Genomic DNA, 66,545 nt, shown 5'->3' with positions numbered 1-66,545 from the left:
GAGTCTGAGATTCCCCAAATCTTCAGAGCCACTGATTCATGCTCTGCCAGACTTTCCCATTCATTGTTGTCTTCTGGCATCCCCCAACGCTTCCAGAATAGGAAAAGAGACATAATTTCATAATATTAATTAACAAAATATTAATGACACCCCTTCCCCATCCCTGTTGAGTTAATCAAGGTAAGTAACAAGAACCATTCGCCAAAGCAGATCCCAGGAGCTGGAAAGCTGCAGCCATCTTTAGACCTGTGTTCAGTGTCTAGACTTCTGGGTGAAGTTCTGAGGGTCTGTGGCATCTGGTTGAAGTCCTTGCTTTTCAAGAAGCCTGACATCCTGGCTCATGTGTGGAAAGGGGCGTCTGGAGCCCCCTGGGCCCTGCGAAGACCCATGGGTTCCTGGGTGGGCGCCAAGAGAGCAGGGTGGTTCAACCTGACCTGGGCCTTGGCTGGCCGCAGCCGCCCCCCACCCCCGACATGGATGTTGACAGTGGTGGCATAGCTGAGCCTCCTGGCTGGGGGCGGTGGGGGTTGGGCTTGGGGTGGCGGTGAAGGTGCCCGTGATGTGGGGGCAGAGGAGGACCAGGGGCCCCGGGAGGCTAGGGGGGCATCTCCCCCAGGCCCTTGGCGCCGAGCCAGGCTCTGGCTGATGTATGAGGCTGCCAGGTACCTTGAGAGGGCAGCTGCGTTGGGGCCCAGGAGCTGACGGGTTGCAGGTAGGGGACTATGGGGTGGGGTCAAGTCTGAAGATTCTGAACTGGTGACAGGAGAGACCGAGTAGCCTCCTGGTTTGGACAAAACCATGGTGGTCTGAACTGGGGTGGGTAACAGGCCCTGAACGTCCCCAGAGCCTCCCAGCTCAGGCAAAGGTGTGGCAGCTGGAACATGGACGGTAGTGACACGCTTCTGCTCCAACACAGGTGTGCGCTTTTGGACCTGGGGATCTGAAAGGCTTTGCTCCTGAAGTGAAGGTGCAGCAGCTGGACCCTGGGTGTCAGGGAGGCCTCCCTGCTTGGGTAAGGATGGGAGGGCTCGGATCCGGGTGCCTGCGAGGCCTTGTGGCTGGGGCAAAAGCGTGGCAGCTGGAACCTGAAGGTCTGAGGGGTCCTGGGGCGAAGATGATGGAGCGTTGGCTGGCATCTGATGGTCTAGGCGGCCTCCATGTGCAGGCAAAGGTGGGGTTCCTGGAACCTGAACGTCTGGGGGATCCTGGGGCAAAGACGATGGAGCGTTGGCTGGGATCTGACAGTCCAGGTGGCCTCCATGTGCAGGCAAAGGTGGGGTACCCGGAACCTGAACGTCTGGGGGGTCATGCTGCAAGGGCACTGGGGTCTTGGCTGGGATCTGATGGTCAAGGCTGCTTTTGTGCACAAGCAAAGGGCTGACAGCTTGGCCGCAGACAGCGGCCGGGAACTGAGCATTGCTAGAAGATCCCTGCTTAGTTACTGGGGGGCTGGGTGGGCTCTGGCTGTCTAGGAGGACTTCTCGCTTGGGCATAGGAGTGGTAGCTGAAACCGTGACATGAGAACAACTTCCCTGCTCGGGCAAAGCTGGGGCGGTTGGAACTTCTATGTCCACGTGGTGTCCTTGCTCAGGAAAGGAGGCGGTAGATGGAACCTGTATATCCACAGGGCCTCTCTGCTCAGGCAAAGGAGTGGTCCCTGGAACCGGGATTTCCGGGTGGCCTTCTTGATCAGACAAAGTTGTAACAGCTGGAATCTGGACGGTCAAGGGGCCAAAGTCCTGCCTGGGCAAAGGTGTGGTGGCTGGACTCTGGATGTTCCAGAGGCCTCCTTGCTCAGGCAAAGGGGTGGCAGCTGGAAGCTGGGTGCCTAGACGGTCTTGCTCAGGCACATTTGAAACATTTAGACTCTGGCCATCTGGGCAGTCTCGCTGCTTAGACAAAGGTGTGGCAGCTTGAACCCGGGCAGCGGGGCCCAGGGGGACAGACTCCTGGGCACAGGTCAGCGGGAGGGCCAGCTCACATACCAGCATGTGTCCAAAGGCAAGCAGGGGCCCTGTATGCAGAGAAAGGAGGAGCGAGTCAGGACTGATGCCACAGGGCGGGCCCCTCTGCCGACCACACACCCGGACCTCACCTGGCTCGGCCTGCTCATGGGGCAGGCAGGGGGCCAGCTGGGGTTGGGCCAGAGCCCGGGGTCGGCGGCGGGGGGCATTGGTTGAGGCGCGGGTCTCAGCCCGCTGCATCTGCTGGATCCGCTCGCTGTAGAGCCGGGCCAGCTCTCGCACCCGGGATGCCGCCCTCTCCGCACTCGGGGCTGCTGCCTTGCCACTCCTGCTGCCTCCACCCAGATCCGAATCTTCCAGGATCAGCAGTGGCTCCGGGAAACCTGGCCGAGCCAGCTGCCGCTGCTCAAGTGCCTGCCAGGCGCTCCGGATTTCTGAGCAAGAGCGAAATGGCAGCTCATCCTGGAACCCCTGATCTCGGGGGATGTCCTGGGGCTGGAAATCTGGGAATGCTACCCCTTCCTCCTCCTCTTGCTCTGCCCTGCCTCCTGAGGAGGGCTCCCCCAGTTTTCCAGAAGTGCTGCCAGGGAACAGTTCTCTCCTGGCGGCTAGAGCCTTCTCCGGCTCCTGCAGAGGTCCCTGGAGCCAAGAGTCAGCGGGAAGGGCGGGAGCGTTGCAAAGATTTGGAATGTCAGGGACACTGGGTATGGCTGGAAGGCAGGGCATTTCAAAAACAGTGGAAATGTCCGAAAGACTGGGAAGGCGGGGAATGCTGGGAATTTCAGAAAGGCCGGGAATTTCAGGGAGGTTGGGCCCGTCAGGGTTTTTGCTAAGGCAGGGAGCGTCAGCGATCTCAGCACTGGAGCTTTCAAGCCCCTCTAGCACGTGCAGTGGGGAGGGCCCCCGTTCATCCATGTCCAGCTCTTCCTCCTCCTCCTCCTCCTCTTCTGACGAATCCCGGCTGGGCAGGGCTTGGAATGTGAGGGTTTCGCTGTCGCCTGGCACCTGGGAGTCTCCGGGGAACTCGGGAATGTCATGAGGCGATGGCTGCAGCAAACACCAGGAAAGAGGCCAGAGGTATTAGGGTGGGTTGGTCCCCCTACCCCCCGTCTGTGCCCACCCAAGCTGAGAGCCCCAAGGACACGGTGATGGGACACCCGGCTCACCCCCGGGTCCCGGAGGCCTCTTTGGTTCAGCAGTTCCAGGATTTCCTCAGTGATGGAAGTCCCAGAAGGGTCCAGTGTGGGGGGTCCAGTGTCCTCCAGGTCCTCAGGGGGTCCAGAAGCTGGAACTGGTGGCTGAGGCTCTAAGGGCGGGTAGAGCTCCCCCTCACTGCCAGCATGCTGTGCGGAAGGAAAGGATGGAGGGCGAGAGCCGAGGGCCCCCAGCCCCCTCCTCCCTCAGAGGGGAGTCCAGTCCCCAGCCCCCTTCTCATTCAGACCCACGATGTGGGAACTCAAGCTTCCTCCTCCATCAGCCCCAGAAGCCCAGGTCCCCAGACCCAGTCCCAGGATATTTCTTACCTTGAGCCTAGGCTTAGCTGGGGATGGAGAGACGAGGAAGAGAAAAGAGTGAGATGCAGGAACAAGTGTTACTCCTTCTAAATGATGGGCCACCCCATGACCCCTCCCTGATGAACACTGGGCATCCCATGGGGAGAGACAGACAGATAGACAGGGATGGGCCAGGCTGGGCTGGGGCAGTCACTTACCATTCTGTTGAAACACGACATAAGGGTCCTTCACTGGCTCTGGGGGGAGGACACGGGGATGTCAGGTGCCCAGCCCCCACCCCAATCCCTGGTTCCCTTGTTGGTAGTGGGTACTCACCAGACTGCCTGCGGCCACGGCGGGTAGCAGAGGGTCCTGGGGACGGAGCTATGGGAGAGGCAGATCAGACACCATTATGAGCCCGGCTCCAGGCTCCTGGGGGAGCAGGGGGCTGGGGGTGCGAGTCCTGAGTCCTGGGGGAGCAGGAGGCTGGGGGCACAAGTCCTGAGTCCTGGGGGAGAAGGTGGCGGGGGGGGCTCAGGGTTCCATCTCCGTTACCTGTGTTCCTTCGTCCAGGAGTGAAATTTCTAGCATCACGAGGTCGGGGAGATCCAAGTGGGGGCGTCAAGGGCTCTGGGACAGGCTTACTTTTAGGAGCACCTGCGGGGAGAGATTTAGGGGCTAATAATCTGCTTTTTCTTAAAATAATTCCTCTTACTTCCGCATGCTCCCAACCCAAGGCCCTAACTCACAGTGCAGGCTGTTTTCAAGGAGAACTTGTTTTGCCTGAAAGAGACAAGGAGGAGGGTTGAGGGGGCTGGTCTCCGGGCACCCCAGTCAGAGCCCCACTAACGGGCGCTGCTACGTGTCAGGCACGTCACATGACTGGGGACGATTAATCCTCACACCCACCCTGTGAGGTCGGTCCTATGAGTCCTCCAGGTGAGGAAACTGAGGCCAGAGAGGCTCAGTTACTTGCCCAAAATCACAAAGCAGGGACCTGGTGGAAATGGGATTCAAACCCAGGCAGCCTAACTGTGCCATTTAACTAGCACGTTTTCAGAGAGCCCCCTGCCCTCAGGGTCTCAGCACTAGGGGAGTGTCTCCCGCACTCCGAGGGCCCCAGCTCTACCTTGGCAGGGATGGAGGCAGGGTGGTTCTCAAAGAAGAGGCGCTGGAGACAGTGGATCCACAACCGCTTCTCTTCTTGGTTCTTGGCCTGGGGGTGGGTGGGGGTGAAGTTGGGGGCCAGGTGTGCGGTCCAGGGGCTGGGGGCCCTGCCCACCCAGCCCCACCCCATGCTCACCTGGAGCAGGTGTCTGTGCTTGGGAATGGTCAGATCGGACACCTTGAACCCAAGGGGGTCCCGAGGACTCTCGCTCACGCTCAGGTTGCAGCACTGGGTGAGGGGTCAGAGCGGGCGGCAAGCTCAGAGCCCTGGCTCAGTCATGTGCCCCTTGAGTGCATCCGGGTCCCCACCCCCCACAAAGCTGGCCCTCTAAGGCTGTATGGTGGGTCCCCTTTCCCTCCGTTGAGTCTCCCCAGCAGGCTGGGCTCTGCTGTCTCTCACCAGCCCCTCTTCACCCTCATCTGGATCAAGATGTGCTCCCCCCATGAGGATACTTCTCCTCCAGACCCTCACCTCTGCATCCTGCTGGCCTCACCCCTCCTTATTAAACCTTGCTCCCATCCTCGGACTCAAGAAAACACGGCCCTTTTAAGCTGGGCTGTCCCTCCTTGCAGACCCTGCCCCCACCCCCTCTGGGTGTACAGGTCCAGGCATATAGAATACACCTCACGGGTGACACTCTGGCCACACCCCCATCCCTGCACTCACGAAGATGTGGCCCTTGTAGGTGTATTCCGGTCCCCGGCGCTTGGCCACGAGCAGCATCCGCGAGAATAGAAAGAGCAGCCGCTCACCCCCTCGGAGTCGGGGGCCGCCTCCTCCGCCACCTCGGAAGGCCCCCTCCAGCACCAGTTCCCCGAAAGCGCTGAGCTCCGGGCCGGTCCAGCCACCCAGCCGCCGCTGCACTTCCTGTGGGGCCCCAGCCACGCCAGGACGGGGGCTTAGCCGCCGTCCACGCTGTCCGAGCCCACCCTCCCAGGCTGCCTCTGAAGCACTGACCACCGGCCATGGAGAACCCACATGCCCACGCCTCGCAGCCAGCCCCGCCCAGCCTGGGCCCACCTGGAGGCGCGCGGCGTGCTCCTGCTTGCGCTTCATGTCGTTGATGTACCAGGCGACCGCTGTCATGGACACGATGGCCTCCTCCACCATCTCTCGGCCCCCGGCGCCCGGCCCCTCCGCCCAGTGCTTGCCTAGCTCCTGCCCGCACCGCCGGGCACCCAGGAGGGGAAGAAAAACAGAAGGAGAAGGAACGGAGATGAGAAGAGGCAGAGAGAAACAGAACGGGAGGGGCAGAAATGGAGACCCAAAAGCAGAGGCGACAGGCAGAGACAGAAAGGGGAACAGTGGGTGCCTGTCCCCACTGCCAGCAAGCCCCTCCCCCTAGAGCTGGCTCAGTTTCTAGGCCCAGCTCATCCCGGGTCCACCCTCCAGGGGTGATCAGCGGACAGGCCCGCGCCCTCCCCAAGCAGCCCCCAGGGCCCCCGCTGACCTGCAGCAACAGATGGTACTTGAGGATGCGCTGAACAGGCTTCAGCAGGAAGCTCTGCAGGGGCAGCGAGTGGCGGAGCTGGGCCTGGCGCTGCTGCAGCCACAAGGCTGCTGGCGGAGACAGCGACAGCTCCCGGAGCAGGGCCAGGGAGCTGGGGGCACAGCACAGGTCAGGGGGGCCGGCAGCTCCGGCAGGCAGGGCTGGGAGGGGCCGGGGCTTAGAAACGGGGGCTGGCAGGGGTCGGGGCGGGTTGGGGAGAGGTCGGTTACTGTCACGGTCTGGCGGGGGTTGGAGCTGGACGGGTGGGGAGGAGGGAGGTTGGCTGGCACATCAGTTGGTGGGCACGGCCTGGGGCCCGGCAGGGGCTGCTCGCCCCTCACCTCGGATAGTTCATGCAGTACAACGTGTAGATGTCAAAATCCTCGCTCTGCGGGTGACACGGGAGTCAGGGAGACCTCTACTCCTGACTCGCCAAGACCCCCCTCCAGCCTAGCCCAGGCCTGCTCCCCTCTGACCCAGACCCCATCCCCGAGAAAGAGAGCACCTGCCCGCCACTCACCCTCTGCACGAAGCACTCGGCAATGCCCCCCGCGCTGCCGCTGCCCTCCAGGTCCTCCAGGAGCTCGCTGTGGGGAGAGGGGAAGCGTGAGGGCTGTCCTGCCCCACGGCCCCCGCCCAGGGGAAGACACCAGGAGGCTGGGGGCTTGGCCGCCAGGACCTCTCAAGGGGACGTCACATCCAGAGGAAGGGTCCTCTGATTGCTGCATGGGCGATCGCAACCTGATCACTTTGCCCTTGGACAGTGTCCCATTCCTCAGCCTGAAATCTCGGCACAGCCAGCCTGAGCCTGAGGGTCTCATGTCACGACCCATGGAGAGGGGTGTCATGACCCTCAGAGCTGGGACCCCAAGATCCTGTTGTGACGCTCAGGCCTCCTGCAATCATCTTAAAATCTCAAGACACTCAGAGGTGTCATGATCCGTGGACCCCAGCATCCTCTTCACCGGGGGGCCAAGCATCCTGGTTTGTCTGGGTCTGAGGGGTTTCCCAGGACGAGCTGGTCATACAAACGCTCATGCTGTCATGATCTTCAGGCCCCATAGGAGTCTTGGATGCATCGTGACGCCAGACCCATCACAGCACTGAGACCCGTCCTGATATCTGGACCTCATCCGAGTCCTCAGGCTCCTGTCCACCCCACTCCTCCACCACTCTGGGTCCTCAATCACCATCATGATCCCTGCCCAATGTCATGAGACGCCAGGGACCAGCCTGGACAGGGCACTATAGGGCTCCAAGGTTGGGTTAGGACATTACCCACCCTCCCCCACCCCCCGCCCAGCCAGCACCCCAGCCTGTCCCACCAGCCCCAGACCTGCTGAATTCGTAGATGTCCTCGATGTTGGCAAACAGTGTGCCCACCTGCTCCGTGCTCAGCCCCAGGACCCCGCCGTCCAGCAGAGGGCCCAGGTAGTCCTGTGGGGACGACTGGGGTTATGGGGCGGAGGGCCTGGCCTGGGTCCCTACCGTGCCTGGGTGCCCGCCTGCCTCACCTCGACGATGCTGCGGAGGTCCCGGACATAGGCCCGCTCTGTCTCCACGATCTCACGGGCCACACGCTCCAGCCTCGAGGGTTTTGCTGAACTGGGGGTCCCCATGGGCGACAGATGCAGACTGATGGGGGGCCCTGGAAGGGGCTCCGGCTTGGAGGTTGAGCAGGTTGGGGTGGGCCCCGGAGCCGGGTCCCCCTCAGAGCCCACCGTGCTCAGGGATGTGGAGCTCCCAGACCCTCGGGGGGAGGCCATGGCAGGGTTTGCAGGAGCTGCTGGGGGTGTGGTACAGGAGGTCAGGGCGTCTCCCCAGCTGAGAGCTCTCAGCCCCCACACTCCCCCCCTCACCTGGTCAACATCTTTCCCATGGGCTCCTTTCTCCTCTCCCTGCACTGGTCCAGTCCCGTTCTCTCCAGGCTTCTGGACTCTACTCCCCTAATCCACCTCCCTGTGTCAGCCTGGGAGATCTTTATTAACTTCCTTTTCTGACCCTGTCACTCCCACAAGTATAACGTCTTCATGTCCTCAAGATAAAGTCCAAACTCAGATCCACAGTGTGGATAGCAAGGTGGCCATTAGAGAGCTTTCCTGTCTGCTCTCCTCCCATAGCTACAAGACTTCTCAATGCTCCACACTCCAGTCACACTCATCTTCTTTCAGTTACTTAAATAGGCAGCCTCCTCTGACCTCTGGGCCTTTGCACATACTGTTCTCTCTGTGTGGAATACTCCTCCTTGCCTTTCCCAACTCATGCTTCCTAATCTTCCAATTCTCAATTCAGATGTCCCCCTCCTCCAGGAGGCCTCCCCTGACCTCCCAGACTGCACTCCCACAGCCCCCTGCGCTTTCCCCAGCCCAGCCCTGACCACTCTGCCCTGGGCTTCCTCTTCTGGACTGTCACCGTTTGTGGATGGGTCCGTCTCCCCCTCCAGACTTGGAGCTCTTGTGGGCAGGGCTGGGGCTGTCTTGGTCACCCCGTGTGGCCCGCAGTGCCTGGCACTGGGCCAGCCACAGAGGGCTGCACAACGTCTTGAATGAAAGACTGGCCCCCCCGCGGGCCCCGCCCCTCCCTTGCACACTCACCTGTGCGAGTCTCACACACAGCTGCACAGTCACCCACTTCACCTGTGTGGCCACGGCCAAGGCTAGGGCTGTGTTTGGACAGGCTCAGTCCACGGGCTCCCTCGGGCATGGCTGAGCGGCTCAGCGGCTTCTGCAGAGAGACCCCCCTTCTTGGGTATCAGGACTCCACAGGCCTCACCGCGGCCGCACTCACAGATCGGGCGCTGAGAATCAGGAGTGTGGTCTAAACCCGGGGAGGGGCCCCGGGGAGGAACAGATGAGGGAGACAGAGGCAAAGCGACAGAAAGAGGGGGACAAAGAGAGAGAACATACAGCAAAAGATGGAAAGGTCGAGACAAAGAAGAGGGAAGAGAGCAAGAGTCGCCGAAGCTGAGTCTGGTCTTTCTGGGGCCGGAGGCTCTGGGATCCTGGGAACGTTTGCGCTCTGGCTGGAGCCGAAGGCGAGGGGCAGGGCTGGGAAAAGCCGTGGGCGGGAGGCCGCGGGGTCCCAGGGGAGGGCGGAGGAGGCTGGGGGACCGGATGCCAGGGTCCTGCAGACGGCTCCCTCCCCCGCCGAGGGCTGCGACTTGGGGCACTGGCCCTGAGCCCTCGACTCGCCTCCGGCCGGTCCCTCCTCGATCCGTTCGCTGCCCCCCAACCCCCAGCAGCCTGGGTCCCCAGCGCCTTCCCACACCCCGCCAGCCCCCAACTCCCGCCGGCGCCTCCGCTCGCCCCCCGCCGGCACGCCCCCTCATTGTTCAGCGGCGGCGGCGCCGCCCCCTCCCCCAGCCCGTCGGGGCCCCTAGCTCCCCCCTCACCTCCCGAGGAGTCTCCAGCTCCGAACCGAGGCACCCGGTTCCTCCTCGGCCCCCGGCACGGTCTCCGGGGAGGCGCAGAGCCCGGACTCCTGGGTCTCTCCAAGTCGGGGGCGTCAACTTCGGGCTCTCCGGCTCCGGGAACCAGAATCCGGGGCCTCTTAGAGGATGGGGTGCAGCGGTCCGAATTTCTCGGTCCTCTAAATGGGGGATGCTGGGAGCCTCGACTCCTGAGTCTCAGATGGGGGTGCTGGGGACCCAAATTCCTGAGTCGTCTAGATCGGGCCGTGGGGGGCCCGGATTCCTGAGTTCCCCTAACTCTGGGAGCAGGAGTTAAACCACTTCCAGGCGGGAGCGCCGGGGAGTCCCAAATTCCTGGGTCCCCTTGAAGCAGTGGGCGCTTCAGCCCAAAATAGACTGGTTGGGGCGCGGGGAGTCCGTATCCCAAGTTCCTCCAGCCCCCGGGAGTCTTGGATTTCTGGGAAGCCCAGGAGGGGATGTCCGGTCTGGGATCCTAAGTTCTTCAAACTGGGGTGCAGGAAGCCCGGCCTCCAGGGTCGCGCAGGGCTGATGTCCTGGACTCCGGCTCCTCCAGGAGGGGGCGCTGGGCATCTGGATATCTGGGGTCCTCTAGCCAGATGTGGGGGCCTGGGCTTCAGGGTGTCTCAGGATGCGGTGCAGAGATTCGGGGCGCCAGAGTCCGCTACTCTGGACCCCTGAGGCTCCGGGATGGGTGGGACTGGGCTCCGGCGGCGGCGACGGCGCCACATCAGTGGCGGGAGAGTCTGGTCCCAGCTGTGGGGCGGGGGGCGGTCGCCTGGGGCTTCCCCTCCCCCCAGCCGCCCGGCCTCATATCCTGTTCCCGCCCGCGGGGGGAGGGGCCGCCTTCCGGCCGGCCCGGCAACGAAGGGTTAAGACCCCGTCCTTCCCGACTTATGAATATTCATAAGAAGGCGGGTCCCAGACAGGCTACACCCCCACATTCCAGACGCCTGGCCGACTTTTCCCTTTTACAGCAAGGGCTTTGGAGGCGTGAGAATCCGGAACCGGCAACGCTCTTTCTCCTATTGGCCAACTCAACGATTCCTATTTGCATATGCAATACCAGGCAGGGCTGTCCGACGAAGTCACGTGGCCAAGAACAACTGAAGGATCCCGCGGCGAAGGGGTGCGGCCGGAGCTCCAGTGGCGCAATCGGTTAGCGCGCGGTACTTATATGACAGTGCGAGCGGAGCAATGCCGAGGTTGTGAGTTCGATCCTCACCTGGAGCACTTTAGTTTTCTCTTATCAGTTTTTATAAATTGATGCATATTATAAATTAACCCAAACACACATCACTTAAGAGTTTCCTCTTTCGAACATTTCGATCTTGGGAATTTTCCAGCTAGAAAGACTCCTGGGACTCTGGCGACGGTCGCTTAGGGAGCGAGTGTTGTGTGTTGCGGGGAGGTTCCGTTTTTATCCTGGCCGCCAGAGGGTGGTATCGCCCCTTAGATGCCTGGGCCTTCCCTTGGGTCTACAAATCTCAGCGTAAGACTTCTCTAAATGTGTCAGGCTGTGGATCCTCCGCAAACTGTACATGGCACTGCCTCTTTCTCTGTCTTGGATTTTCCTTCCAGTTTCATTGAGATGTAATTGCCAAATAACATTAAATTGATTCAAGGTGTAGAACATAATGAATTGATACATGTCTAAATGGTGAAATGATCATCACAAGTTTAGTTACTAATTTTTCTTTCTTGTATGTCTTGGAGTTTTTTAACACCCTCTTCCCCTCTCCGTTTCTGAATCAATTTGTTTACTGAACATTCATTATGTGACCGGCTCCTGTTTACGGTTTAGGTGTGGGCGATACAGGAGGGACCCAGATAAATCCGTACCCCTCATGATGTGACATTCTAGCGGGGGAAGACAGATTGCTACAGACATAAGAACTAAGTGCATTTTTTATGTTAGGTGGTGATCAATGTCATGGAAAAAGTAGAGCAACGACCGAAGGTAGGGAGGATGGGGGAGTGAGAGGTGGGGTGTGGGTTGCAATAAGAGCAGTCAGGGACCATCTCACTGAGGAGACATTTGATCGGACACCAGAAGGAGAGGAGTGAGCCACGGGGCCACCTGGGGGACTCTTCCAGGCAGAGAAACAGCCAGTGCAAAAGCCCTGTGGCTGAAAAATGTCAGAGGTATTGGTGGAGCAGCTAGGAAGCCAGTGTGACCACAAGAGTGACCAAAGATTACAGCCAGTCCCTGTAGGCTGGTGAGGACTTAGGACTTTGGCTATGTGGTCTGACGCAGGTGTCATGACAGGTTCCCTTTCGTTATCTAGTGGGGGAGTGGGGACAGACTGAGGGCAGCAGGGGCCTGAGCCAGGAGCCCAGGAAGGGGCTGCAGGGGGAAGATGATGCTGGATGGGACCAGGGGTGTAGCCAGAGGAGGCGGGAGGCTGGCTTGTAGATCCGTTTGGAAGGTGAATCCGACAGGATTGCTGTTCGCCTGGGATGTGGATTTGAGAGAGAGGCGGAGTCAAGGAGACTCCCAGGTGTCTGGCAGCGCTGGCTGGTGGTCGGTGCTGTCGTCTCAAACGAGAGGTTTTTGTTGTTGCCAAGGGAAGGACCAGAGATGTCTGTTTCTTGTCCCTTCAGTGCTTGTCAACGTCCGCAGGGCTTGCTCTTGCCCTCTGCCTCCCAATGGCCTTGGGCCTCTGCGTTTCTGTCTGTCTCAACCCTCTTGTACCTATGGGGACCTGAGCCCTTTCCCACAAGGGGGGGCCGCTTCCTGGAAGAGGAGATGAAAGGTCGGGGCCTGCCAGTGGGCAAGGGGAGAGGGCAAGGAGGCAAGAGGAGGGGAGGGGCATGGGCTGGAGGGCAAAGGGGAGGGGGACACTAGCCAGAGGGGATGGGTGGGGGGAGAGGGTGGGGAGGGAAGGAAGGGGGGAAAGGGAGAGGAGTAGAACTAGAGGGAAAGAGAAGAGGGGTCCAAAGGACAGGCGGATGGAGGCTGGAAGGGCAGGGTATTTAAAAGGGGAAGGGGACAGGCGGGCTGGGGAAGGAGAAGAGTTGCAGAGGGTGAGGGAGGAACTGAGACGCAGGCGGAGGAGGGCCGAGGGCAGAGGAGAGGGAAGTGGGGGGGAGGGGAGAGGAACAAGCGGGGGGAGAAGGGAGAGGGGCGGGGGAGGGGGCGGGGCGGGGCCGGGCGCTGACGCGGGGCGGCTTCCGGGCCCGGGCTCCCCCCGCGCGGGGCGCTGCCCGCCGCCTCTTGCCTTGTATGGTCGGAGGACGCCGCTCCCGGGCCCCGCCCGCCGCCGCGGCCCACCCTCGCCGAGCGCCCGCCATCCCGGGCGGCTCGAGGCCCGGGGGGCGAAAGTTCTGGAACTGCGAGGTCCCGGGAAGCAGCCGGCCACGATTCAGCGCTCCCCCCGCCCCCCGCCCCCCGATTCGGCCTGAGCGCCCGGGGGGCAGAACCCCGGGTCGCCGACAGTGACGCGGAGATGCCGCAGGGGCGCGATTCCGGAATCCTGAGGCTTCACCGCCGCCCCCGCCAGGATCCTGGGAAGCGGAGGCCCTCCCCCCCCCCCCGGGGACCCCGGGCCACCCCCCCCGCCGCCCGCCCGCGCTGGGCCCGCGCCCCGGCACATTCCGTCCTGCCCGCCCGCCCGCGGCCCCGTGGGGACGGAAACGCCTCGGCCCCGCCCGGGCGCTGGGTCAGAGTCCGCCGGCCGCCGACGCCCGAGCCCCCCAAGCCCGGGAACCGGCTCTCCCGGCCCCGCCCGGTGAGCTCACCTGGCCCCGCCCTCCCAGGTGAGCGGCCGGTGACGTCACTTCCGGCCAGGTGAGCGCCGCGGCTGGGCGGCTCCGGAGCAGCCTGGGCTCGACTCCGCCGCTTCTAGAAAGTCCCCAGCGCCCTCCCCTCTCCTCCCTGCCTCCTGACCGCAGAAAAGCCAGGATTCCGGCTTCCACACAGATTCCTTTTATTTAAAAATTCCAGAAGACACAAAAATAAACTTTTGACAATATATATTACTTAATATATTATAGTATACTTATAACAATAATTATTCAATTGTTTCCAATATTACAAAAAGGAGGAAGAAAATGACTAGGGAGGCGGACGACCCAATATATATAAATACTATAAAATCTGTTAGAATAAATAAAGTCGTCATAAATAAAGGGCCAGATGGCTGGGGGTTGGCAACGCTTTGGCTACTTGCTTTGGGGACATTTGAGCACCAGGATTCCCCCCCAGGCGTGTCCAGTCACCACCAGACACTGGAACCTCAGGGTCAAGGAAAACTTGGGGGGGGCGGGGCCTATTATTCACAGCATTGGGCAGGGGAGAGGTGGGGGGGCTCGCTGCCTCCCTCAAATTTGCTACATCTTTTTGTTTCTTTGAAGGACCCGAGGAAACACGCCTTCCCCCAACACCGTGAGCAGTGAGCTTGCACACTGGGGGCCGGCCCCAGCGTGGCGTCAGGGGAGTGGGTTAATGCACTTTGCAAGGGGTTACTTGACTGAGTCCCCAGTTCCCCACAGCCCCGGGGGCCCCTGCGGAGCCCACAGCACAAGAGAAATGGCCCCCCTTGAGATCCAGCTGATCTGTGCTGGGCAGGCACTTGTCACTCAGAAACGGAGATGCGATTGAAGATGGGGAGTCGCCGGGGAGCTGCAGGTGGCTGGGGTGGCCCAAACACCCCGGCCTCGAAGACCGGTGAGTCGGATCCCCCCAGGCTGCTGCCGCTGCTGGCATATTCATCGGGATCAGATCCCAGGGAGTGTGCAGAGGGGCTCCGAGCCAGGCCACCCAAGGGGCCCCAGACGCTGCTGGGAGTGGCCCTTCGGCAGGAGGGGCAACAGGCTTGGGTGGGGTCCCTCCGGGCCACTGGGGCCCCAGGGGCAGCGGAGAAGGCAGAAGGGGACAGTGGAAGGTCCCCAGGTGGTGGTGGCGGGGAGCTGGAAGGCGAGAAGGAGCAGGAGGACAGGGAAGGGCCCGCCAGGCCTGCTGGTGGTGGCGAGGTTCGGCGGCCCGAGGGCAGGCCTGAAAAGCTGATGCTCTGACGCAGCACATGGGGTTGGCCCGGGGCAGCCAGGTCCTCGCTGGGGTTGTGGATGAAGTGGCAGCGCGAGCCGTAGGGGCAGCGGCCCTGGAGGTAGAACTTGTGGCAGAGTTCTGTCTTGTACTTGGGGTGGCGACTGGCCTGGCGCAGCTCGCCCAGGCCATGGGCAAACTGGCACTTGGCCCCATAGCGGCAGCGCCCGCTCTCTGAGAAGGTCCGACACAGCTCAGTCTTGTAGCGGGAGGAGGTGGTGGGGGTCGCCGTAGGCGAGGTGGGTGAGGGCGACAGCTCAGGGCTCGGCCGGGGAGGCAGGGGTGCGAAGCCTGGGGGTGGGGGTACCCAACCACAGCTGCGACCCTCCACCAGGCTGGTGGAGCGGCCAGGCAGGCGGGCCGCCACCCCAACAGGGCTGGAGTCGGATGAGCTGAGACTCCACAGCCCCGAGGAGCCCCATCCCGGGCTGGACTCGGTGTCTCCGTGGTCGGATGGCAGGTCAGGGCTCAGCGACAGGAGACTCTGTAGGAACAGGGATCGGTTAAGACACCGAAAAAGGAGGGTGACGCTCCGTGCCAGCTGCAGGGCACGTAGGAGGTTGCCAGTCCGGTTTGTGGGCTCCCGGCCTGAGCCCCACCCGCCCGCAGAAACCCAGGGGTTCCGGATCGCGGAGATCTCAATCAGGAGGTTCTGAGTTTACTCGCGACTGCAGCCTCGCCCAAGGGCCCCAGGAATCCCAGCATCCCCGGCTGGATCAAGAGGGGACCCGAAAGTCAGGGCACACCACTGTCCCCCAAATTTGAGCCTCTGGGCCTCTCAGGATCTGACCCCGTGAAAGGGGTTTCCAGTTTCACAACCGGAGGAGCGGGCAAAGTTACCCCAAGGGTCCAGATCGCTTGGGTTTTAGGGTACCCAGAGTCCTCCTCGGGGTCGGGGAGCGGAGAGCCAGAAGCCGGCTTCCCCTCACCCCCCGACTCCAGCTCCAGAAACGCCTCCGCGCAAAACCGCGCCCTCAGCAACTACTAGGGGTAAGCCAGGTGTGGGGCCATTTCCGCCCCCAGACAGCCCGAGCCTGAGAAGAGTCTTCCAGCTTTCCATCTCCAAGGGGCACCCCCCCCCGGTTTGGGCCGAGACCCGAAAGTCGTGGACTCCATTTTCACCTCCAGAGAGTCACAGTGGTCTGAGAAGGATGGCAGGGACCCCGGGCCGGGGTGTGCGGCGCTAAAGAGCTCCAGTTTGAGAAGGGAGCCAGGGGCCCGGGCCGGAGTTTGCGGCGCTCGAGAGCCCGGGTTTGAGGGGGGAGTCAGGCATGCGGTCCCCGGGGGCTGGTCGGCGGGGGCTTACCTCGTAGATGGCGGTGAGATCCATGGCGGCGCGAACGGCCGATCGACTGAGGGTGTCCTCCAAATGTGGGAGCGCTGGAGCCAGGCTGCGGCTGGTTGGAGGGGCCGGGGTTTTTATAGGGCTTTCGCGGGGGGGGCGGGGCCAGGAGGGGGCGGGGCCAGGAGGGGCGCTTCCCGGACGCGCGCCCCCAGCGCAGCCCGCCCGGCCCAGGACCGGTCCCCTTCCGCCCGGCCCCCGGCGGGGACGCGCCTGAGCCGGGCCCGCGGGCGGTGGCGACCCCGTGGAGAGGGCGGCGGGTGGGGGGTGTCGGCCCAGTTTTCAAGGCTGGAGACCGAGGTGCAGAGAAGGGAACTGGGACAGAGGTGGGGGCAGGGCTCCCGGGGGAACTGACAAGGGCAGAGGCCGAGAGGGCGTGCGCGAGAGACGGACGGACGGACGGGGGCGGGGAGAGGCGCAGAGGGGAAGAGACCGAAATGGGGAGACGCCAAGAGAAAAGCACACACGGAGAGGGACGCACAGAGGGAGGGACAGATACACACAGGGACACATGCGGAGGGAGGGAGAGACAGGGTGAGGACAGGAGGGGAGGTGGAGAGAAAGAGACAGAAAAGACGTGACAGAGCCAGTCCCAGCGAGAAAAATCAGAGCAAGAAGTGGTGGGGGGTGGTCGCGTAAAGAATCAGAGTAAAGGAGGGAGAAAAACAGGGGGAAACAACGCCCCCACCCCCGGCAGAAATCCGTAGGAGCAAAGTGGAGAGGAGACTTACAGGCCTGATGGGCATTTCTCCTCTGTGACCTACCTGCCTGGCGCGCCCTCGCTCCCAAACAGCCCAGATCTGGAGACCTGGACCGCCCTCCCCGCCCCCACTCGCGATGGGTGGGTGGGTGGGGTCCCAGATACCTAGGAGGCTGCAAAGGGACCTCCTTTCCCAATCCCAGGGCCGCTGTACCCTCTCGCCCTCGAGCAGATGACGACACTTGTGATGGCTCCTCTGGGCTAGGCACTGTTGTATGAAAGCGCTTTACATACATTAGCTCAAGGCGGTCTTATTGTGCCCATTTTACACACGAGGAAAGCCAAGCATAGAGAGGCCAAGTTACTCACCAGTTAATAAATGGCAGCAGCCTGATACCAGGGCCTTGAATTATACTAAGAGCTCGCCCTCTGAGAAAACTCAGGATCGGAATGGGGGAGAGCTTTTATTATGGTGGAGGGTTGCCTTGAAGGAAAGCTGCTCTGAGGTGGAAGAAATGGGTCATCCCCAACTGATGGCCGGCTGCGTCTCTTCTAAAGGTGTGCCTTGAGAGAACTCTAAACTCGCGAGGATCATTCCTCACATTGGCAGGTCTTTTATTGTCAAGGGGTCGCCCTGAGTGAAAACTGCTACGATCTGGGAACAAAACTTGTTTTTTAAGGGGCTTTTGGTGAGCTGGCTGCCCTGAGTGGAAATATGGGGGTAGAAATCATTGCCACGGAGCGCAGCTTATGATGGTGGAAAGTTGATGCTTGCAGGCTGCGACTGGGGGTTTGTGTTGAGGTGAGGAGATTCTCCCAGGCACGCCGCCTGGCCTCGTCGGACCGAGCGCAGGGGAATCCCTGGTGCGGCGCTTTCTCGGTCGAGGGGCCTTCCCGGCCGGTCCCGTGAGCTGCGGGCGCCTTTGGCACGATCGCAGCCTCCCGCTCGCCCGTGACTCACTCGCAAGGGGCGGGGGAGGGGGGCTTCCTGGAAGCCGTGACGAGGAGGCTCGACCCGGACGCCCGGGTTCCTCTCGTAACCAGGGCTTCTGTCGCCTGTAAACAGAGCCGGGAGGACAACGGGAAGAGGGGGAGAGGGGAGGTGCCTGGCACCCGCTTCTCGCCTGGGCTCCACATCCCCGTGCTGCTCGTAGGACGAAGGCGGCGGGCAAAAAGGGGGTGGAGGGCACCCTGGGGTCCGGCTCGGCTCTGGCCGCCATCCTGGAGGAGGGATTCCAGTTTCGATTCTGGAGTCGGGGTGCATTTCCCACCCCTGAGTCAGGCTGACCCCCTCCCCTCTCGCATCTGCTGAGTCATCGGCCGAGAGCTGGGACGCTAGGGATTGGGCGACACTCGGAGAGGCTGGAGGGGGCGCTCTGCGCCGGGCAGGGCCGACCACCCAGCGAAGCACGGACGGCTGGGACCCAGGAGCCCCGGCCTCCTGGCTCAGATCCGGGGGGCCGGGTCTCCAAGCCCCCTCCTCGCTCAGCCCCGGGCGTGCGGGCCGCAGCCCCTCCTCCCTCCGACCTCAGAGCCCGTCCCCCATCCTTCGCGCTCCAGGCCTCGGGAGGCGCAGCCCAGGAGGAAGTTCGGGCAGGACTCCTCCCCGCTCCCCACGTCGCCAGCGGGAAAATCCGTGGCCCCGGCGGCGGCCGGGAATCCCCTCTGGAATGACGGCGGGGAAGGGGATGGCCGGGGTCCCCCGCGGGGCGCAGGGGGGCCGGGCCTGGGCGGGCAGAGCGCGGGGGAAAGGGGCGGAAACCAGAGAGGCTAAAAATACGGCGAGCACTTCCGGCCGAGGGGGAGGGGAGCGGAGAGCAGAGTTTCCAGAAAAACAAGCGGGGACGGGAAACGCGGGGGTGTGAGAGCCGGGCGAGCGCGCGGCGGCCGTGTACGCGGCACGTGTGCCCGGGCCGTGTGCGCGCCTGGCGTGATTGACGGCGCGGGCGCGCGCGGCCCGGGCGGGCTGGCTGAGGATGCCACTGCGTGGGGCGCCCAGCGTGTGTACACGCGGGAATCGTGCGTGTCCTGCGTGTGCGAGGGCGTGTGCCCTGGCAGGACCGGGCGGGTGAGGGCTGGCGTGCCTGGGTGTGCAGTTGGGGACATAGGTGTGAGCGCTGTGTACTTACAGTCCCACAGGGCATGGCCGGGTGAACAAATGTGTGAAACCGCCTGGGCCTGTGTGATTGCCTGGATTGCTTGCTTGAACCATCTCTGGGCGTGGGAGTGTGCGCGCCACTGTGACTGTCTTTGAGGTGGCTTTCACGAGAACGTGTGACCTACATCACTGCCCGCACAGCTCTGTGTGGCCCCGAACCACTGCGGGGTCTGAAGTGACTGGGTGCGACTCCTTGAGGTTGCCCTCTGCTGCGAGGAGGATCTGGGCACACGCTACTTGGAAGCCGAGTGTGCGTGCCAGCACGTGTGTGACTGTAGGCAGCTGTGGCTGTGTGAGAGGCCCCTGGAGGTCGGGGTACGTAGTGAACAGTGTTCCCACGCGGCTGTGTCCTCATTCGGGGTGTCGCTGAGAACGTGGGAGGCCGCCGTCTGGATGCGGTTCCCCTGTGGCGCAGTCACAAGGCAGTGAAACTGGTGAACTTTGGTTCCTGACGTCTACAGCGCGCATGATGAGGGTGGCTGTTGCGCTCCCTGGTCCCTGTCGCTGTCACCACTCGTGGTGGCCTCCGCGGGCAGAGCGGGGCGGAGGCACACACACTCACACCTGAGAAGCCTTATCGTGGCCCAGCCAAGGCCGCTGTAGATAAGGTGAAGTTGGAGGGAGGGCTGAGTCAGCCAGTGATGGGCAAAGTCTGCCTGCCGTGGGGCGAGATGGGGTGAGAGATAGTGGGTGAGGCGGTGGTTAGAGGCTTGCTTGTTATTGACACGGTGAATTGTTCCTTTAAGAGTCTGTCTGTGGGGCAGTCACTGGGAGAGAGACCCTGGGGACCCCAGGACTGTGGGGTGGTGGGCTATGCTATTCTCCACTGGGGCTGAGGGCTGTCGCGTGTGCCTGTGTCCCCACGGTCTGTTGCCGTGTGGCTGTGCAGCTCACACCCTTCCTTGCAGTGTGTGCTTGCGCGCCAGCCTGCACCATCTCCGCCTGGATCTAACAATCTAGTGAAAATCTTCACCAAGAATGTTCTAGAATGTTCTTGCCTTGAATGTCCACAACTTCCTCCCTCTCCTTCAAGTCTCCTCCAATACCACCTTCTCAGTGAGGTCTTCAGGACCTCAGCCAAGGATTAAAAAAAATTTTTTAAATAATTTTGTCATCTATTTAACAAATAAATACATTGTAACATCTATTTACAGACCATAATAATGAATACCCACGAACCACTACCCAACCCAAGCTCTCAAACTTTATTTCATGCTTTTCAGTGAAGTAACACAGTCCTCCATATGCAAATCTTGCCTTTGTGTAGATTTATCCCCAAGTACCATTCTTTTTTTGCTGTTATAAATCTCTCTCCACTTCTGGTCTCTCCCGCTTCTCTGCTTTCTGTCTCTTCTGGGAACTTCTAGCTGAGACTGTCTCACTTGATCCCACTTAACTCTCTCACTGGAATCCCAGCTCCAGGAAGGCAGAGATCTTTCGGGCACAACGTGCAGGGCTTGGCCCACACTACATGCTCAATAAATGTTTCTTAAGTGAACTCAGCTTCCTGGTGCGCAGCTGCCAGCCCGGACGTGGCTGGTGAACTGTGCATCCATCACCCGGCTGCCCACTGGTGTCCCGGCCGTCTCCCTGGGCGTGGCTGTAGGCACTGCTGGGCCCTGGGTCATGGTGCCGGGAGGTCATGCCCCCACCTGTGTGTGCCGCTGCTGACTCCGCCTCACGGGGCCAGCTGTACCTGTCTTGTGAGTGTGCCCCGGGGACTGTCACATCTCCACCAGTACGTGGTGTGTGTCCCCAGGCTGGAGGGCGGTGGGCTCTTCTGGGGAACAAGTGCATTTTTGGTTGTACATAGGTAACTGCACCATGTTAGCTGGAAATAAGATTTGTTCTTATTTTTTGCTGTACCTGGAGATTAAGTACAGTTCAGGAGACAGGTACGGGTGACAAGGAACAGATTATGATGGTCAGTTTTATGTGCCAACTTGGCTCGGCTATAGTCCCCAGGGAGTCGATCAAACATGAATCTGGATGTCGCTGGGAAAGTATTTTGTAGACGGGAGTCAGGTCCACCAGCAGTGGCCTCTAAGTGAAGGAGAGCATCCTGGACGATCTGGGGAGGGAGCTGGGGGCCTGATTCGGCAAATCGGGAGAGCTGTGGCTTCCCTAAGTCCCCCCCAGTGCCTGAGAGGGCTGCTGCCCCTCCCGAGGCCTGCCCTGTGTGCCTGGCACGTCAAGGACACGGAGGCGGCGGGGAAACTTCCTGGGATGTGCCACACACACACACGCTCGCCGTTCCCGGGACTCCAGTGGGGGGACCTGGGCTCTGGGTGAATCACAGGTTTCCAGGTCCTGGGTTTCCTTGCAGATGTGGGGTCCAGGACAGAAGGTCCCTGGGTGGAGACATGGGAACCACGGCACAGAAGGTGCTGGGTGGGGCGGCCCCACAACCAGGCTGAGTCACTTGAGCCTTTCACACCCCACCAGCTGGGCCTGGGCTGGGAGCTCCGCCCTGCACTTGCCCAGACCTGACGGCCATGGCTGAGCTCCCCAAAGCCTGCTCTGAGGGAAGTGGGGAGCCTGGTGGGGCACCCCCTCCCTGAAGCCCCCTCCCCAAGGCCTGCTTCCCGGAGCTGCAGCCCAGGCGCCTGGGTTCTTCCCCAGGACTGATGATTCACCCCTACTGGGGCCTTTTCACTTCTGCTTTGGGGCTAAAAATACAGGGACCCAGGCATCCAGCTGGGCCAGGCCTCACCACGGATTGCACAACGCCCCTAGTTTGAGTGCTGCTGACGCAGGCCCTGGGTACGGGTGGGGGCCCGAGTTGCTCCCTGACCAGGCGTGCTGAGGTCAGGGCCTAGACCCTCGCAACTTCTCCTTTCCTGAGCTAAGGACCCTGGCGACCGGGCTGACATGGGAGATGCTGGGGATCCCTGGGTTTGGCTGCGACCCTTCCCCCACCCCAGGCAACCCAAAGGTTCTGGCTCCCAGAATCTGGCCCGCTTCATAGGACAGAGTCCCAGTTAGGAGATGGAGGCAGAAGACAGTAAAGGGGACTGGAAGAGAGAGATGGTGAGAGACAGGGAGGCACAAGACCACAGAGGCAGAGAGAGCGCCTCGAAAAAGAGATGGAACGAGAGACAACAGCCACATGCAGTAGAGACACACAGAGGACAGCTAGAAAAAGGAGCAGACACAGAGACCACCCCAAAATGGGGCAGAATCAAGGAAGGATGAGGGCGAGGGGCCCACACAGGGCTCCACACCCAGGCCAGGTCGGCGGAGAACCCATGAAAGAGGTCACCACCAGGCACAGTCCAAAGTCCACGCGCGCCAGCCGGCAGCCAGGAGCCCAGGCCCCGCCCTGTGTGCAGCCTGCTGGCTGCGCCCGCCCCCTGCTGGCTCCAGCCGTGCTGTGCAGGGGGAAAAAAGACACAAGGCTGATTTGAGGCCACTCTTCATTCCCTCCCTGTCCCCCGCCCCCCTCCTGCCCCCTCCCAGCCGCGCCGGCTCACAGGGTGCCCCCGGGGCCCGTGGGTGGTGCCGGCGTCTTGCCCGTGACCTTGTTGGCGCAGTCCAGCAGAGCCGTGTGAATGTCCTTGGCACAGGCAATCTGGGCTTTGATGACCGCCAGGTACTGCGGGTAGGGCAGGCTGTCAGGTTGCACCGCGTCCGGCTTGGTGGCTGTGGGCACCAGCGTGGGAGAGTGCTTGGCACTGTCGCAACTCTGTGACAGGCACTCGTGTGCCAGGCGCTGTGGACAGGCAGGCGAGGTGCCGGTCAGCCTCCCTCTGGGGACTCCCACGTCCACCCCGAGGGCTGGCGGGGGTAGCCTGCTTAGCCTCTGCACTCCCAGGGTCGCCGGGTCCGAGCTGCCCTGCCAGCCACCTGCTAGGTGACCTCAGCATGCGGCTATCCCTCTTGAGCTGGTTTCCTCCTTTGGAAAATGGGTTTCATCACTACCTCTGCTACGCCATAAGAGGAGAATAGCACGTGAGACACACACGGCTCCTGGCACAGCACTTAAGTGCTAACTAATGAACGTCAGGTGCCCTTGCTGTGACCGTCCTGGTCCTGACCACAAGCTGGGAGCCGGCAGTGGACTCTGATGGCACCTGCTCCTGAGTTTCCTCCTACTTCTCTGGCTGCTCCTTCTAGGGACTTCTACTCCAGCCAAGCCTTCAACGTGGCAGTTCCCAGGTCCCGTCTCCTCCTCTCGGTCTCATGCCCTCTCCAGGCTGTCTCGCCCACACATGCCACTCAGTTTCCACCTCTGAGCTGATGACACCACATCTGTGTCCCCAGCCTCTCCTGAAATTCCACAGCTCTCATACTCCGCCCTCAAACCACTCCTCCTCCTGGGTCCCTGTCCCGGGATGGCCCTACCATTCCAGCTAGAGCCCTGGGCCTCAGATGGTGCACAGCCTGGCAGAGCCATGGCCTGTCCACAATGCCTTCTGAGCCTCCCTCCCATCTGCCCTCCCCCACCTCCTCAGGGCCCCGCCCTGGTGGGACCCAGCCCACTGGAATCCTCCCATGGCTGCCTCCCTGGGCTCCCAGCCTCCACTCTCGGCCCCTCTAACCCATCTCTCATGTGAAAGCCAGAGACACATTCCTTAAAAAAGCAAATGGATCCATGTTCTTCCTTGACTGAAATCCTTCATGGCTCCCCACTGCCCTCAGCTATTTTCAAAATGCAACAAGCCCCACTTAAACCTGAGCGAGACTGAATTTTACCACGTTCCTAAAAGGAACTTAAAGCAGAAGCTGTTCCTTTCTGGTTGGAAAACCTTTCTTCTACTACCAGACTTCTCAAACTCTGACTTTTCCTTCAAAATAAAGACCATGATGCCACATGAAACATCTGCCAGGTGCCCGGTATCACGGGAAGTACTTTGCATGCAGGATCTTGCTGAGACTGTCTGAAAATCCATTTTCCACAGGAGGAACTCAAGGCTCAGGGAGAGCCTGGTGGCCCATCTGATTCCAGAGGTTGTGCTCTTAGGAATGTGCCCTCCTCGCAAGTCCTGCCCTGCTTCCATTTTTGTTCCAGCCTCCGCTCAGAGGTGCTCTCCACCAGTGGCCTTCCCTGAGCCACTCTCTCCCTAGGCAGGGCCAGGGGCCTTCTCTGGGCTGCCACAGCCCCCTGAGCTTTCCTCATTGTAGTCCAGACCCCTCTGCCTATACTTCCCCCATCATAGTCCTGGGCTTCTCCCATTATAGCCCTGACCACTCTGAACTGTCGCTGTTCGGGGATGTACGTCACCCCACTGAAGTAGAAACTCTCTGACGGCAACCATCAGGGCAACATTGTGTCCCTAGCATGAGGTGAAGCACAGGGCCAGCCCGCAGGAAATGCACAGTGAGTCTGTGCTGACTGACTGAACGAGGGTTCCTGAGGACCCCGGGGGCTGAGGCAGAGTGGTGGCCACTCAGTGTCTGGGAGGCCCCTTACCAGGCAGAGCTCCAGCTGGTCGCAGAGGGCGTAGAACTCCTCCAGACACTTGTCAAAGCGCTGCATGGGTCCGTCGCTGCTCTTTCTATAGCCCAGGAGAAGAAGCTGACTGGGGTAGGGATTGCCAATCTCTGGGACATCAGTGTCTACCCAACCAAGTATCATCAGGAAAGCAGGTATAGGCTCAGGAGCCCCAAGGCAGGGCCTAGGGGACCGTTAGTGGCAGAAGCAGCAAAAAGAACAAGGCCGGGCGCTAGAGAGCTGGGCTTGAAAACAGAAGGAAAGGTGGGGGTTGGGGAAGGTTGGCTGGGCTCAGGGAATGAGTTTCTAAGACTGGGGTGGAGATAGGAGGACATCCTGGGGAAAGGGGACTACACTCACTGTCCGTTGTCAATGTTAGTGTTCTGAGTCAAGTTCTGGGCTGCAACCTTCATCAAGGTCTAGTTAAAAAAAAAAAAGATGCGGGAGATGGAGACACAGAAGGGGACGCCTTTGGTATATCTACACTCTTCCTTAAGATCCATCCAATCTCCGGCCTCCTCTTCACTTGGCACTTCTCCTCCTGTCACTCCAGAGTGGCCCCCGCTTCCGTTCCTCTATAGCAATAACCACCGTATTTTCCCAGAGACCGCTCTCAGCTGGGGCTCTCGCCAATAGCCTCCTCCCACACCCACCAATCACGGGCAGAATCTCTGCACAGACCAGGCCTTTCCTCTGGCGTTAACCACCAGAGCCTGGTTTCTCCTTTAAACTCCCTCCCACTCGAGTCCCGGCCATTCCCAGGCTCAACATCCGCGCTGACCCCGCCTCAGACTGTCAGTCCGCAGAGCTTCGCCTGGGCCTCATCAGGAGCAGGCCGTCTCACTCCTGCTCCCTGCCTAACGCTCCTTGCGCTCTCTTCCTGACTAAACGACTCTCCACCCGCCCCCCTGGAGTCCGAGAGCCAAGCCCCGTTAGCTTCTCGCAGCTCCCGGCCAAGCACCTGTAGACTCTCCTTCAGCTGCGGGATGAGCATCTTATAGCGCTGCACGGGATCGAAGTCCTGTTGCTGTTGCTGCAAAAGCCCGCTCTGGGCAGGCCCCACCAGCTGTGCCGGTGGTTGCGGCTGCTGCTGGGGACCCGGGCCACCCGCCGAACCAGGACCCGACACACCAGCAGCAGAGGAAGCCGCGGAAGCCTGCTGCTGGGACGCAGCCATCTTCCTCGCTTAGCGCCTCGGAAGTGCGTCACAAGTGCGTCTCTCCCGGCTTCTTTTTTAGTGTCTGGTCTCTAGGCCCTGTTTGCTGGTTAGCCCCGCCTCCCAGGAAACTCAGCCAATGGGAGGAAAGAAGGCGCCCTACCTTCTAACACTGGAAATCCAGACTGAGATACCAATTCACCAATCACAAGAGGCTCTTCCTGCCTCGCTCCGCCCTTCCTCCTGCCGCTCGCCAATCCGGGTGCGGGTCCGAGCCGGACTCTATTTCCCAGAAGGCCTCGCGGCCTGAGGCGCCCTGTCGGGTCCTCAGCGTCTTGGCGGCAGTTGGTGGAGCCGGAGCTGCGAGGCTGTCCTCGGCGCTGCCTGTGCGTTTACCTGAGTCTCCACTGGAACTCTTCTCAGCAGCTCACCTCGTCCTGACCCAGCCCCCGCGGAGAGCGGCGCCGGCCCGAGCGCTGCCTCGTACTCGGCGTCCGCCGAAGTCGGAACGCCTTTCAGCGTCTCCCCGCGACTCGGCAAGGATCGCGTCCGGGCTGCCGTCGCCTCGTCGCCATGGCGCCCACCATCCAGACCCAGGCCCAGCGGGAGGATGGCCACAGGTAGACGCCGCGCCGCCGGCTGCAGCGCTTTCCTCTAGGTCTCTCCAGGTTTCGGCGAGGCTGGGGGTCGAGTGCGGGTGTCTGCCTACAACGTCACCGGCCCCCCAGGTTTGCCTGTGACGTCAAACCTTCGTTGCAAACGCCGTGACGTCACGGAGGGCTCACCTTTGACGGAGAGGGGCGGGTTCCTCCAAGGACGCGGTGTTGCCCCCTCCTCCTCTGCCGTGGGGTTCAGGGATTAAGCTCTTGGAGACTTTATGCAGCAGGGATTGAGTCAAGCGTTTGGAGACCCTTTTCCCTAAAAACAGTGGAGTATGTGGTTCTTTTCATTAAAGCACTTGGAAGACACCTCCTTCAAAAGAGATTGGTCGCTTGGCTCCACTCGCTAAAGCATTTAGGGACACTTTATCTGAAAGGAACTGAATATTTGGCTCCCTCCATTAAAGCGCTTGGAGCGCCCCCACCAAAAGGAGTGAGCTTTTGTCACCCCCTCCCTCTCTCAGAAGCTTGGAGAAGCCCCCTTCACTCTCCTGTCGGTCCCGTCCTTCCCATCTTTCTCTCTCTTGCCCACCAGGCCCAATTCCCACCGGACTCTGCCTGAGAGGTGAGCCCCATTGTGCTTTCCCAGGAACGGGGGGCCAGCGGGGGCTGGGAGCAGAGGTGGGGCGGCGGGGGCCAGGTCTTGAGCCGCTGTGTTCCCAGGTCTGGAGTGGTCTGCCGAGTCAAGTACTGCAATAGCCTCCCTGACATCCCCTTCGACCCCAAGTTCATCACCTACCCCTTCGACCAGAACAGGTGAGAAGGATGGGGATGACGGGGTGGGGAGACAGCTCATCTAGAACATGAGGTCCTTGAGGGCAAGGACCGCTGTTCTTGGTGACTGCTCCCTCGGGGCCTGGAGTCGTCCCTAGCACATGGTAGTAGGCGCGCCAAGAGTATTTGTTGATGAATGAAGCAAGCAGTGTCCAAGTCTCTTTCCACTGGAGAGCCAGCCTTCTGGCTCCAGCATGGAGGAACTCCCTTCTGAGTTCCTCCATGGAGAAGCTGAGCCTCTGGGAAGCAGGGATGTGAGGGAGAAGGCTGGAATCAGGAAACCATAATGGGCATGTTTCCCCACCAGGTTCGTCCAGTACAAGGCGACCTCCTTGGAGAAACAGCACAAACATGACCTCCTGACTGAGCCAGACCTCGGGGTCACCATCGACCTCATCAACCCTGATACCTACCGCATTGACCCCAACGGTGTGTGGGGAGGCGGGGAGGGCGTGCTCTAGGGCAGCAGAGGCCGGGCCTGGGCCTCCCTCATGGGCTCCTGCTCCCTTGCTCCCCTCTAGTACTCCTAGATCCAGCTGATGAGAAGCTTTTGGAAGAGGAGATTCAGGCCCCCACCAGCTCTAAGAGGTGAGGGGGTGCTGAGTGGGGACTGGCTCCGATGGGAGGAGGGTGATGGAGTCTTGAGGCACCTGATCCCCCACCCCAGATCCCAGCAGCACGCAAAGGTGGTGCCATGGATGCGGAAGACAGAGTACATCTCAACCGAGTTCAACCGTTACGGCATCTCCAATGAGAAGCCTGAGGTCAAGTAAGTTGTGGGAAGAGGGGGAACGTGGAGACTTCAGCTGTGTCCAGTGGCCCCTAAAGGCCTGTCTCTTGACCCCTAGGATTGGAGTTTCTGTGAAGCAGCAGTTCACTGAGGAAGAAATCTACAAAGACAGGGACAGCCAGATCACAGCCATTGAGAAGACTTTTGAGGATGCCCAGAAATCGGTAATTGAGGGACTGGGATGGGGGAGGCAGAGGTGTGGCTCTGGAGCTCTGCGTCCTCCTCACCGTTTTCGCCTCCACCAGATCTCCCAGCATTACAGCAAGCCCCGGGTGACGCCAGTGGAGGTCATGCCTGTCTTCCCAGATTTTAAGGTCAGACCCAGGGCAGGAGGCAGAGAGGGTTAGCTTGCCATCTCTGCCTGTCCCAGTCTAACCCCAGTGCTGTCCACCCCCCAGATGTGGATCAACCCGTGTGCTCAGGTAATCTTTGACTCAGACCCAGCCCCCAAGGACACGAGTGGTGCAGCTGCATTGGAGATGATGTCTCAGGCCATGATCAGGTAAGTGGCCCTGGCACCCACCTTGGCCTGCTCCTTACTGCCCCTTTGTCACTCTTCACTGCTCCTCCCCTTCCCCCAACCAGAGGCATGATGGATGAGGAAGGGAACCAGTTTGTGGCCTACTTCCTGCCTGTGGAGGAGACGCTGAAGAAGCGAAAGCGGGACCAGGAAGAGGAGATGGACTATGCACCAGATGATGTGTGCGTGGGTTGGGGGGAGGTTTTGGGGACTGAGAAGTACCTCCTTTTCTGATAGGGAGGAAATGGGGCTGACCCTGGTCCCCTCATCCTCAGGTATGACTACAAGATTGCTCGCGAGTACAACTGGAACGTGAAGAACAAGGCTAGCAAGGGCTACGAGGAAAACTACTTCTTCATCTTCCGAGAGGGCGATGGCGTCTACTACAATGAACTGGAGACTAGGTACTCAGCACACTCCTATCTCAGATTAGCCCGGCCCTATGTTACAGAATTAAGACTATGGCGTGTGCAAGGGCCACCCTGGAGGTCATCTGTACCTAAGGAGTTGTCATGTGCGTTAGTAAGCAAGAGCAGCAGAAGCTGGCTCATGCAAGTGGCCTGGACCTGGTGTTAATGTGAGACCCCAGAGAAAATCTTTACCTAACACTGGAGACATCAGAGCTTTTGTATGGGGTAGACAGCCAAGTTTCCCAACATTAAGAGACTTCACGTGAAAGTAACATAGCCGAAGAATGGAGCAATACATACAGTTAGCATCAATGTTTTAAATGAGATGCTGGATACCCAAATTCAAAAATCTGACACCCCCTCCCCCAACTTTTCCCTGATGGCTAAAAGTTGACTGCTGTGCTGGGGCCCTTGGGGTAAGGGTTGGGAAAGAAAGTGTGACCTTGAGTTTCTACTTAAAGCTGAGATCACAAATTCTGATCCCGTAAGCCAGGCAGGGAATGTAAAAGGCACCGTGGTCTGCTGGGGTGTGTGTGAGCTGGAGCTCTTGGCAACCAAGGGACACCACGACACGGCCCAGCAAAGGGCTCCAACCCTTTGTTGCTATGTTTCGGGGGCGCAACAGCCCAGTGAGGCCATAGCTTCCTCTTTTCTACAAACTAGAAATCCAGAAGCTTAGATTTTGCTTTTTAAGTGGTAACTAATTCACATGAAAATCTCTGTCTGTGCAATATGTGTATATATACTTTATAAATTTAGTGCAGGGCAACCGAACTGGGCTCTTGGAACTATCGTCCTGTCCCACCTCCTGAGTTTCGTCTCCCTTATTCAGTCTGCACTTATCCTGGTCTGTTGTGGGCTAAGCTTTGGTGAAGTAGTAAGAACGAAGTCAGACCAGATCCCCCATTGGGGGTCCTTAACCACATCTTCCACATTGCCCCCCCGCCTCGCCCACTGCAGGGTCCGCCTGAGTAAGCGCCGGGCCAAAGCTGGGGTCCAGTCAGGTACCAATGCCCTGCTTGTGGTCAAACATCGGGACATGAACGAGAAGGAACTGGAAGCCCAGGTAACAGGCGACCCTGGCCCAGGGCACCTGTGGGGAGGGTGGTGGGTGAGGAGAAGGACAAAAGCCCCATAGAACACCCTCCTTCCCCTCAACCCTGCTGCTTCCAGGAGGCACGGAAGGCCCAGCTGGAGAACCACGAACCCGAGGAGGAAGAGGAAGAGGAGATGGAAACAGAAGAGAAAGAAGCTGGGGGCTCAGGTAAGGCTGGGCAGGCCAACCCCTGGGAGCCCTGGGAAGCTGGAAAGCTGGGCCTCACTTCTCGCTGCTCCCTTACAGATGACGAGCGAGAGAAGGACAGCAGCAGCGAGAAGGAAGGCAGTGAGGACGAGCGCTCAGGCAGTGAGAGTGAACGGGAGGAAGGTGACAGGGACGAGGCGAGTGACAAGAGTGGGAGCGGTGAGGAGGAGAGCAGTGAGGATGAGGCCCGGGCTGCCCGGGACAAAGAGGAGATCTTCGGCAGTGACGCGGATTCGGAGGACGACGCTGACTCTGATGAGGAGGACAGAGGCCGGGCCCGTGGCAGTGACGATTCAGACAGCGGCAGTGATGGCGGTGGCCAGCGCAGCCGCAGCGCCAGTCCCTTCCCCAGTGGCAGTGAGCACTCAGCTCAGGATGGCAGTGAAGCTGCAGCTTCTGATTCCAGTGAAGCCGACAGCGACAGTGACTGAGTCCCAGGGCCTTCAGGACTGGCACAGACATGATGATGACGCGCAGGAAGGCGCTTTTCCAGTGTTCTATTTGCAAGCCCCTCGCTTTGTCTGTTCCCTTCCCCTCCTCCAAACCTTCGCTGTTAATAAAGCCGACTTCTCTCTACTTCGGTCCCAGGCCCTGGGGTCTCCTTCCGCCTACCCCTCCTCCCCCTCCCCACACCTACCCTGTGTGCTCCATGGCCCCAGCTTAAGGGATAGAAGCAAAGGCCACAGAGACAGGACCACTAGATTTTCCATGAAATGTAGCATAACAAAGGTCAGAATCCTTTTTTGGTTTTTTTTTTTTTTTTTTTTTTTCCAAAATAAGCCCAGACCATTAAACAAGTGAAACTCCAACAAATAAGTCTTCTCCAACAGCGAGAAACACTGTACAGTTACTCAAAGCTGATTCTGCCAGTGGGGCTGGAGACAGAAGGGAGGGTGAAACCATGGTGGAGGGGCCCGGGGGGGGGGGGGGGGGGGGGGCAGGGCAGGAGAGGATCAGGGTCCTGCCCATCAGAGTGGGGCCGCCTGCGTCCTGCACACTCTGCTGTCAGGTCGGGGGGGTGGGCAGCTCTTGCCTCCCGTTGTGTGTGGGGAGGTGTCCCTCGCCCCCTCCCAGGGCCAGGCAGAGCCAGCGCACCCTGAACAAGTGAACAAGACAGGACTGGCTGGGAGGAGGTGAGGGTCCTGTAAGAGGAACACCCTGCTGTTTCCAAATGAGGTGGCCCCTGTCCATCCCATGTCCTGGGGCTGGTGGGAGGGGATCAGAGAAGCCCTGGGAGGTTGAGGGGAGCGAGCAAAGGCACAGAAACATGGAGGGGCCGGGGCGGGGGACTTGCATAGGTTGATGAGTGTGCAAGAGGTACATAAATAAACCTGACGCCCCACCCAGCCCGGCACTGGGAGAGGAGGTGGGGACCTGTAGCAGGTCCCCAGGGCCACCCCAGCCCCTGGCTTTCTCCCCCTGCCTGGGCTGAGAGCTGAGGGAGGTCCAGACCAGGTGGGCAGGGGCAAGAAGGTGGGGAATGGGGGGAGAGTGCAGGGAGGGCGGTGGTTTTAAAATTTTTTTTTTTGGTTTTTTGTTTTTTCCCAACATTTTGTATCTTTAATAACATACACAATGGTTACCAGCCATATTCATAACAAAAGTTATTCATAAAATGTATCTAAAAATAACATTTTTTTTTTTCCTTTTCGGTGTGAAAAGCTTGAGAATGTCCCAGTGAGGGGAGTGGGTTGAGGGGGACGAGGGGGTTGGAATAGGGGACCCTGGCTTCCCCATAGGCTGAACCCCCAAATCCTCTCTCTCCACCTGGGCCCCAGCACAACCCCTCAGTAGGAACAGGGACCAGAGGATCTGTGTGACTGCGGGGCCGGGACGACTCTGGGTTATGATATAGTGTTCCACTTAAGTGAGGTCATGACAGCATGGGGGGTGGGGGAAGGTCAAAAGAAAAGGGGCGATGGGGAAAGAAACCAAAAACCAAACAATCCCCTTTCCCTATTCCTTACCCCCAAGTCTTTGAGCACCCAGACCTGGGAGTGGAGAAGGGTGTGTGTTGGTGGGGGAAGGGGACGTTAAGGCAACAGACTTCCTGACCTCACTGGTGCCCCGGCTCCCCGCCTTCGACCTCTGCATCAGGGCAGCCAGGGCTGGGGGCATGGGGAAGGGCTAGGGGGTCTGGAGGAGGGGGCTCTGCCCTCTCTCCTCGTAAAATTCAGGCTCCCCCTGCCACTTTCTTGGCTCAGAGAGAGGCCTGGGGATTCTAAAAATGAGAGGGAATGATCAGAGAGAAAAACCGTTAAGAACTATATAAATATGTATCTTAAATAGGCCTAAGAAATTAATTGTAGAGAACCTCTGATAAACAGGGCAAAAGGAGGTGAGTGAGAGGAGGGTGGCTCCTGTCCTCGGGGCATGACGGGAATGGGAAGGAGGAGGTGGGAGGAGGCTCCTCTCCTCCTCTCAAATGACATTCAGGAGAGCAGGTTATCTACCTCGCTGTCCCTCCCCAGATGTCAGATGGTGCTGAGCAGGCCCCAGAAGACGGGGAGGCTGCTCCCCCGGGAGGGGCAGGCGGCCGGCGGTCTCGAGGAGGCAGGGTGGGACAGGGCCAGGTAGAGGATGAGGGAAGGAGGGGCCAGGCAGGCTGGCCAGTCCCTGCCCCCTTCATCCTGGCTGCCCCCTACCTCCCTGGGCCTCAGCAGAGATCCCTCGACGGGCCTGGGAGTGAGCAAGGCGTGTGCCAATGTTAAACAAAAGTTAAAAGGGTGAGAGAGTAGAAAAATATTAGAATGTATAGCTGAGCCAGCCCACCCGCTCGCTGTTGCCGAGAAGCCCGTTGGGGGTTGGCCCCCGCCCGCCGCCCAGGGAGCCTATAGGTGCGCTGGGCTGTGGGTCCTGTCAGATGGTGGAGGTTTTGTCTGTCCCATCTGCGGTAAGAAAGGGAGGAAGGGAGGAAGATCAGGAGCCGGCGGGAGGCCTGAGGAAAGGCGCTCAGGTAGCCTGTCATCCCAGTCAGGCCCTCCCTGGAGTCCGGCCTCCCCTCGGGACCCCTCAGGATGACTCTGAGTGGCTCAGTTCAGAGGTGGAGACGCTGCTGGGTAGGTGGGAGCTGGGTCAGGGAAAGAGGAAATGCTCACCACCCAAGGCGTGTTCTGTCATGCTCAGACACAGAGACTCCAGAGTGGGATTGATCTCCAGGTCAGGCCCAGGGACCGGGCAGTCTGGGAGGGAGAGAACCGGGGGCAGTGAAGACTGGCCTGGGGAGGAGCGGAGAGCTGGGGAGACAAAGGACTGGAGGGCTGGCATGGGGGAGAGGAAGGGAGGGGCAGGGAGAGGGAAGAGACAGAGACAGAGCACACGAGGACACGCACGCACTCAGACGGAAGGTGTGACTGGGCAGAGATGAAGGACAGAGACAGGCCTGGGTGTGTCACAAAGCAGGAGAGGTGACAACAGCAAGGGCAGAGGCTGGACAACACAGAGAAAGCCTGGCTTGCAGACAGAGGGAGTGATGTGAAGCCGAGGGAGCTTCCTGGAGGCCACACACAGGCAGTGACTATTCCAGGGACACAGCGCACGCTGCCTTAGCCACAGTCTGGGCATCCGCGCTGGGCACTGGGCAGCCCTGTGCTGTCCGACTGACGACCTGCTCTGTACTTGGTGCAGAAGCTTAACGAGAACCCTTCTCATCCCACATGGACTTGCTCTTCTGGACAGGATGTGATCTGGGCAGGCCCGGCAGGCGGGGCAAATCAGGACGGCAGCCATGGGGCTCGTCCTCAAAGCGCCTCTCAAAAGGCCCTGCTGTTCCGGCGTCTGCGACACAGCCCACCTCCTCGGGCAGCCCTGACCTGACTCCGTCCCGCAATGCTTCAAACCACTCCTCGGCTCCTCACTGCCGCCAGGAGGCAGTTGCCCAGGTTAGGGAGACCCTGCCCCCACCTCTAATCTGACTTCTCATCACGTCCCCCCTGAATCCTGAGCTCAGGCCAGGTCAGACCATCTACCTGTCTCTCCCTAACAAAAAGCTTTTTGACCATGAGCAGGTCACCTCTGCAAGTGTGATTCACGTGTGCAGTTGGGGGGCCCGATCCGACAGCGCAGGCAAGCGGGCCGGCGCACGGCACAGAGGTACAAGGGGACTGTTACTTGTGCTCGGGCAGTTCATCCATCCAGTCATTTAACATCACTTACAAATGCCTCCCATGCATAGCAAGCCCTGTGCTAGGATGAACACAACGGACAAGGTTCCCTTCGACAGAAGGCAGCCCACATAGTCTCATAATTAAGGCTCCCTACTGATTTGGCAGTTTATGACATGAAGAGTTCAGGGTCTCTCGCAAAACTAAGATCTCTGCAGAGGCAGCTCTTTCCAGATCAGCCTTGTTGGCCTCTGGGCCTCAGCGGCCTGCAGAGGGCCCCGCTCGGGGTGGAGGAATCAAGCCCCACTCACCAAGAAGGCAGGGCGCTCAGCTCCCTCCTGCCCCTTCGCCCTCGTTCTGAGCTCCCATCTCCAGGCTGTCTGTGAAGAGAGGCAGAACGGCCCTCTCCCCTGCCAGCACCCTTAGGAGTAGAACCTGCTCTAAGAGCTGAAGTCTACTGGGTCCTGTCTGCTCACCTGGCTTCTGACAGAATGCCAGTGAACTGATGCGCAGGACTCCCCTCCACAGAAACCTCAACACTCTCTCCCACCCCCTCCAGCCCTTCCAAACGGAGTCTTTAATGATCCTCCAAAGACAGGATGGCCGAGAGCAACACAGACACTAAGACTATGACACAGGAGGGAGATATGGAGATGCAGGGGTGGGAGTAAGGGGAGAGAACACTGAGAGAGAGAGAGAGAGAGAGAGCAGGATGTAAAATATAAAACTGAAACGGGGGCAGCAGGGGGCAAGTAGAAGAAAACCCACGATGCGGGGAGATGGGTACAGAGGGGTGGGAGGTACGGGGAGAAGCACTCTGGCAGCTGAGAAGGGACAGTGGGTACGAGACCCAGAAAAGAAGAGAAAGGCCAGCTAAGGGTGTTGTCGGGGCAGAGTCTCAAGGCTGGGGGCACCTTACCTGGAGGGAACATGAGAATGGCCTGGGGCGACGAGTGGACTGGGAGCGAGTGGGTGCGCTGCACAGAGCTGCGGCTCTGGCTGGGCATGCTGTTGCTGCCTCCGGGGTTGGCAAACCACAGGTTCTGCACAGGGCACGGGGAGCGAGAAAGCAGTGAATGAGTGGAGAAGAGGCCCAGGCCCAGGAGTGGTGGAGCTGGCAGGGGAACCCCTCCCCTTTAAGCCGGGCCCAGACGCAAAGGTACGGGCATGCACGTCCCAGGCACTACCACCCCAAACCCAGAAGCGCCAGGTCCTCTGCTTCCAGCCGGCTCACCTGTCGGCCCTGGCCCCCAAGGCTGGGGCTGGTGAGGGCATGGCGGGGGGAGATGCCCCCAATGCCCGAGGGGCTCAGAAGGCCCATCCTGCCAGGCGGGAGGGCCCGGGGAGGCATTGGGAACTGCCGCTGGGTCCGCCGGGCCACCCCCATCCCCACAGAACCAGCTATGGGGAGTGAGTTGGAGCCAAACGCCCAGCTGTGAGAGAGCAGAAGGCAGGGTGTCAGTTTAGGCAGATGGGCCCACCTGTCCACCCTCCTCACCGCGCCCACAGTCCCCGTGGGTAGGACAGAACACAGCCCTCTTCCGAGCCAGGACTCCCTGTCCGAGTCCCTGCGCACAAAGCCTGTCTCCTCCTGCCCCAAGGCTGACCCAGGACGGAGACGGGGCGTATGCGAAGGTTCCCCCGTGTCCACTCAAGCAGTTAGTCTAACTTCAACTACGTCTTGAGTCTAACACTCTGGTTTTTGTTTGGGGTGAGAAGGGACTTCAGAGCCCTCTGCACACAGGTGAGAACAAGGGACAGGCCAAGGACCTGCTACTGGGACATGCGCTGGTTTTGCCACCCCAGCACCCTATTCTAGTGGTAAGGACATCGTGAGTTTCTTCTGGGAAAGTCTCCACGGGGTGACTTGTCACCCAGAGACTGCATGGGTACAGTCGGATTCCCAGCCCAGAGTGTGAGCTCCCCTCTAAGCACTGTCTGTCCAGCAGCAAGGGCCCGGGGCTGGAAGGCGCCTGTGCCCGGGCCGCCCGCCTACCCTTTCTGCTGCCGGTAGCTCTGCATCTCCAGCGCGGCTTTGCGAGGGAAGGTCCGGAGCAGCTTCAGCACTTGCTGTTTCCAGGACAGCAGCCGTTTCTTCTGCGTCTCCGTGAAAGCCTAGACAGAGTCAGGAGGTTGAAGCAGGGGGCCATGCTTCTCCAGATCCGCCTTCCATTCGTTTGCTAAAACGTCTACCAACTGCCCGCTCTGTGCCAGGCAACACTGGGACGCGGAGGGGCCCTGTGCGCACAGAGCTGAGAGTTGAGCAGGGGGAAGACACACGTGCGATCACAACTGTGCAGAACGCCATGAGGGAGCAGCAGAGGAGGCCCGAGAACCTGCTCTGTCAGGAGGGGCGGGTGAAGGCATCCAGTGACCCCGGCACTGGTGAGATGAGGGCTGGAGGGGGTGGCTGCCAGGCGGCAGGGCCTGTGGGTCCTGAGAGTGCGGGAGGCCTGAGAGGGAGGGGGCAGCGCCCCCCTTCTCGGGAGCCCTGGAGAGGGCCTCACCTCATGAGTCAGGCACTTTTCGATGAGCTGGAGGTAACTGGTGATATTCTCCTCATCTGGTCGGGACACCAGCAGTTGGGTGCACACTGGGGGACACAGGAAAGGGCGGGACGTTAGCCCCCAGCATGCCCTCTGTCATGCTCCAGCTTCCCTGGTCCCAGCTGGCTGGCACAGAAGGACAGAAGGAGTGACAGGAAACTCAGGCTGGATGAGTATCAGCTATGTGCCAAGGTTACCAAGAGGATACAGAAAGTGTCCACCATATTGCTTGGCATAAGGCAGAGATGAAGTCAATGATACCTCTTCTCCTTTAACTCCTGTAACAATCTCATCAGGGTGGGCCTTTCTAGGCTGAGGAAGCTGAGGCTCAGAAAGGTTGAGTCACTTGCTCCAGGTCACACAGCTAAAAGGATCCAGACCCAAGTGTAAAGTCTGCTACGCCATGCTGCCTTAAGAAAGGCTGAGCCCATCATGAGCTTCACCACATCCATCCTTGGACTTCCGTCCCCTCTGAGAGAACCAACAGATTTGCCTTAGCTGTTCACCCTTTACTGTAGGCAGTTTCCACTGACCCACTGCCTGTCCTCCGCTCGGGCTGGAGACGCTCTGAGGGTAAGGGTTGTTTCCTACCATCAGCCTGGACACAGCTGAGGGCAGAGGCCTTGCCACCCTCTGTCTCAGCCACTCTCTGCAGTCCTCTAGTTTCCAGGGCGCTTTAGAAAGCTCTGCTCCTACCATTTAACTTGGATTCGATCCCTGCTGCCTGGGGTCGCTTGGCCCTCTGCCCCAGAACTTCCTACTGGGCCCTGGGCGGTCTCACCTTTGCCCATCACCCGTGTAAACTGGCTGGGGATGTCTCCGTCAGCAACGGGAGCCGGGGCTGGCTCATTGCCATCAGTGGGAGCTGGAGCTGGTGGAGGAGGGTAGCTCTCTGCAGCTGGAGGGTCCTTGGCCTCAGTGCCCTTGTCTGTGCCGGGGTGAGCCAGGGGAGGCTCAGCACCTGGCGGTGGCAGCTCCCCCCGGCCCCCATCCTTGGCAGCAGGGGTGGTGGCAGCGGCGGCAGCCACCGTGGCCTGGAGGACACTGTAGGCCTTGATAGGGGTGATGATGATCTGCTGCAGTTCCTGCAGAGCGTTTCGCAGATTCCCGCCTTCGAGCACATCCTGGGGACGAGGACACAGCCAGAATCACGGGCTGATCCCCTGAGCAATGTAGAATGACTACACAAGTGGGGTCATACAGGGCTTGGAGAGGGCTGGAGGACCCTGGTTGCAGCACATAGACAAGGCAGGTAAGGGCACCGCAAGCCCATGTACACGGACACATCTCTACACATACACTCCCTCCTCTCCCCTTCAGCGTGGAGTCCCACTGAGCTCAGGAGAAGGTGCTTTAATGCTGGGACCTCAGGCTCCCACAAGGATGGGACCAAACTCAGACCAAGCCACTGAAGGGGGGACCAGAAGACAAGCGGCAGAGAAAGGGAAAAGGAGTGCCCATCGAGGCAGATAGGAAAGGAGAGTGAGTGGATGAGAAACAACCAAATGGACAGAGAGATCATGCACACAGGGAGACACTCGGCTCTACCAGAGAGACCAGTCAGAAATGGAAAGGCGAAAGGAGAGAGAAGGGACGGAGTCAACAGGCAGAGTCTGGAGGTACAGCCCAGGACAGACGAGGAGGGAGCCTCAGTCACAGGCACGTGAGGCCTATGAGCTGACTTGCACTTGGTCCCCGGAGCCTGGCTCCTTAGGGCTGGGGCCACTGGAGGTCAGACCTGAGGGCTGGGGACCCCAAGGGGAGGCCACTCAGGCAGCAAGGCCGACGCAGAGCCCTGAGTCTACTGTGCCACTGGGCAGCCAGCTGGCCTTGGAGATGGGGATACTGGGTCCTTACCTTCTCCAGGGACTTGAGGACGCTCTGCCTCTCACGCAGCTTCTGGATGCTCAGGGCTATCTTGTGGCGGGCACCTTTGGTGACATTCTGTGGTAGGGGCAGAAGGGGAAAGGAAGCTGGAAATGGGAGGGTGAGGTATTTGGGGTGCTCCAACAAGGCCCAGAGAGATGAAGGGGCTCGGGCTGCAAGCGTAATGTCAACATGGTGCTGTCCCCAGCACCTCCCTGACGCTCCCTGTGGCTTCACCTGAGACTCCAGGTGCTGCTCAGTCAGCGTCATCATCTCCTCATAGCTCATCTGGGAGAAGAGGGCCGCGTACTTGTGCAGGCGGAGGCTCTTGAGCCACGAGGGCACATCTGTGGAAAAGGAAGGAGCAGAGGTCAGGAACCTGGCCCTTGTGATCAGCGCAGAGGGAGGGCTGTGTGGAGGGCCCAGGCATAAACCACAGGCAGCCTAAAAAGCTGCAGAAAATCGGGAGGGGTAGGGGGAAGCCAGGGGTCCAGAGCTATTTCTTCTTCTGCCCAGCCAGACCCTTCTAGGTGGCTCTCCCTGATCAGGATGGCTGACCCTTCTGCGCTGCTTGACTGGATGTGTACTAGGATGACCTCACTGAAGTCTCTCCAAGTCCTCCTGGAGCCTCTGTCCATCAGTGACCACTGTGTCCTGGCCTCCTGGTCAGACTGGGGAGTCTGAGGGCAGGGGCTTCTTCCCTATCAGACCAGGGCCTGTAGGGGGCTCTCTGCTCTCTGTCTCCCTAAGGGCAGGGACTGTCTCCTCCCCTCAGACTCGTCCCTACTTGGGGGAAGGTGGGGGTGGACAAGCAGAGGGGAAGCTATCAGCTCCCTTCTGTCCTCTAAGCTCTGCAGAAACCTCTCTCCAGAGGGTCCTAGTGCCGCCGCCCACCCCCGCCCCACACTGTACCTTTCATGCCACTGCCGTCCTCCTGGAAAGTGTTCCGGCTGGAGCCCTGCTCCTCCGTTTGCTCACTGCCAGAGGAGGCCACGCTGCTCTGGGGTGAGAGGGGTGCGTGGTCGGGCGTGGTGAAAGCAGCCCGGGCCCCTAGCTCCTCTGGACTCGGCCACTCACCAGGGGCCTGGGGGCTCGTGGGGATGAGCGACATGGAGCGCTTCAGCGGGCTGGGGTGGATTTGGCAGGGGAGACCTGGCCAGAGAGGGAGAGAGGCAAGAAGACATCAGACTTGGAGATGTGACCACAGGAGACATGCCCCTTGGTCAGTGCCATGGATGGTGGCTCGGCCCCAGAATCCAACAAGGGGAAGGGACCCTTGGGCCTGAGGGGAACAGCCTAACAGATACTACTTGTTCCCTCATCCCCCTCATCCAACTCATGGGCAAGCTGTCAGCCACTTCTCTGAACCTCTCCACTTCCTCTGCTGGCACCCTGGTCCGAGTCACTGGTGTCCCTTGCTGGTATCTTGTCTTCATTCTTCCTTCCTACAGCCCATTCGCCTCACGGAAGCCATACTGATCCTTCTAAAAATAAAAATCTGACCAAGTCAGTCCCTGCTTAAGTCCCACCTTCACACTGAGAATCAAATTCAAACCCTTCCACACACCTACAAGGCCTTGCAGGACCTGGGCCCTGCTCACCTCTGACCTCTCATGTCCCACCACTCACCCTTCGGCTCACGTCTTTCTAGCCTTGCCCTGACCTGCACGTTTGTTCTGGAACACCCAAGCTTGTTCTGGCCTCAGGACTTCCGTCCTCGCTCTTTCTTTCCATCCTCCTGACCTCAGCAGTTGGTGAGGTCTTCTCTCTTCCGAGGCCTTCCCTGAGTAGCCACCCCCAACAATCCTGCTTACTCTACCACATTCACTGTCTCATTTTCTTACAGCACCTATCACAACGTGAAATAGCCGTATCTCCTTATTTTGCTTACTTGCATACTAACATACAACAGAAGATCTGTGACAGCAAGGACCTGTCCTGCCTTCAACACCACTGTCTCCTCAGTAATTACAGTGGGGCCTGGCCCAGAGGAGCTGCTTCATTGTACTTGTAAAGCAAATGAATGAAGTACATAAACTGCTTCCTCAACATCCTGGTCACTGGTCCTCACCACCTCCCAAAGATTTTCCCTGTACTGAGCCCAAACCAACCACCCATGAGACCCAGGGGCTCTGGGTAAGCCCAGGCCCTCTTCCACGAGGTGTTTCACAGCCTCCATCCATCTCATACCTGAGGTGGGAAGAGGGATCCAGCTTGATTTTTAACCATTGTCAGGACAGGGAAGGTGGTTCCAGACCACAAGCTTCCAGACCTTTCCATGTGCTATTCCTCCTGCTGAGCTCACCGCTCTTCCACTTTTATCTGTCAGCCACTTCAGCCTTCAGCCCTCTGCTCAAGTGCTCCCTCTTCTGTGACTCCAGCCTGTGTTCCCGGGCCCCTGCGCTGCTACCTCGAGCCGAGCACTCACTGCTCCTCCGCTAGCCTGCCGCTCCACTGAACTCTGGGCTTGCGAGGACTCCAGGCCTCTGTCGGATGGCAACCCCGCCCAATCACGTCTGCATTCCCAGGATCAGGTGCAGGGCATGACACACAGGGACCCTCAAAGTTTCATAATAGCCAAAAGGAGGGCACCTGCGGTCCTAAACGTGCTAAGGGGGCCTCTGAGCTTGACAGAAGGAATCCAGAAGTACCTCAAGTGAAGAAAAGGAAACAAAGTCAAAAAGCCTCACTCTGGGTAGGTGAGAACATCAAGGCCAGGGAGCACAAGCCCTTTGCCCCAGTTCCCACAAGGAATTGGGAGGCAGAGACAAAAGAACCCCAACCTTGTTTCTGATGCAAAGGCTTGGATTCCTGCCAGCGCTCCACTGCCACTCAGACCAGGAACGACAACCAGCCTGGTACAGGTCCCAGAGCACCTTCCCTAATCTGCGACATCATCTATACTCCTAGCCAGGAAGTCAGCTGAGGGAGAGGGCAGTGCACTGACCTACTCCCTAAGGCCAGCCTCCACCCCTGCCCGTGACCTCGGGGGTCGGTCCTCTACTCAAGCTTCCAGGCCTCTGGACTCCCATGAGATGGCACACTCTGGGCTCTGGGGGGCTGGGGAACCCTCAATACAGGCTTGTTTGCCTGTCTTGGTGCCTCAGCCAAGAAGGGAGCAGCAAGGCTGAGACGGCAGGAAATTATCCTGATTGGAACGCTTGTGCAGTTCCTGAGGAGCCCTGCACTGGGGTGGAGGCTGGCCTCAGAATGGGAGTTATAAAAACAGGAATGCCGGTCGGAGATCCAGGGCCTCACACTCTCCAAGAAACCCTGGTCTGTCCTTGGCAGCACCCCAAACCCACCCTGCCTGCCCTTACAGGCCAATCCTTGCTCCTCACTCAAAAATATTTTAATGGTTTCCTGTTTCCTGCAACTGCTTGAAATTGAAAAGCTTCATCCTATCCTTCAAGGGCCCCCGGAATGTGGCCCTAACATACTGAGATCTGGGAGTCAAGACAGACCTGAGTTCAAATCCTGGCTCTGCCACCAATTATACTGTATGATCCTGGGCAAGTCATTTCATTTGCTTCCTCTGCCTCCATTTCCACGTGAAATCCGTGGCACGGAGGCAAGCACATGGTCAACGAGAATATCTGCTACTGCTACTACTCATTTAAATCCTCGCATCTCTCCATTCCAGTCAGACCATACTCCAGTTTGCCACCCCTGCACCTTTATGCTGTGCCCTTTACCTGGAACATCCAATTCCTTTCTCTCTCCTGGTTCAAACCCCCTGTCCAACATTGTTCCAGCTCGGTCCTTTAATAGCTGCTGTCCCCATCATGGGGAGGAAACAATGTATGGGCAGCCTGCATGGGTGACCCCTCTCTTTGATGAGGTCTGAGCATCTTTGGGAGGGTCATTTTCAGGAGGAGGCAATGTAGCATAGCAGTTAAGATACGAGCTGTGGAGCCAGATGGCCTGGATTTAAATTCTGGCTATGCCACCTTGGGCAAGTGACTTTTCCGTGACTCAGCCAAGGAATTTATATGTATAAATAAAGTTCTCAGAACAGTTCTTGGCAAAGACTAAACACCCAATATATTTTAGCTAGAATTATCATTATTAATATATCCTCCCAATCTGGACCCAGAGACTGTGATGCTTTGAGACTATAAAACAAGGTTCGAGACACCTTGGGTTGCTAGAATCCCCGGAAATGCCATCCTATCCCTCTACATTCCCTGATTCTTGCCAGCACGTGGGAGGGAGGCAGGTGAGCAGGACATTCATATTTAACTGGGCAAGAAAGAGGCTCAGGGGGCAACTGATGTGTAATAGGTGCCACAGAGCTGGGCGCAAGACCTGTTGGCACAAATGACATCTCACTGGCACGCTCTCCTGGCCTGCTTTAAGCAGCGCTAGCCAAAGGGAATCAGCCAACCTGAGGTTAAACCTTGGAGACCTCTTGCCTTGAATCAGGCCATGTCACCTCACCAAGCCTTGGAAACGTCACTCTCCCTTATCCTGTTCATTTCAACTAACATTTCGAAAACTCACTGGAATACCAGCTCCTCCGGCTCACCCGAGCCTCTGGGCGCATACTAAGAGACCCCTTTCAAGACCACTTCGTTGGAGGACGACACAAGAGGTCAGAAGCAGGCTCTGGCATCAGACTGCCTCCCTCTGAACCTCGGCCCGTTCTACCACTTATCCTATGTGTGACCTGGAATACATGACTTCACCTCTTTGAGCCTCGGTGTCCTCATCTGTAGAATGGGGCTAATGATACAGCTGTGGATGAGGATTAAATGAGATCATGTCTGAAAAGTGCTTATAAAAGAGCACCGAGCATGCTGAACGCTCAACAATGTTACCTACTATTACTAATGCCTCGTTGCGTGACTTACATCTTACACAAACAGGCTTACGAACACAGATTTCTCAGAAACAACGCTGTAAGCTGAGGCCAGATCCAAAAACCCAGAATGTCTGAGCTGGAAGGGATCTCAGATTATCATCATTAACTTAATGCCTTCAGAGGCCAGGACGGTATCAGACATGCCCAAAGAGGGGGGTGGGGACAGAGGCCCATTGGGGCACACGTGCAACATCTTAAGGGGGTTGGACGATATTCAATTCCATCTTGTTACTGCTACTAGGAATTCAGGCCTTTAAGTGCCATATCTTTTGACTTTTGAAGAGAAGCTGAAATCTGGATTTTTAGGGGAAAAGCCCTGATTCTTTATATCACCAAATTTATTTTAAAACACAACAAAATAAAATCAAAGTTTTGTCAAGTCTGGGCTCAACAGAATGCGTCTGTAGGTCAGATACGGCTCTGGGAACGCCAGTTCACAACCTCTGCACTGTCTCAGAAAGCTGAGGCCCAGAGAGGTTGTGTGACTTGCCTGGGGCCATAGACTGAGTGGAGAGCCCAGTCTGACGCTTTTCAAGTAGGCATGGCCTCCTGGGACCCCCAGGCCCTCACCTGCATTTGCGTTGCTCCCAATACTGTTGATGGCCGGCGGCACGGAGCTGGGTGGGTGGAAGGGCACGTGTCCATTTTCCCGGGGTGGCTTGTCCTGCCAGCCTGGCCCTGCCTCCCCGGGGCCCAGCTCTGCGGGCCCCCCCCACTCATCTGAGCCCTGGCGCGAGTGGTAGGTGGGCTCGGGCCGGCTGCGGAAGCTGCTAGCCAACCGCTCTTCCAGGTGGCTCAGCCAGAGGGCCAGCGCGTTGCGGTCTTCCAGGGTGGTGGCCGGGTGGATGAGGGCGTAGGAAAGCAGCTGGCGGCTCTCCTCGATGAAGGCATTGCTCTCGATTGAGTAGGCCAGCACCTTCTGCAGCAGCCTCATGTACTCTGACTTGGCCTCCGTGTTGCCTGGCTGAAGCAGGGGCAGGTGGGACAGCAGGAGGGACACCACCTTCTCTTTGGACTCCTGCTGCCACTGGCTGACGATGGCTGCAGAGGGGACAAGAGGGAATGTCAGCGGGGCGGGGTGGGGGACTCCTACAAACCCAGGAGAGCTGTGTACAGCCTGCTCCCTCTGCTCCAATTTCCTCTCCTTTCTCCTTCCACGACCCCCAACCTTGTCCCGCATACAGGTGAGATCAAACACACTCACTCTGCTTCCAGAGTAACTTTTCCTGGTTCCCTCACTCCTACTCTCAAACACCTGCTGTGCTCCCAATCGACCAAACTTGCTCCTCTGGAATCTGAGCTCCTCCTACTGCCCCAGGCCTGCTCTTCTTGCTGTATGCCTGCTCTTTGTCTTTATGGCCTCTGCCTGCTTTCCCCTATCCAAACAGCTTCCTTTCTGACTGGGGAGGACAGGGGTATATAGTGGTTAAAACCTGGACTCTGCAATCAGATGGTCTGGACTCCCCAACTTTCTAGCTGGACCTTGGGCAAGTCACCTGGAACCACACCAAGCACTGATTTCCTCACTGAAAAAGTCTGAAGGTAATCACAGTGCCCAGTTCACAGTGTGGCTCTGAGATTCGGCGAGCTCAGAAAGAACGGAAAGTGGCCTGGCATACAGAACATATTTAGGGGCCAGCCCGGTGGTGCAGCGGTTAAGTGCGCATGTTCCGCTTCAGTGGCCTGGGGTGCGCCGGTTCGGATCCCGGGTGCGGACATGGCACCACTTGGCACACCATGCTGTGGTAGGCATCTCACATATAGAGGAAGATGGGCACGGACGTTAGCTCAGGGCCAGTGCTCCTCCCCAAAAAGAGGGGGATTGGCAGTAGTTAGCTCAGGGCTAATCTTCCTCAAAAAAAAAAAAAGAACATATTTAATACACGCTCGCTGTTGTTTTTAACTGGGCTCTCTGCCTCTATATTCTCCCCCTCTCACCTGTCCCACACACCCAGACGGATTTATCTTCCTAAAGCACATCAAGATGTCACCTTCCTGACCAGGAGCTCACAATGGCCATCAGCACCAGCAGACTCAAGTTCAAGAACTCCTACCCCAGTCACCACCTTCATCTCCAGGGCACTCCCTACCTCCTATTCCTCCAGAGGAAGACTCCGCTCAGGACAGCCCCACCTTCCCTGGGGCTCTCCCCATGCCGCATGCATCCAAACTTCCACACTTGGCTAAGATTCAAGGCTTTAGCCTGCAATAGCCTCCTTCCTCTTATTCAAATTCTATGTCTTTTATGGACCTCTTAAACCTGCCCTCCTCCAGGAAGCCTCCCTTGGTTACTCCATGCCATGGTGATCTGGTAACACTCCTTCCCACCCCACTGTCCGAGGGCCTGAATCTGTCCTGTGGAGATGAGCCAGGTTTCCTCTCTCGACCCAGAAGGGAGCTCGCAAGAATAAGGCCCCAGGCTGGTCACATAAAGGAGGCCTTGGGAAGGAACCATTACAGGTCTGACTGTCCTCCTTGAAAACCTTGTTATCACCTCCCTGACCACCTCAGTGGAGTGGAGGACAGGGAATAATGCAGACAGGGCAAAGGAAAGGGAGAAAGAATACCAAAAACTTGAGAAAAGGGACAATGATCAAGGACTGGGGCCAACTCTGCACTCGCTCTTGGGTAACTGGGCTCATACCTGTAGCCAAGGGAACAATTTGCAAACCATCATCAAGGGAATTCTGAGAGATGAGCTACTGAGTTGTTGTTGAGGTCCTGGAAAGGGGCAAAGGAGCTGGCTCTAACCAGACAAAACTAAGACCCCAGAAGGTGGGCGATGAAAACGACCAGGCAGAGATGTGGCTTATGTCCCTCCTCTCCCACTTACTGACCAAGTTACTCTGGGCAAACGTGATCACTTCCTGAGCTCTATTTTCTCTATCTGTAAAGTGGGGCTCAGAGCCATTCCTACCTGGCATGGCTGTGATGAATTAAGTGAGACCACAGCACAAAGTGGGGCAAAAAGTAAGTCCTCAGTAAACGTTATCTGCTATTTATGACATCGTGCTTACTACGTCTTACTATGGCTCTTGCCTTTCAAACACCCACAGCGATTCTAAAGGCACAAGCCAACTCCAGGCCCAGGAAACAGATGGGCTGGGAAAGGGTATATACATAAGCAGAGTCTCAGAATCCCAGGCATCTGGATTTCAAGTAAGGCCCCATCTGGATTCCTCTGCATCTGACCGTGGCTCAACCCAATTTCCTTAGGGCTGAAGATCCTAAGGACCTCTGGTCTCCTCTGTCCACACTACAGGCCAGACACCTGGCCACTGGGAGCCTTGCCTGAGAAATGCCCCTTTCACATCTCTCTTTCTCCTAATGACCTGTTTGGAAATCTACGGCTTGGGCATTCACATAAACTTCTAATTCTGCTTAAATTTGCAGCTTTAAAAAAATGCATCATACACAAACAACTCCCAACTCCTGGCCTACAATGTACATTTTCTTGGCCTGGGCCTCTCTGCTCCAAGCTTCCTAGAGAACCCGTTAGAGTACCCAGGGATTCATCCATTTCTTCAGTCATCAATTCACACTATGCCCCCAGTACTGCCCAAAAGAGAATAGTAATACTACACAAAAATAGTAACAATGGATGGTATTTATTGAGCACTGACTATGTACCAGACACTACGCTAAGAACATGACTGTTCTTCATCCTCACCTCAACCCTGTTTTAACATCTACATCTTGCAGATGAAGAAACAGATTTGGGAAGGTGAAGTCACTTCCCCAAAGTGACAGAGCCAAGATCTGAACCCAAGATCCGGAGGTCTGTCAGCCCCCAGAGCTGGGAGGAACTGTTGCCCACAACCCTCTGCTATCTCTCCAACACCAACTCTCTTCTTCTCCCCCCGTCCCTGGCTTTCCAGGTCTGCTCCCGGACCTGTCACTCAAGGTTAGGACATCTCATGCCCTCCATTTGTCTTCTCCTGAACCAGCTCCCTGGACCACACAGCTTTCTCTTAGGTCATCTCCATGTCAAAAGCTCTTTCCAAAGTGGGACAAGACTTCTTGACTTCAGGAAGCCTTCGCCTTTCCCACCTTCCCTCCTCCCTCTGCCACTGGGTCACATAGGAAGGAACTCCCTGGTACCCCATTTCCCTGATTTAGTCCCTGAGTTTTTAGTTCTTGGGAAGAAGGAAGAAGAAATCCAGCGATAAAGATTAACAACAGAACGTCAGGGACCTGCATCCCAGCTGTGCCATGCAGTTGCCTGGGCAATGTGCTTCCTCCTCTGTAAAAGAGGGATTACAGGGCTGCAGAGGATTTAGGGAGACAATGCAGTACAGCACCTAACAGAGTCGGCCCGCAGTGAGTGCTCAGTATGCGACTCAGTGATCGGTGCCTCTCTCCCCTCTCCTTCAGCAGGGGCAGCCCACCCCTGCGGTTCTACTCTGAGGTTCTCAGTCGCTGTTGTTCAGTCCTTGCAGGGTAGCCAGAAGCATCTGGGACAGAGAGAAGCCTTGTCTAGTCCCTCCCCCACCCCAGAGTACTGCCAGGACCCCAGGGCTAAGGGACACAGCTTCTCCTTCTGGTACTGCCAGGGGACGTGACAGAACAGCCCCAAGGGTTGGGCTCAATGAAGGACCTTGTTCTACTGCAGAGAAAGGGTAGAGTGGTTTTGGACGAATGGAGGCTGACTCCGGGGAAATGAGTGTGCATGTGTCTGTGCGGCGGCGTGGTGGGGAGGGCGGGCCTCCCATGACTGGGAAGCATCAGCGAGCACTGGCACTGGTCCAAGGAATTTGTGCAGCCTCAGGCCCCTTGGGGTGAGCCCAGCTGGGGCTGCAGATGACGGGTGGGGATGGAACTTCTAGTTTCCTGCCCAGATCAGAAAAGCCTGGCCCAGAGTCGAGGCACAGCAAGGGCCCAATGAATACCTGTACAATTGAACCCAGATGGTCCCCTGGAAGGTACTGGTGTCTATGTACGTATAATATGCCCTCTCCAGGATCCCCTGACCTCAGGTCACCCTGTCTCGTGTCCTAACAGAGTATACCGAGCAAGAACACAAGTTCGACAGGCAAACTTGCCTGGATTTGAAATCCAGCTCTGCCCCCATGACCTAGGTCAACATATTGTGGGCCAGTCTTTTACCCTCTCTGAGCCTTGGTCTCCTCTCCTGCACAATGGGGGCAGGAGAAGCCCCTCCGTCACAGGGTTGTTGTAAAGAGTCAATGAGACAATAGTGCAAAGCACCTGCCATGTGTTAAGGGCTCCATGCATTTTAACTACCATTGTCGTTGCTCCCGGTTGAAGACCTAGAAAACCTAGAGCCCACGCTGCCTGGGGCTGAGGAGAGTACTTCAGCAGAAGGGCACATCTGGGCCTCCCCCTTAAGATTCCCGACAGGGGTGGGGAATTTCACGCAGTTATTTACCAAAAACAGACACGTCTCTGGTTTCTCTGAGCTAGAGGCACAACAAGCAGTGATGAAATTCTGGAGGTGGGCGGATGGGGGAGGGGGCTGGGGAATGCGGTGACGCCACCGCTGCCTCTCACCAAGCTGTAAACCTGGACTCCCCAGGCACGGAGGGGACGAGGGAGACTGTGCATACGAGTGATCCTCCTTGGCCAGGTGACCATGACCCTGGGTCCTGGCAAATCACAAGAGCCAAATACATCTTGGAGTCTGCCATAAAAGCAAACCCATTTTTATGTGCTGGGCTTTTGCAACAATTGTGGCAGCCTCAGGCACCACGACTGAGGGGCTGGGGTTTGGCTCCAAACGTGCCCTTCTCTGCCTCACTCCAGCTCACACAAACATGGGGGAGGGCTGGGGGGCTCACATTTTTGTTTGATGAACTGTGTCAGCAGAGCTTGAAAGGGGAGGGTGGAGGCATCCGAGTTAAGCTCTGGTGACTCACTCAGAAAGGGCCCCTCCTGACCTCAGTTTCCCCACCCAGATTCAGTAAGCCAGAGAGGGAGGGCCTTAAACCTGCTGGATATGGGGACTCTGACTCAGAGGACGAGAGAGAAGAAATGCAGGAAGTGTGGCCCAGGAAGCTACAGGACCAGGATGGGACGGGGATTTCAGCTTCTCTGGCTCCACCCTTCTGGTCCAAGTGAGCATCAGGGGAAAAGAGAGCCAGGATTACTGTTACAGCTCCAAAGAGGCAGGGAAGACAGCACTGGGAGAAGAAACAGGGATGATGACAAGGGGAAACCTGGGCCTCTCCTTGCCCGTTCCAGAGACCTTTGAGGTATTGCTTTTCTGTTCCTGGGCGTTGTCTCAGATTCTACTTCAGGAAACCAGTGCTGGCTGCCTGGGCTGGGGGACTTGCTACACCCTCCCAGCTGCTCAAGAGGAAGGGAGAGCCCAGACCACAGCCCACTCCCGCCGCGCCCACTCCCCACTCCCAATAGGTCAAATGACAGTACCCTCACCACCTTCCTGGGCCCACCCACAATCAGTGTCAGTATTAAGACAAGTGGTTGTCCACTGGATGCACACAAGAGCCAACTAGGAAGCTTAAATATAATTATATATATATGTATATATAAATATGTAAAATTAAATATTAGACTCTCTGGGGATAGGACCCAGGCCTCAGATTATTTTTACAAAGTCTCTGGGTGATTCTGACATGAGGCCAGGGTTGGTACCCACTCGCCTAGATCAAGCCCTCTGCACTTGCTGCCCTTTCTGAGGAGGAGACGGGCAGGGTCTCTCTGGGAGAACCGGAGGAAGTAGCAGGGTTGGGTGGGTGGGACATGAAGCACAACCCCAGGAAAAGGCAGAGGAGCTGCCGCACTGCTCGGCCCTCCCGGCCTGGAGGGATCCGAACAGCTGAAGATGAGCCTCAGACTCTGTAACAGGCAACTCTTAGCCAGGGACTGCCGGACGGACTGAAATCAAGATTCGGTTTGCGGGTTAAGTGCGCATCTTGCTGGGGTAGGGGGTTGCGGGCAGATTCTTCGAGGGGTCCATCTCATAAAATATTAGAACTATTGCTTTAGGGGCTGGCTCCGTGGCTGAGTGGTTAAGCTCACGCGCCCCGCTGCGGCGGCCCAGGGTTCAGATCCTGGGCGCGGACATGGCACTGCTCGTCAGGCCACGTTGAGGCAGCGTCCCAAAACAACCCACAACTAGAAGGACCTGCAACCAAGATATACAACTGTGTACAGGGGGGGTTTGGGGAGATAAAGCAGGAAAAAAAAAAAAAGATTGGCAACAGTTGTTAGCTCAGGTGCCAATCCTTAAGAAAAAAAAAAAAAAAAAAGAACTATTGCTTTAGAAGAATGCTGGGCTCCCAAAGAAAGAAAGAATATGCCTGGATGTGGCTCTGCCTTCTTTAGCACATCATTTCAGAGCTCAAGAGGTGCTTGGAGAGTATCTAGAAAAGCCCTCCCTGTCCAGATGCGGATCTTCAGGCCCAGGTCACAAAACGAGCTAGTGGCAGAGCTGGAGCCAGAACTCCTCGGTGTCACAATTCCTATTCTCATGAAACATGAATCACCCAGCAGAGCATTCCCTCTCAAACAGCCTGGTCAGCAGCAGAACCTGGGCACTCGTTCCCAGGCCCATCCCCTCAGGATTCTGATGCAGTGGGTCTGGGTGGGCCCAGGAATCTGGATTTTAACAGCCACCTCTTGCCCCACCAGGTGATTCTGACAGTGATACAAGTTTTGGAAACACAAGGGAATGGGAAGGCCATCATGAACAGAGGAGGAGAAACAGAAGATAGACAGTTCCTCACACAAGGCAGGCTTTTAAGCTCAGGAAGTAATCCCTCCTTCACAAATAAGGCTTGGGGGTTCTTCTACTTGAGGGTGGGAGCAAGACAGGAGACACAGGCCTCCTTAGTCTCAGAGCCTCCATGTCTAGCACGAAAGAGGCATTCAAGGCTCTACAGAATTTACCTTTGTGATCACTTCTCTCTCCAGCCATCCTTTGCTCTAGTCCTGGCAGGCTTTCTGCTGACTCTGGAATACACCATGGCCGTCCTTTTCTTCCCTCATTCTAAGTTTTCCCTACCTCTCCATCCAGCTTATTATATTCTCACCATCTGACAGGGGACTGGGTACAGACCTTCATTCATATATTCATTCAGCAGTCAATTCATTCCACAGCAATTCTCAACCCTGGCTAGGCATGATCCCCAACATCCCAATGCAAACCATTTGGGATGGGCCTCACCTCAGGTTCTTGGTATAAAGTGTACCATGTCTTTCAAGGGCAATGTGGTGACAATAAATATTTTAAATGCACATCATTTCAAACTAGCAGTTCCACAGAATTCTGGAATTTATCCTAGAGATGCTTAAAGTACTCAATACAGCACTGTTTATAAGAGTAAGACCAAATATACCATGGGGTAGAGCCTACCGGCCAAGAGCAAGAGCTCTAAAGTCAAATTCCAGCTCCACCTCTGACCACTGTATGACCCAGGGCAAGTCACTAAACCTCTCCAGACGTCAGTCTCCTCATCTGTAAAATGGGGGAATGATAAGACCTACCTAACAGAGCTGTTGTGAGGGTTAAGTGACTCATAAAGGTAAAGCACTGCTTCATACACGCATGGGGCTCTATAAACGTTACCTGTTCTTCCTATCAGGCAGCCATTAACAATGAGGTATTTATGTATGTGCTGAATACGGAAGGATCTTCAAGTTATATTGTTAAGTAAAAAAGCAAATTGGTTAATATGCAGTGTTCTGCTCTACACATTAAAACAGAACAATGGAACAGCTGGAGGGAGAACACACATGTGCTCACACATGCACAGAATATCTCACAAAACAGACACAAACTGGGAACACGGAAGTACGGAAGGGAGGAGACCTCACTTTCCACCTTTCATAGGGTTCGATTCTACTACAACTCTTGAAAACAAAAGCAAAAACTAAAAATGCTCTAATAAATAAACAGCAATCAGCACAACTGGTGATTCTGATATACAGCCAAGATGAGCACCAGTGCTCATCCAACCGCTACTCGGGAGGTGGTGGGGGGGATGGGTGACAAAGCTGCGTAAGACACTGGCCTGCTGCAGAGGAGCCCCCACTCTGGGGGCAGAGCCACACCACAATCTCGGAACCCCCGCCCCTGGGGCTAGCACGGGGGGAGCCCTCCCTGGTGCCAAGGGTCGGAGGGCTGTGAGGTGGCTGAGCTCTGAGCCTGCTGCAGCCCAGCTGGGTTCCTGCTGCTCATTCTCTGCCAGACTGGGACATAAGCTGGTGTGACTCCTGGCCTGACTCCTTCTCCCCTGCAACCATGGTACTTCTGCGACTTGTACTAAAAACTCGGTAAAATAAAGGTGATCGTTGCTAAGGCAGGCGGGCCCAGGGGGATGAGGGAAGCCAGGGAGCTCCCCAAATCCCAAGCCTAGCAGCCCATGCTGATTTCCTCACTATCAAACGGGGATAACAACAGTGCCTATTTCATTGGGTTGTTCTGAGGACCAAATGAGTTATTGACAATAAAAACAAATGACATTGATCGTTAACTACATGCCAGGCACTGTCCTCAGAGCTCACAACTACCCTAGAAGGTAAGCATAGTTATCACCCTGATTTTAAAGAGGAGGAAGCCAAGGCTCAGAAAGGTTAAGTTATTGGTTATATGGCAAGTGACAGAACTGAGATCTAAACCTAGACAGTGTGACTCTAGAGCTGCTTTCAAAGCCACTATCCAAGTGAAGCCAGTACTGGGCTTGTTGTAAGGGTTCAATTATTATGAAGAAGGTGGGAAGAGTTTGGACACTCTCTACATGGAGGCCCTGGGCCCCCTCCCCAGCTAGCTTTCAGGTGCGCACGACTTGCCCTCTTCTCTGGCCTCCATCTCTCACCCATCAACGAGGTCAACAGCTTTCCAGGCAGCCCTGAGGAGGCCCAGAGGCCCGAAAGGCTTCAGCAGTGCCCCTGAAATGGTTCTCTGGCCTGACTCCTGTCTACAACTGGGGCCCTAGGGAGAGGTTCTAGAGAAGCCTGGCTCACCCATGCCACCACCAACCTCATGAGACACAGAGTGCCTCTCTACTGAGTGCTTGGGGAACCAACACGGACTATATCTAAATGCAAAACTCTCTTGAAGCTGTTCATGCCTTAAGTCCAGCCTGCACTTGGGGGTAAAGAATAGTACGAGATGACTTGTGATTTTGGAAAAGTTCTGAAACTTCCTCCTGGCTCCGATGTCCTAGAGCTTGAGAAATGATTTAACACTCACTTCTGACCCCTGTCATAGCTCATGACTTTAGTCTCTTCCCTTCAGCTACCCTGTGTGATCCCTTCTCTGCTGTGGGTGGTCTCCAGTTTGTACCGCACTCCCCAGGAGTCCCCCATTCCATGCCTGAGGATATCTGGCAGCAAAGCCCCAGGAGACCCACGATGATGACTTGGGAGGTCAAGGACTCCCCACCCACCAAACAAGCCTAGAACCCACATTTCTTAGCACCAGGGCTGGGGGGCCTCCTCAGCCACCTGACATCTATTCCGGTTCGAGGACTCCCTCCTGCAGTACTCCCATCTCTTGGGGTAAACACTCACCAGCACTGTTGGCCTCCGACTCCAGCAGGTGGATGTCATTGCAATCTGCCAGCGAGTGCTCCAGGCAGAGCTGCAGGAAGCGGGCCTGGGTGCGGGTGACCCGCTTCAGAAGCGACAGCAGGGCCACCGTCTGCTCACACTCATTCCAGCCCTTGAACCAGCCAGCGAGGATGCCCACCTGGTCTCGGAACATCATGGTGCCGGGCCTGGGGCCAGGGTGGGGGTGACGGCGGTGGCGAGGGCCAGCGCCGTCACATGGTCTCGGCTCCGGGCTCCTGTTACCTCTCCCCTGAAGGCCAGGGCTTGAGGACGTTCCCTGGCGTGGCGGCAATGGGTGGTGGGGAGGGAGGAAACTTGCTCACATTGGGGGAGGTCTTGGTCCAGCCACGCCTCTCCAGACTCCTGGAAAAGGAAGTAAGGGGGTCAGATACAATGAAGGGGCTAGAAATGGCCTAGTGATTGTGAGTTGGGGGTAAGGTGGCTTCCTGCTTTCCTTTCAGGGTACCTACTCTGTTGAGCTTGAGAGAGAAGAATAAAACCAACACCAGACACTAAATCAACTTTCCCTCTAATCTCCAGATCCAGAGGAAAGGCCTGATTGGTTCTCAGAAACCTATCCTAGAGACTAAGAAGATGGTGCCCTTCAGGGCTAGCTGTCATGTGGCCAAAGGCAGTACATTTAAAGCAGAGAGTAAGTCGGTAAGATTTTGCAGAAATGGGAAATAGGAGAGGGTGCACACTGTGGGAAAAGATCTCAATTAATGGAGACCTGGCCTCACGTGACATGACTAAACAGACATGTGACCTTCAGGACATGCCCTGACCTTGCTGATCTCTGGCCACCTCCCTGGAGAGCATAACAGCCTGACTGTTCACCTGCTAAAAGGACCTTATGGACTCTACATTATTTCAAGCTAAAACCCACAGAAGCTGTGTCAACTGGGCAGACAACAGGTCCATTCTTCAGTTGATTGCTCAAGTGTCTCGAAGTCCAGGTCTACACTCACATTTCCTGTATCTCTCTTGAGACCAGTGCCCTTGGCTCCGTCCCCAAACCACACTTGGCTCCAACCCCCTCTGGCTGCCAAAACTGAGAGCTCCATACAAAGACCCATTGAACCTGCTGAGCTCAGGTCTCAGGGGCTACTGCCATCTCCCTGAACTTCCACGCTCCTGCTGAGGGCTGCGACTCACCTTGCAGAGCCTCTGTGGGCCACCCGAACAGAGCGAACTGGCTTGGATGTCAACCCCTTTGGATATAAGCAGCAAGGAAAAGTGTGGGGAAAATGAAACCATGCTCCAAGGTAAACAGGTCTCCCAGAAACCTTTGTAAAAGGGAAATCAAATGTTGCCTCCCTGGCTTAAAATGCTCCGACGGAGGATTTAAGGTCACCTCAAACCGCATCTTGTACCAAGTTCTTTCTGGTTCAACAAAACCCTCCTCCCCCAGACTTCTCTATGGCTGGCTCCTATGCATCACTCAGGTCTCAGCTCAATGTCACTTCCTCAGAGAGATCTCCCCTGACCATCCAATCTAAGGAACCTCTGTCACTCTATTATATTACACTGTTTCATCTCTTCTATATAATCTGGCACCCTCAAGAAACCATCTTATTTATGTTTGTTGTTTCTCTCTTCCCACCAAAATGCAAGCTATTCAGTCACTGAGTGCCCAGAACAGTGACCGACATGTAGAAGGCACCCAGTATCAATTTGTTGAATGAATGAATAAAGAAGGTAAGCATGAAAGCCCCACTTGGGATTTCTACAGCCCGAGGTGAGAAAATAGAAGAAATGGCCCACAGGATGGTAAAAGGATTTGGAAACCTTGTCCTAAGAAAAATTTGAAAGCTTCGAGGCAATTTCCCCTGGGGAAGAGAAGACTCGGGAGGAATGACATAACTGGCTTCAAGTACCTGAAGCGGCAGCACACGAAAGAGGAATCAGATTTGTTCTTTTCCTCCAGAGGGCAACTAGGGTTGACAGCTCTAAGTGAGAGGCAACATGGGATATGTGCAACGCTGGAAGTCAAGAAAATGCAGCTCTAGTCTTGCCCCAGTCACTGACTCACTGTGATCTTTGAGCTAGTCTGCTTCTCTCCCCTAGGCCGTGTGAGATAAGGAGCTGGACTGGTTTAGATGTGACAAATGGGCTGTACCTCAGAGGCTAACTCCAATCGATTGGTACTGGCTGCCTGGAGCACTGTGGTAAGGAGGATCCTGAAGAAATGAAGCAAGGGGAATATCCATCAATGGGGAATGATTAAGAAATTGCGGCACACCTCATACAATGGGATATTATGCAGCTGTTAAAAACATGCTTGATCTTGACAGCAGAATATAAAAAAAAAATCTATATCTAGTGTTTGATCTTTACCGACCTGGAGGGATGTCCACAGCTGCACAGTAATAGGTACAATACGATGCCATTTTTGTAAAAAGAAAAAAAGCCATAAACAAGAACCCTTATATATCTCATATATGAGTATCTATATATGTATGTGTATAGAGAAACGTGTAGGATACACCCTAAGCTGTTCATACTGGCTACCTTGGAGAAAAGAGGAATTATTAACGCTTTCTTTATATAACTTTGTACTTTTTCACTAGTGGCAAGTGAACACATATTACTTCTGTAATTTTTAAAAAAGTCTTTAATTTTTAAAAAATTTTAAGGCTGTATTCTACTTTCTGGCTCAGTGAGGAAGAGTACTGTGGTTGACTATCAGTGTTTGCCCTGGATGCAGGATGGATGAGTGGTAGCTCACGTGCCTGAAAAAACCAGTTTCCCTTCCCAGCTCCAACATTTTGCGGCTTTCAGCCCCAAGGAGACAGCAGCTGCCTCAACATAAGGAAGAATTTTAAAATAACGTATCTGTCCAAGAATGGAACTGGCTGCCGAGTGAGGAGGTAATAAGCTCCCTGGCCGCTGGAAGTGGTCAAGCAGAGGCTGGATGAACATCCCTCGGGAGTGGGAGGGATTCCTTCACGGGGTGGCAACTCATCAGAGAGAAAGGGCATGTTGCTATTTCAGAGGGAGCGTTTGTGTCCAGAGGTTTGATATGCCAACAGCATTTACAGCATAAAGATGACCAAACCCACAAACAGACCAAAGCGGTGCGCACTCTGTCTCATAAACTTTTACCAAGTTGTTACTTTTCCTAAGCAACAGCGCGGTGCCCCCCAAATAAGCTGCTGACTAAACATCAATTCAGCTTCTTCCCCCAAGCCCAATGCTCGAAGCGTAGCCTTGGAACAGAGCAGGGTCTCAAACACGACGCTTACAGGGCCAGGTGGGAACAAAGCAGGCTGGTGAAGACCATGGTGAGTTGGAAAGCACATCCCCTGTTTAAAAGGAGAAGTCACCGTTTAGCTCTAATCAACTCCCGCCATGTAGGAATGTGGGGCCGGTGCTGTTAGGTCTTAGATTTTTTTTTAAGTAGAGCCAGAAATCTAGATTTTTAAATAAAATTCCCTTATTTTTAAATGGTGGAAACTAATTCACATTAAAAGAGCAACAAGGAAGTACTATACAGAACAAACAAAGCCTGCGGCCTGTGGTCCTTGGACCAGATGGACACAAACTGAGAAAAGATCAGAAGTCTGCAAACTATCCCTCCCTTGGGCCTCTCTGGTTTACACCTCCAAGCCACCCCACTGCTCAGGGAACACGACCGTTAGAGAGGACCTAGTGTCTGAAGATGGCTTGGACAGCCCTCAGTAAACACTGGGGGAACCAGGGAAACAAATAGTCACTTTTAAGAGTGCACTGTTAAAAAATCATCCCCAGGGGCTGGCCCAGTGGTGGACGGCCTGGGGTTCGTGGGTTTGGATCCTGGGCATGGACCTACATACTGTTCATTAAGCCAGGCTGTGGCGGCATCCCACATACAAAATAGAGGAAGACTGGCACAGATGTTAGCTCAGGGCCAATCTTCCTCACCACAAAAAAGAAAAAAACCCAAAAAAATCCCTAAGAGAAGGATTCCTATGTCTTCTGGGCAGGAGAAGGATGCTGGGTGTTTAGTTTTGATGGTGACTGGAGAGGAGGACTGGATGGCCTGCTTCCATGGAAGGGCCAGAGGCCCCCAGCTACCACCTCTCCTGGGTGCTTGGCAGCAGTGAGAAAGGAAGAGCTGGCTTGGTGCGATCGGTCAGGGAAGAGGCCCCAGCATTGACTATCCAAGGCATCGTACTGTGGTAGCATACTGCGGTGATGCATCCTGGTGGATCTGCCTCCCAAACATCCATTCCCATCTTCTGGGCCAGCCCCGAGTTCCCTTTGGAGAACTAACTGTCTCCCTTGGCTCCAGGAGTAGATATGGAGTGAAGCCTGGCCAAGGAAAGCCCTCAGTGGACTTTTGCTGGAACTACTGGGGGAAAGAAGTTCTCGGGTAGGCTTGCTCAGATTATCCAAGATCTGATGCTACTGGGTGCCACTCCTGCTACCTCACAGTGTGAGAACCTGCCTAAGAATGAAGCTAACACAGATGACAGCAGAGTCAAGAGACGTAGGTAAAAAATGCAGACGTGTCCACATCATTTGAAGACCTGGATCCAGTCAGCCTAAAGCCCCTCCACCGCACCCTTCCCGCCCTAAACTTCTCAGTTACTTGAACCAATCAATTCCCTTTTGACTGAGGCCAGTTCGAGTTGGGTTTCTACAACTTGAAGAGCCATGACTGCTCCCATACAAAACGGAGTTCACCATTGCTCTGGTCTCTGTCCTCATGTGACCCAAAAGGCCCCCATGCCTTTGAGGAAAGACACTAGAGGGGAACCCCTATTGCAAAAGTCTCTCAAACAGCCTAACATACTGCTGCCACATTTGGTTGGGACCAGCAACCTTCTTGGGAAGCATCTACCAACCTTGGAGGTGGCAAATGGAGCCAAAAATTGGCTGAGGTGCCAGGAAAAACTGCCCACTAGGCTCTGTCCTTAGATGCAAACTGAGAAGCGGCGCCGAGACAGGAGGCACCCCTGGAGCTCAGCTCTCCTCCTCTGAGCAGCACTGTGGAGTCGGTCAGACCCCGCTGCAACCCGGGCTCTCCCGCTGATACTTATTTGCTGTGTTGACCTTTGGCAAGTAACTCAGTTTCTTCTTTAGTAAAGCTTGTTTTAAGAATGAAATGAAACAAGGTATATAAAAATACCCAGCATGATGCTCAGCATGTCTTCATATATCATATATTAAGTGTCATGCACCAGGTCCTGTGCTAACAGCTTTCCATGGATGAGCTCATTTGATCCTAAAAATTATATTCCTATATTCTATATCCATCTCATATATACATATATAATATTATCCTCCTTTTACAGATGGAGAAACTGAGGCAGAGAAGGTTAAGTCACTTAGCTGAGAGGTTCATAGGACACAGCTGAGGTGTTCAAGGCCAGTCTGGCTTTAGAGCTCTTGCTTGTTCCTGAGAATAGTGTTACGGCCTCCTATAAGCTCCCTTACACTGCCTAGAAAGTTGGGTTAAAGGTACACCCTCCAATGCCAACATCTCTGGAGAAATAAAGGGGTCAGCCTTCCCACCCATTCTTCACCCTTCTACAGCACCCACCTAGGCTTTTGAGGAACTCATACTTCATGAACCTTAGTTGCCTAAGGGTAACTCACTATCCTGACCTGAGAACAGGAGAATGTCAGATGCCGAGAGCCCAACTTCGCTCTTGTAAAAACCAACTATTATTTTCAGAAACTCCTGAACACGAAATGTACACAAAATATGTATGCTATTGGCCCAGACAAGAATAAGCGTTTGTATGAACTGTCCTGGGGAACGGAGGGAGAGGAGAGAAGCCAGGCAGGGCCTCCTGGAAGAGAAGCACAGCCTGGGGAGCTCTGGGAAACCCTGAGGAGAGGAAGCTGGTGTTCCCCCTCCCCCCACTCTATCTGCTCTGTCTTTCCCTCCTCCCACACCTAAATGTACTGCCCCTCCCCTCTAAAACTCTATCTTTGGCTCTCTTTCCCTTCTTTATACTCGTATCATCTCACTTGGAATTGTAATCAACTCCTGCAGATTCAACTATCACCTCTCTGTGGACAACTCAGAATTTCTTAAGTCATCTTTGACTCCTTTCTCTTCCATAAGATCTAGTCATCTGGTCTTGACAATCCTTATTTCTTAATTCAGCTAAACATGCCCTCCTTTTTCTCTCCCAAAACTCAAGTGGCTCTGGGACCAGACTGCCTGGGTTCGAAACAGAACCCTAGCACTTACTACCAGCCTAATTTTTTAGAAGAGCGATTTCACCTTGCTGTGCCTGTTTTCTCATCTGTAAAATGGGTTTCATAATAGTACCTATTCTTAGAGAGTTGTGAGGCATAAATATTCTCACACAGGTCTTAGCTATTGTCATCACCCTGGATTCCTCTCTAATTCCATCATCAAGTTGTTTTCTCTCTACCCAAAATATATCTGCTTCTCTCCATTTTGACTACCACCGCCACATTCAAGTCACCATCCTTTCTCATCCGGACAAATGTATTTCCTCCTAACTTGCCTCCTGCTTTCATTCTTGCCCGTTTTCTTTGCAGAAACCAGCGAACTTTCTAAAACAAACAAAAAAACAAACCAAAAAACCAGATTATGTCACTGTCTTGCTTTACAAACCCTATAACAGCTTCCCAGTCCTCGTAAGTGAAAATGTAAACTCCCTACCACGGCCCACAAGGCCCTACATGATCTGGCCTCTGTCACCTTCTCCAACCCCCTGCCCCGTCTCCCTCACTTACGCTCTAGCCACACTGGTCTCCTTGTTGTTCCTTGAACATACCTCAGGGCTTTTGCACCTGCTGACCCTTCCACCTGAAACGCTCTTGCCCAGATCATCACATGGCTGGTTCTTTCTCATCAATCAGATCTGGGTTCAAGTATGTCCCAATCTTCCTCATTTCCCCAGTAAGAAAGAACCTTTGGTCTGATGTCATCGTCAAAAGGTGTTTCTTCAAAGGCTCCAGCTCTTCCAGAATCACCTAGACTGTAAGATCCACGAGGGAAGACAAGACTGCAGCTGTATTATTCACTGCCACGTTTTCAATTGCTAGCACAGCACCTGGCACATAGCAGACCCTCAGAACTACCTGTAGAAACTCCCCCCGCTTGCAGCAGTCCTTCCCCACATACAACAACGCTTAGAGCAGAACGCCCCAGTCCCAGATCTTCCCACAACTGGTGCCTTCTCATCGGTCGGGTTATCAGGCTCAAGTGCCACCTCCTCAGAGGGGAAATCTGACCACCCTGTGAACAGCGGCCTCCCCCACCCTCTCCTTCACACTGTGTCTCAATTCCTTCATCGCACATATCACTATCTGATTTGCTTGTTTATATTTCCTCCATCAGAATATAAGCTCCTGAGTTCCAAGACCGTGACTGTTTCATTCACTGCTCTCTCTCTAGTACCTAGAAAAGTACCTCCAGAAATTGTTTAATCGCTGGAGACACTTGCAGCTTGCATACTCTATACACTGCTATTCTGTAACTCACCCTCAACCAGACTCTATTCAACAGATTACACTAAAAAAACAAAACTCTACTCACAGTAATCTACGTAACCTTCTTCCCAAGTTCTGAGCCTTGGAAACCCCAAGCCGAGGCAGTGGACTGAATACCAGTACTCCTGGATTCCACTATCCTGAGGCCACCACCAAACCAGGCCAGTCATCTCATTCCGGGGTCTCCCAGTGAGACCCCAAAGGGAAGTCTGGTTGGGTGAGACTAGCCACAAACTCTCTCTGGATCCAAACAGTCACAGAATGGAGAATGACTGGGGCTGGGTGACAGTGGGGAGGGGAACTGCCATCGACGCTCAGAAAGGTCATGGGGTGGAATCATGGTACTATCTGGCACAGCAAGCAAGAGTTCCAGGGTACAGAACCCAGAACGTGTCTAAGGATCTTTTGCCATCATCTCACATTTATTCAGGCAAGAAACTGTTTTCAAACTGAGGCTCTCAAGAAGGAGTTCTCTTTCCACTGAAGCGGCTAAGGAAATATGATTGAAGCCTGGGGTGGCTGAGGGCCATCTTTGTCGTCGCAAAGCAGAAACTTGCTGAAGGTAAAGCTAACTCACTGGAGGAATGGAGGGAGATCACTGAGAAGACTGTTTCATGTCCTCAATGCGGCTAGGTCTGAAGTCACCTAGCTTTGGACTTTTCAGTAACATCAGCCAATTAATTCTTTTTTTGATTAAACCAGAATGAACTAAGGTTCTGTCACTTATATCCTTAGAGTCCTGGGTGATATGAGCTTTTTTTTTTTTGGCTAACACTGACCACTTAAGTGCAGGGCATTGTATTGTTCCAGGTATTTCACACATATTAACTTCCTTAATCCTTATAATAATTCTATGGTGTAGGATATCATTATTACCTTCATTTTTTTAGCTGTGGATACTGAAGATGAGAGAAGTAAAGCAACTTGTCCTAGGTCACAAAACTGGTAAGTGACAACATGGGGTAAAAATCCCGCCTGGCCCCAGAGTCTACATACTTCACCACCACACCATAATGTTCCATTGCACTCAACCCTGTCTGAACAGAAAATCCAACTCTCTGACTCAAGGTACAATCATCTTGGGATGGACAGGGTCCAGAGACCTTCTATTTGTGCCACCTGTCCTCATTTCATCACTTATAAACTGAGGATAATCATAGTTTACCTACCTCATAGGGTTCCTGTGAACATGAGATGAGACAATACAGATGAAGCACTTAAACAGTGACTGGCAGATAATAATCACTCAATAAACAGTAGTCGTTATTATTATTACTCGACGGGTCACTAAAGTGCAGCTGGCACTTTGGTGCCAGATGGAACAGCTCTATTTTCTTTCATCCCTGTTCTCTAGATGAAGGGAGGCCATGGGTGAGAGATGAGGCTTTCTTGTCTTTGACCCAGTGCAAAAGCGGTTACTTCCTCCTGGAAGGCTCCTCACCACTGCCCAACTCCTGTGGACCACTACCGAGCCCAAATATCCACCTTTCCCATGAAGTCTTTCCAGATAAACAGCTCCTTCTCTCACTGCCAAATTCCCACAGCATATAATCTGCCCCTCACGTCCAGCCCCGTGCACCTGCCCAGCTCCCCTACTATACGGTGAGCTCCCTGAAGGCAGGCCCCAGTGTCTACCCTGTCATCTGTTTCCTTTTCCCAACCCTAGAGAGAAAGAATCCCTTGGACAAAGTTGAGAACCCTGTAAAGTTGAGAGGCCCCAGACTTATAAAGGCTGAGGGGGGCTGAGAAGCCAACCAGGATGCAGCGAGGCAGGGCACCAGGAATAGGACCTGGGGTGGCTCAGAATCAGGAGATGGCACAAAGAAAAGCCCCACAGACAGGAGCAGGTGGGGCAGCCAGCCTCTCCTAGGAGGAGAGGGGAAAGGGGATAGGTAGAGAGAAGAAAAGAGGTGAGAGGACAGGAAGGGGCAGGGAACCTGTGTTGAACCTGAATGGGGAGAGAGATCGGAGGAACTGAGAGATTTCTGGCCAAATGAAGATGGAAGACCTGCTCATTCTTCAACAATTTCCAAAAGTTTACAGAGGGCAGACCCCACCTTGTGGGATTCAGAGAAGAGTAAGACGCCTCCCAGCACTTTCCTAATTCCTGGCCCAGTGAAGGTGAGTGGGCAAGTACATGAAAAGCTACAAAAGAAGGTGAGAGGTGCTCTGAGACGTACAACGGAGGGCTCTGGGCGGCAAGACACAGAGAATGAGAAGACGAGAGTGCCTTATGGGGAGGGGACCTTTGTGAAGAGGGACACTTGAGAAGAGACGAACATGCGCGTTCAGCATGTTCACGGAGGTAGCAATTTGGGGTATGGTGTGGGGGGGTGGAGGGGATGCCAGGAAAACAAAGTGCTGACAAAGATCTGAAAGGGGACCATTCAAAGGCAGAACCCAAAGTAACTGCTCAAAGCCTGGGGGAACCTTGTGGAGAAGCCAGGAGCCTTTCAAGGAGGGTAGAGTCCTTCTGAAAGGTGGGTATCTCACAAAGGGGACTCCCAGGAGGATGGGGGTGGGCAGTAGGGCGCAGAGGCACGCCCCGGAGCATCTTCCAGGGGGCTTTCCAGGGGGAAGGGAACCCCTCCTAGACACTGGTTTTCAAACTTCAGCTTGCATCACGGTCGCTGGGAGGGTTCCTAAAAACACACTGCTGGAGCCCACTCTCAGGTTTTCTGGTTCAGTGGGTCTGGGCTGGGACCTAAGAATCTGCATTCCTAACAAGCTCCCAGGGGATGCTGATGCTGCAGGTCCAGGGACTGCACTTCAGAGCCACCACTGTAAGGGAAGGCATTCTTAGCGAGGCGGCCCTCAAAGGGGCAAGGGCGGGCTTCTGAAGGGAAAACGCGGGGAGGGGGGGTCTCTGAGGAGGGCATTAAGGATCTTTCCATCTCTGAAGGGAGAAGGGGTCTATGGGGATGGAACCTAAGAGAAAGGGTCTGCGAGAAAGGTCTGAGGGCCGCACTTCCAGGGGTGAGGGAGTCTCCTGAGGATCTTCTCATTAAAAGGCGACCCGCAGGCTCTTGGTGGGGGGAGTCTGGAGGATGTCAGGGCCTCTGAAGGAATATCCGGGAAAGGAGGCCCAGATCTGAGAAGGGTCTCCAAGTTGACTTCCGAGGAAAGAGAAAGGAGGAGGTGAGGCTGCAAAGCAGGGCTCCAATCGGGGAGAACCCGACAGGCTCCTGAGCAGTTTGCTGAAGCTGTCAGAGGAGCCTAGAGGGAGAGCTCTGAAGAAGTCTCAGGACGGCAGGGGCTGGGGCTGCTGATGCAGGGCAACCTTCCAGAAGCTTCTCTAAGGGCCTCTGCAGGGAGCCTCGGGCTTCTGAGGGATCCTGGACATACTGGAGCGGGAGGACAGAGGCCATGAGGAACGACTCCTCAGGGCGCTCGGAGAAGGACAGGCCTCTGAGCCAGGTCTTCAGAGCCGGCTGTGAGGGGCCGCCCTGTGGTGAGCCGTCAAAGCTCTGCCCTGCGCTCTGGCGGCCCAGGTTGGCAGGTTCAGAGCCCGGGCGCAGACCTACACCACTCAGCAGCCATGTGGTGGTGGCGACCCACACACAAAGCCTGGGAAGACCCACACAGTGCGCGCAGGGAGACCTTCCCCACACACACGTGTAAATAATACAAAGAGCACGTGAGGAGAGGGGTCTTCAGAAGGGAACGTGGGCAGGCGAGAGTGGTTGGTCCTTCCAGAGAATTCTGAGCAGCAGCTCGGAGCTGTGCGAGGGAAGCCGGGGCAGGGTGGGGTCTCCTGGATGGCTCTGGAGGGCCCGGGAGCGCCTCTGTAAGGCAGGGGATCTCTGGGTGGGGCCCATGGCCCTGGGGGTGGCCTGAAGGGGTCCCCAAGGAGACGCAGGGGGTCTGGAAAGCACACCTGGGGAGGCCAGGAAGGGGGTCAGGGTGGCAGCCCGCGCAGACCCGGAGGGGCATCTGGAAGGGTGGCCTCGGGGCAGTTCCGGAGCACCTGAGCCGGGGACCTGTGGAGCCCTGAGGGGACCCCCGGGCCTGGGTGCGGCACCGGGGAGGGTCCGGGGGCACAGAGGCGACGCTGGGAGGCCTGGGGAGCTCCGGAGGCGATTTTCGGGAGAAGACACGGGGTCTCGGGGGGCACTGGGGGCCTGGGAGGGGGTCTCCAGGGCATTGCGGGCGCTGAGCTTCGGGGCCACGGGGGGGGGGTCTTGGGGAGCGGTCCTGGGCCCCGTGGAAGCGTCCAGAGGGACGACCCCCGAGGCGGGGCGGGGGCTGCGGGCCGGCGGGGGGGCTCCAGGCGCCTGTCTGGACCCAGCCCTTCTGGAGCCTCGGCGGAAGGCGTCCCGGGCCGCGGGCCGGGGCTCCGAGGCCACCTCAGGGCTCAGGGGCGGTGGGCGGGAAAATTCTTGGGATGCGTGCGAGGGAAGCCGGGGAGCCGGTCAGGACAGGCGAAGCGGGGCTCCGGGGGAGCATTCTGGAATGCAGCGCCCGGGGGGGGGCTTTCAGGGCGCCTCCGCGGGGGGTGGGAGGCGCGGGCCGGGGAGGGGCTGGGGCGACATCCGCGGACAGGGGCGGGGGATGGGCTGGGGGACCGGGGGGTCTTGGAGGCGATCCCGGGGCCACAGGACGGGCCCCGGGGAGGTCTGGGAGCGGAGGGGGGGGTCTCCCGGGTCGCAGGAGCGGCCGGGGACTCGGGGGGACGTGGGGAGCCGCGGCATGTCCTCCCGTAGGCGCCTGGGGGGCCTTGGGGGATCCCGGGGGGGGCCCGGCCGGGCCCTGCGCGTCCCCGGGCTGCGGAGGCCCGCTTCCGAGCGGCCTGCGGGAGCCTCGGGCCGGGCTGCGGGCGCCCCGCGAGGGCCGGGGTCCCCGAGGGGTCCCTGAGGGGGCGGGGCCGCCGCGCGGCCTGGGGCGCCCCGAGGGGAGCCCCGCGCGCCCCGCCCGCCACCCCGCGGCCGCCCGGCCCTGCCCGCCACTCACCGCCTCGGCCGCTGCCGCTGCCGCCGCCCGGGCCTCCTCGGGCCCCCGCCGCCGCCGTCGCCCCCTCTCCGGCCCGCGAGCTCCCCTCCCTCCTCCCGCACCGACCACCGCCGCCGCCGCCGCCGTCGCGCTGCGTCACCGCGCCGTGCGTCACCGCCCCTGGCCCCGCCCCGACGGGGCCGCCGCGCGCCGGCATTAGCTCCCGGCGCGGTGACGAGCGGCGCGCCCGCCAACGGGCGGCGAGGGCAGCGCGAAGGGCGGGAGGGGTGCGCGGAGCCAGGCGGGGGCCGGCGGCCGGGGCCGCGGCGGGGGCGGGCGAGCCGAGGGGCCCGCCCCCTGCGCGCTGGGATTGGCCGGCCGCAGGCTGACGGACAGTCGGCACGGC

The 66,545-nt window shown here is 57.0% G+C and overlaps 5 protein-coding genes and 1 non-coding gene across 9 annotated transcripts in view; 2 read left to right on the top strand and 4 right to left on the bottom strand.

Annotated features, from left to right (window-relative positions):
* The window catches only part of PLEKHG2 (pleckstrin homology and RhoGEF domain containing G2), a 12,575-nt gene extending 2,074 nt beyond the window's left edge, over positions 1-10,501 (bottom strand). Inside the window, exons 1-19 of one of the 3 annotated variants that reach the window (XM_070498273.1) lie at positions 9,506-10,501; positions 8,709-8,838; positions 7,629-7,900; positions 7,451-7,551; positions 6,635-6,701; positions 6,456-6,502; positions 6,076-6,226; positions 5,646-5,783; positions 5,292-5,492; positions 4,761-4,853; positions 4,587-4,673; positions 4,207-4,240; positions 4,013-4,114; positions 3,794-3,841; positions 3,676-3,714; positions 3,488-3,504; positions 3,131-3,307; positions 2,096-3,011; positions 1-2,014 (exon numbers count right to left, since the gene is read on the bottom strand). The exon at positions 1-2,014 is cut by the window's left edge and continues 2,074 nt beyond it. In XM_070498273.1, coding sequence (XP_070354374.1) covers positions 339-2,014; positions 2,096-3,011; positions 3,131-3,307; positions 3,488-3,504; positions 3,676-3,714; positions 3,794-3,841; positions 4,013-4,114; positions 4,207-4,240; positions 4,587-4,673; positions 4,761-4,853; positions 5,292-5,492; positions 5,646-5,783; positions 6,076-6,226; positions 6,456-6,502; positions 6,635-6,701; positions 7,451-7,551; positions 7,629-7,900; positions 8,709-8,817 — 4,275 coding nt within the window. In that variant the 5' untranslated portion in view covers positions 8,818-8,838; positions 9,506-10,501 and the 3' untranslated portion in view covers positions 1-338. Of the gene's footprint in view, positions 2,015-2,095; positions 3,012-3,130; positions 3,308-3,487; positions 3,505-3,675; positions 3,715-3,793; positions 3,842-4,012; positions 4,115-4,206; positions 4,241-4,586; positions 4,674-4,760; positions 4,854-5,291; positions 5,493-5,645; positions 5,784-6,075; positions 6,227-6,455; positions 6,503-6,634; positions 6,702-7,450; positions 7,552-7,628; positions 7,901-8,708; positions 9,481-9,505 lie in introns of those variants that run through there. The other 2 variants (XM_070498274.1, XM_070498275.1) reach the window with 2 other exon arrangements.
* Positions 10,502-10,681: 180 nt separating this feature from the next.
* TRNAI-UAU (transfer RNA isoleucine (anticodon UAU)) lies at positions 10,682-10,774 on the top strand. The gene is given in 2 exon segments: positions 10,682-10,719; positions 10,739-10,774. It is a non-coding gene; the product is annotated as a tRNA-Ile (tRNA).
* Positions 10,775-13,453: 2,679 nt separating this feature from the next.
* ZFP36 (ZFP36 ring finger protein) lies at positions 13,454-16,048 on the bottom strand. Its single transcript, XM_014860198.3, has 2 exons — positions 15,895-16,048; positions 13,454-15,072 (listed from the first exon to the last, which is right to left on the bottom strand). The coding sequence occupies exons 1-2, from the start codon at positions 15,916-15,918 to the stop codon at positions 14,119-14,121; spliced, it is 978 nt and encodes a 325-aa protein (XP_014715684.3). The 5' UTR covers positions 15,919-16,048; the 3' UTR covers positions 13,454-14,118.
* A 3,922-nt stretch (positions 16,049-19,970) lies between these two features.
* MED29 (mediator complex subunit 29) lies at positions 19,971-25,517 on the bottom strand. Its single transcript, XM_014860228.3, has 4 exons — positions 25,184-25,517; positions 24,583-24,641; positions 24,202-24,286; positions 19,971-22,500 (listed from the first exon to the last, which is right to left on the bottom strand). The coding sequence occupies exons 1-4, from the start codon at positions 25,397-25,399 to the stop codon at positions 22,258-22,260; spliced, it is 603 nt and encodes a 200-aa protein (XP_014715714.1). The 5' UTR covers positions 25,400-25,517; the 3' UTR covers positions 19,971-22,257.
* Positions 25,518-25,688: 171 nt separating this feature from the next.
* On the top strand, positions 25,689-30,410 carry PAF1 (PAF1 homolog, Paf1/RNA polymerase II complex component). Its single transcript, XM_014860227.3, has 14 exons — positions 25,689-25,998; positions 26,573-26,602; positions 26,701-26,793; positions 27,119-27,240; positions 27,333-27,399; positions 27,479-27,580; positions 27,660-27,765; positions 27,847-27,915; positions 28,000-28,103; positions 28,187-28,303; positions 28,397-28,525; positions 29,492-29,597; positions 29,705-29,795; positions 29,874-30,410. Exons 1-14 carry the CDS (start codon positions 25,952-25,954, stop codon positions 30,263-30,265), a joined length of 1,575 nt encoding a protein of 524 aa, XP_014715713.1. The 5' UTR covers positions 25,689-25,951; the 3' UTR covers positions 30,266-30,410.
* A 932-nt stretch (positions 30,411-31,342) lies between these two features.
* On the bottom strand, positions 31,343-66,298 carry SAMD4B (sterile alpha motif domain containing 4B). Of its 2 annotated transcripts, XM_070499303.1 has the most exons (13): positions 66,161-66,298; positions 53,711-54,112; positions 43,784-44,254; positions 39,262-39,501; positions 38,587-38,696; positions 38,341-38,427; positions 37,265-37,607; positions 36,445-36,530; positions 35,934-36,052; positions 35,172-35,370; positions 34,857-34,980; positions 32,933-33,016; positions 31,343-32,722 (listed from the first exon to the last, which is right to left on the bottom strand). In XM_070499303.1, exons 2-13 carry the CDS (start codon positions 53,904-53,906, stop codon positions 32,694-32,696), a joined length of 2,088 nt encoding a protein of 695 aa, XP_070355404.1. In that variant the 5' UTR covers positions 53,907-54,112; positions 66,161-66,298; the 3' UTR covers positions 31,343-32,693. The 2 variants fall into 2 exon arrangements, with proteins under 2 accessions (XP_070355404.1, XP_044616010.1); XM_044760075.2 differs by lacking the exon at positions 66,161-66,298 and having other exon boundaries at positions 31,343-32,513; positions 53,711-54,092.
* Between the last annotated feature and the right edge of the window lie 247 nt (positions 66,299-66,545).

Source organism: Equus asinus, chromosome 26, assembly GCF_041296235.1.
Source record: "Equus asinus isolate D_3611 breed Donkey chromosome 26, EquAss-T2T_v2, whole genome shotgun sequence".
In the NCBI taxonomy this organism is placed as follows: domain Eukaryota; kingdom Metazoa; phylum Chordata; class Mammalia; order Perissodactyla; family Equidae; genus Equus; species Equus asinus.
The sequence above is the reverse complement of the archived record's forward strand: the minus strand, read 5'-3'. Positions and strand labels throughout refer to the sequence as shown.

Excerpts from the sequence above, each read along its gene's own strand:
- ZFP36 (XM_014860198.3), bottom strand. The coding sequence starts at position 15,918 with ATGGATCTCACCGCCATCTACGAG. Across the intron at positions 15,073-15,894 it reads ATCTCACCGCCATCTACGAG|AGTCTCCTGTCGCTGAGCCC; the intron begins GTAAGCCCCCGC and ends CTGTTCCTACAG.
- MED29 (XM_014860228.3), bottom strand. The coding sequence starts at position 25,399 with ATGGCTGCGTCCCAGCAGCAGGCTTCCGCGGCTTCCTCTGCTGCTGGT. Across the intron at positions 24,287-24,582 it reads ACTAACATTGACAACGGACA|AAAGAGCAGCGACGGACCCA; the intron begins GTGAGTGTAGTC and ends CCTGGGCTATAG. Across the intron at positions 22,501-24,201 it reads ACCAGCTGGAGCTCTGCCTG|CGCCTGGCACACGAGTGCCT; the intron begins GTAAGGGGCCTC and ends GCCTGTCCACAG.
- PAF1 (XM_014860227.3), top strand. The coding sequence starts at position 25,952 with ATGGCGCCCACCATCCAGACCCAGGCCCAGCGGGAGGATGGCCACAG. Across the intron at positions 27,400-27,478 it reads GCCCCCACCAGCTCTAAGAG|ATCCCAGCAGCACGCAAAGG; the intron begins GTGAGGGGGTGC and ends CCCCCACCCCAG. Across the intron at positions 28,104-28,186 it reads ATGTCTCAGGCCATGATCAG|AGGCATGATGGATGAGGAAG; the intron begins GTAAGTGGCCCT and ends TCCCCCAACCAG.
- SAMD4B (XM_070499303.1), bottom strand. The coding sequence starts at position 53,906 with ATGATGTTCCGAGACCAGGTGGGCATCCTCGCTGGCTGGTTCAAGGGC. Across the intron at positions 36,053-36,444 it reads AAAAGTGCCTGACTCATGAG|GCTTTCACGGAGACGCAGAA; the intron begins GTGAGGCCCTCT and ends GACTCTGTCTAG. Across the intron at positions 32,723-32,932 it reads GACAGAACACGCCTTGGGTG|ATGGGACAGACAAAACCTCC; the intron begins GTGAGCATTTCC and ends TTCTTACCGCAG.